This window comes from Pongo abelii, chromosome 1, assembly GCF_028885655.2.
Source record: "Pongo abelii isolate AG06213 chromosome 1, NHGRI_mPonAbe1-v2.0_pri, whole genome shotgun sequence".
Classification (NCBI taxonomy): domain Eukaryota; kingdom Metazoa; phylum Chordata; class Mammalia; order Primates; family Hominidae; genus Pongo; species Pongo abelii.
Window position 1 is genome coordinate 56,047,540 of NC_071985.2, and position 72,089 is coordinate 56,119,628.

The window sequence follows — 72,089 nt, forward strand, 5'->3', positions numbered from 1 at the left end:
CTGTTGGTGGGAATGTAAATTGTTACAGCCATCATGGAAAATATTATGGAGGTTCCTTGATAAAATAAAAATAGAATGACCACATCATGCAATAATCCCATTTCTGGGTATATATATCCCCCACAAAAAATAAAATCTGAATCTTGATGGGGTATCTGTACCCCTATGTCCATTGCAGCATTAATCACAATAGTCAAGATATGAAAACAACCTAAGTGTCTGTTGACAGAAGAATGGATAAGCAAATGTGTATATAAACACACACAATGGAATATTATTTAGCCTTACAAAAGAAGAAAATCCTGCCATTTTCAACATGAATGAACCTGATGGAAATTATGCTAAGTGAAATAAGCCAGACACAGAAAAATAAATACTGTATGATCTCACTTACATGTGAAATCTAAAATCCTCAAACTCACAGAAGCAAAGAGTAGAATGGTGGTTACCAGGGGCTGGAATAATGAAGGAGATGAATGGGTTGGGGTTGGTCAAAAGTACAAACTTTCAGTTATAAGATGAGAAAGTTCTAATGCACAGCATAGTGGCTCTAGTTAATAACACTGTATTATTTACTTGAAATTTGCTTACAGAGCAGATCTTAAGTGTTCTCAACACACACACACACACACACACACAATGTTTACTAGTGTGGTGAAGGATGTATTAATTTCATTGTGTTAATCAATATATAATGTATTTGTATATAAAGTCATGTTGTATGCCTTAAACATATTCAATTATTATTTGTTATTTATACCTTAATAAAGCTGAGAGATTTTTTAAAAAATCAGAGAAAGGAATATGGGCCTTAGAACCAGAAAAAAAAATGAAAGAAAACTATCTTTACTATAAACCCTAAAAGAATAGGGCAGTATTTATCTTGCTTGTCACATGCAAGGGGATCTTAATATTTACAGAATGGGTTAAAATTTGGTTGATCAATGGCATATTATATTATTCAAAAAATTCTAAAAATGTGAATGCCATGCCATTTAAACTGAAGGTTAATGAATTAGAAAAGAGTGTTCCAAAATAGCAAAGTCTTTCAGTCTTTTATTGACCTCAGCATGCATCTTGACAATTTAAAGATCTCACCCCCAAAATCTGGGAATCAAAAAGGCCTGGATATCATTTAACATTTACTTATAAAAGACATAAGAAAGGAAGATAGAACAAAAAGAGAATGTGTTTGTTTTTCTATTAATGTGTGTTTTTTTTCTAAATTCTGCATAACTTTTAAAACTCCAGTTACAATGGTCTGTGTTGGGGTATAAAAAGCTCTATAGGATTCAAAATGCTGGAGTCTAAATCCTATTATATTTAAATACATAGCCAGTAATTTTGCCTGGTTTTCTATTGTGGTTTTATACATCCAAGACAATCAATCAAAAAATACAATAAAAAATCTGATGAGAAGCCCAGAAATAACCTTTCATGACAACGTCTAGGCCACATATGATTTGTTTCCTGAAATTGAGGTCCTAAGTGACAATTCTGTTTTTGACCTTGTATCCAATGGAGGTTTTATGTCTGTACTTGTAATGAGTTGCCCAGCCTTGGTCTTGCTGTCCTCTGTTCTGTAGCATGTCATTATCTCTTTCTTGTTTCTTTTTTTGTTCTTTCAGTCTATGATTTGCTGGGGCTTGTTCTTTTAAACCACTCTGTTGTTATCTGACACAGATAGCTTTTTTCTAGGTATTTTCTAGCCACAATTCTACTTTCCACTAACCAGAGAAAATGTCACCTGAAATATGTAGGCCTGTTTTCTCCTCTGATATGGCAAGGAATATTTACCACTAGATCAAATAAATAGACCCAGAAGAAAAATCTTTTCTTAAAAAAGAAGTATGAAAATGCTTTGTAAATTACCTGTAAGTTTTCTAAATCAGCAGATACAGAGTCCGTTTAATTTGTAAATATAATGAAATTACTCCCCATTTGTCCAGTGAAAGGAAATGGGGTGTTCCTGTTTTAATAATCTACCTGATAATTGTTATAAATACTAAGTAGGTTAAAATTTGTATAATATAGGATTATTTCTTAAAATATACAAAACTTCAAAGAGGACTGAACATAAGTTGTTCTATCCCTGTGATAGAAGTCACTTAAGCATCCTGAATTCTTTCAGTAATTATTAGAACATCAATAGTCCTTGCACTAAAATGTAAAAAGTGTTTTTTACTGGGGCTTTCTGCTTTTTGAATTTTGAGCAAATGAGAGTTGATTAGAAATTTAATCTAGACTTTATCATCTTCTATCTAGATTATATTGATACAGCTTCCTAATCAATTCATGCAACTTAAGTTTTTATCTACCCTCTGACGTTAAGCACCACTTTTATCACGTTACTTCCTGAAATGAAAACCTCCAGTGGTCCCTTAGTCTATATTGTATCAGGTCCTGTCTACTTTGCCTAGTTTTCAAGACATTCCAAAATTGATCCCCTACTTCCCAACATTATTTTCTGATTTTTTTCTCAAGTCATAGTTTAGTTTATTACCCAATTTAGAAGTTATATATTTTCTAATATTATTCACTGTGATATACCATATAAATAGACCAAAACAGTTCTTTTCTACCTATAATATTCATTATTAAAAAAAAGAACATGTCTCACATTTATTCTCTCCATGAAACCAAATACATTAATGAATGGGGAAGAAAGAGGAAAAACTACTTTCCCTCATCAACAAGCATGGGCACAGTTCTGAGCCTTTGCATGCTCATTAATTAGTTGAAACATACAAAGCATTTACAGCACAGTGCTGAATATAGTAAGGACCCAATAAATGTTTCTTTTTATTATTATGTTATTTAATCCTCTCAAAAAACTTGTCAGAAGACACAGAGGAGGGGAGTGGAGCTCTGAAAGAGCATGTGATCATCCAAGCTGACACACTAGCAAGGAGCACTGGGATGGAACCAAGCTTTCCCAGCGATTGGCAGAAACACAGTGAAAAGTAGTTTAAGTAAAAACAAATTTTGTTACATCAAATTAAAGAGAGTCCAGAAGTGTGGTGACTATAGGACCAGTTAATTCAATGGCTCAATAATGTTATCAAGGACCAGATCCTCATCAACTTGCCACTCTGACTTCTGAATTGGTTAACTTGATCCTCAGGCTGGTTCCTCTCACAAAGAAAATACTGTACATCCATAGCAATCCCTGCCCAAACATTCAGACACAATAACATGCAAAAGAAAAAGACACTTCTTAGCAATGAAAAAGCATTCCCCAGAACCTCCCCAGCAGGCCTCACCTCTGATTTCATTGGTCAATGTCTAAAATCATCACCAGCAAGGGAAATGGGGCCAGTAACAACTGGTTTGAGCACAAGCATACCCACCACTCAGGGGGTGGAGATTAAGCAACTTCTTCTGAAGCTTGTGTAGAGAAGAAAATACATGAACAAAATCTGGGCTCTGTTTTGAAAGAGGTAGAGGGGATGTATAAATGAATATTGGGAAGAAAAATCATTAGGGCTTTCTGTTGCTTTATTGCTTCAAAGTAGCAAATGTTAACTTAATTGACTAATTTGAACATATAAATATCTATGGTTATTACGGAGAGAGAAAGAAAGAGGGAAGAGGAGGAGAAGAGAGAAGAGAGAAGAGGGAAGAGGAGGAGAAGAGGGAAGAGGAGGAGAAGAGGGAAGAGGAGGAGAAGAAGGAAGGGAGAGAAGGAAAGTCATGTTCATGATTGTGCGTGCCACTCCTACAGGCTATGAAAGTAGTTACTGAAAATCATAGATGTCTGCAGGAGGATCTGTGTATGCTAGACAGATTTTCAGAGATAAAAATTATTTTAATCCCAATAGGGAGCTGATGGTAACCACATTCAAGAAAGCAGACCATCAAGAACTAATGAGGCTGTCAGGTCTGTGAGCTAACCAAGGAACAGACACATCAGAAATGATTCAGCAGGAGGCATAACTAACAAAACAATCATTTCTAAATAGCAAAGCTATAAAAGAGGACAAAATTCAACTCTTTTATTTCTTAAAACGTTTTTTTTCAACTAGAAAATAATACTGCTTTCTTTAAAAAGGATGGCAACTAAGAAGTGGGCATTACTTAAATTTTATTAATGCCTATTTTTTCTTATGTCTTAAAAATACAACAGACAACATAAGCAAAAAGATTAAATAGTAATTCTCACTGAAGGGGAAATAACTTAAAAATTTTGAGCTTACAGGTTTGTGCAAGCCTGTGAATCAGATAATATATAAAGATGATCATATATATATATATATATATATATATATATATATATAAACAACCTGGTTCTTTTCCATGGAAAGAAGTGGATATTCTTCTTTCTAAATATGATTCTGGATTATTAAAACATGTATAACCTGGGAACTTACATCATAAGAGAGCTATAGTACCTAATTAATCTGTCCTAGTCCATTTTCTGCTACTACAATAAAGTACTTGAGACTGGGTAATTTTTTAAAAAAAGAAGTTTATTTGGCTCACAGTTCTGAATTCTGGGAATTCCAAGATCAGGCAGCCTATCTGGTGAGTGCCTCATGCTGCTTCAACTCATGGCAGAGAGTGGAAGGGGAAGTAGGAGTGTGCAAAATGGAACAGAAAAACATAAAGGCAACCTTGCTTTATAGCATCTTGCTCTTGTAGGAACTAATTCATTCCCTGAGGAATTAGCCCAGTCTCATGAGAACTGCGTTAATCCATTCATGAGGGTAAACTCCCATGACGCAACCACCTCTTGCATTGGCAATCCCAACTTCATTACATTGACAATTAAACTGCAACATGAATTTTGGCAGGGACACTCAAACCACAACAGCATCTATCAAGGAATAGTTCTTTTAAGAATTTGTTCACCACTTCTAGGGTTTTATTAAAGTAGTAAGCTGTGCAATGCTTTTCATTACTTGCCAAGCATTCTTTTGTCTGATCTGAGGAAGGAGCCTGGTACAGTGAGTTTCCTTTAGCTCTGGAAACACAGATTGTCTTAAGGAGATTCAATGATGTAGATGATTGTACACAGCAATTCTCCTCATGAGATGTAAATTCAGGTACTTAGAGCACCCATTCTCCAAATGGATTTCTATAAGTATTTTCCTGGCCAAGCTAGGGACAACCCAGGATTATAATCTGTGCATACAGAGTTTTTAGGAACAAACCTGGGAATCTCATAGGTTCTAAAGTTGAATATGTGAATTATACACCAAAAATAACCAAGAATTACTTTAAGGCAGCTAGTAGTAGAAACCTGGCAGCATCTAGTGACATGACCGTGTCTACACAGGGCTAGTAAATTCGGAAACAATTTTCAATTAAATTTTACTGCCCACAGAAAACTCTACAGTAGTCCCCCCTTTAACTAAAGTTTTGTTTTCTATGGTTTCAGTTACCCATGGTACAACACAAGATATTTTGAGAGAGAGAAAGACCACATTCACACAACTTTTATTACAATACAGTGTTATAATGGATCAGTTATTATTGTTACTCTCTTACGGTACCTAATTTGGAAATTAAACTGTATCATAGGCATGTATGTATGTATGTATGTATATATGTAAGGAAAAAGACATAATATGTATAGGGCTTGGTACCAATTCGTGGTTGTAGATAGCCACTAGTCTTGGAACCTATTCCGTGTGGTAAGGAGTGATTACTATAATTCACATTTTAATCTTCTGTCTCTAACCAGTTCATTACCTAATGTTTCCATTAAATTTCTTAATAAAATGTATATGTCAACTATAGCCTAAAAATATATACCGTGAATTTTGAGTCACACTATGGAATACCCTGCTTTCATATTCAGGTATAGGTGTCCTTCAGTACCCATGCGGGATTGGTTGCAGGACCTCCCACAGATACCAGACTCTGTGGATGTTTAAGTCCCTGTTATAAAATGGCATGGTATTTGCATATAACCTATGCATATCCTCTCATATTCTTTAAATATGTGCCTATTATGTATAATACCTAATACAATATAAATGCTATATAGTTATACTGTATTATTTAGAAAATAATGACAAGAAAAGTCTGCACATGTTCAGTATATACACAATATTTTTTTCAAATATTTTCAATCTGTGGTTGGTTGAAACTGTGAATGCAGAACTCACACACAGAGAAGGCTGACTCTATTTTCATATAATGTCACCAAACATTCCCAGAGTTTGGAGGGGAAAATCATATCACATTTATTCAATTTGTTTTTATTACGTAAAGAATGCATGAATGAGAATTCATGTTTTCTACTATCATTTTTAAAAGAAATGTTTTCTACTATTATTTTTTAAAAGAAAACTAGGATTTTTTTTTCTATGTGCCATTTCCTAATTCTTATGTTTATGTTGCTGGGAATCACACAATAACTTTTTGTTAAAGTAAAACATACATCAGAAAATTACACAAATCATAAGAGTAGAGCTCAATGGATTTTCCAAAACCAAACCCACCTGAATAACCAGAACACACTCAACAAAATAAAACAGCAGCATAACACAAACATCTGCCTCTTTCTGCTCCCATATTTCTTCTTAGTCACTCTTCCTCTCAAGGGCAACTAGCTTCACCAAGTCACCATAGATTTATTTTCCCTGTTTTTGTGTTTAATTTTAAAAATATATACAAGATATACTTTTTTCTACCTACTTCTTTCCCTCGATCTTACATTTCTGAGACACATTAGTAGGAGAAGGTATTGCAATAGTTGTTCATTATCAGTGCTGTAAAATATTTTATTGTATGAATAGATCAAAAATTATTTGCCCATTTTACTGTTTATGGGAAGTTGGATAATTTTCAACTTGAATGGTGCCACTAAAAATATAACATGATTTTTGGAGAACATGAACATATTTATCTTGTATATATACAAATAAGGAGCTGCCAGGTCATAGGATGTGCATATATTCAGCTGTAGGAAAGGGAGGAAAACAGTTTTCCAACATGACTATGACAATTTACAACACTGTATGAGAGTTCTATTTTTTCACATCTTTTCTAACACTTGGTATATTCTTTTTTCCATTCTGTTTTAGCTCATTGCAGTTTTAATCTTTATTTTCCTAATGGCTAATGAAGTCACATATCTTTTCATATATTAATTGGCCATGTGGATCCAATTAATGGATCCAAATCCATTATACAAACATTCCATTTGTAATGTGCTGAAGACTTTTGCCCCTTCTTCTATCAGGTTTACTGCAGTTTTCTTATTGATTCCTAGGAGTATTTTATATATTTTGGATAAGAATCTGTTGTCAGTAACACATGTTACAATGATCTTCTCCTACTCTGTAGCTTTTCTTTTCACTCCCTTAGTGGTATCCTGAAGGCAGCTCTTCCCAAAGTTCTTATGTTCAGTCTCTTCCACCTTTGTCCCTCAGTCCCTCTCTGGTGATCTTATCTTATACCTAGCTCCAAGAATCTCATTTATGAGAGTTCTAGCTTTAATTTTTTTTCATCAATTTCCAAATTTGACTTGCCTGAGAGCTCCCCCTTGAAGGCCAACCAGAATTTCAAAAGCAATCTATCCAACATCAAAATCACCCTTCTTCAACAAAGTGTTTTCTTGTCTTCTGTGTGTTATAACTGGCGACACTATTATCCTCATTTGCAATGCTCAAAACTATGAGTGACCTTTGAGTTCTCTTTCTCTCTGTCTCTCATTTCCTATACCCAATCAATAGCCATTGTTGCAACCCAAACCCAAAGCTGGCTCCTGTAAGTCCTGAAGTAGGAGAGGAGAAATTTGCCTGTCTCTGTCCTCCATTAATGCGCCTGTCACACTGATAAAACTTTTGCATTCTTAATTCTATCCTCATTCGTCACCAAATTCTCAATAACTCTCTATGTTGCTCTGTAAGAATTCTTGGACCATCAGGCATTCTGGCACATAATGAAAGCTCTCTGTGTCTTTGAGGTCACAAAAATCCCCAGTGAGGGACACTGGAGACTCTTACTAAATTCCTGGCATTTTTTCAACTTTGAGACTTCCTTCCTCTGTTACATTCCAGTGAGGGTATTCTAACTAAAATTCATTTTTTCCTCCTGTTCTGCAGATATTATACTCTCCACAAGATTGTCCCATTTCCTGAGAATGAGACCTCCATTAGGTGTTCTGATACTGACTTAATTGGCATGCCCACAACTGCAGCTCTCTCTCCAGAGGAACGTGCAAAGAAAAAAAAAAAAAAATCCAAAATCCTTAAGTGTCATTCTCTACTTCCCATTTCAGAAATCATTCGATTTCTTACAATTTGAGAAGGCTTTGGAGGTTGGAGGAAAATCTAACTCCAGGCTGAAATTTCATGCATGAGTTTCTTTGGCTCTCTGAACTGACAAATTCAAAATGCTCACAATTGGACTAATTCAAGGCCTGCCTCAGCATGGATGTGTCATATGAAAACATATAAATCAAACCCCCTCCCACCCAACGACAACAAAAGGCAAGGGCACTGATCTTTCTTTACTTTATCTTTTCTTGAAGTGGGAGTGATGAGAAAATTATATAACAGAATACAAATCAGAAAATTCTGAAATCCTAACAGTTGCACTAATCTCTCCTTTCCCTTCTCCTCCCTCTCCCTCATTACTGGCTCCCTTTTGCTCTCCTTTTAACTCTTGTTCTTTGGAACCACCTCTGCCATATTCCCTGTTTCTCTTTTCTCACACTGGACTGCTCACACTCAACTAATTGCAAAGATCACCACGTCCAACATCTGACCTTCCCCACCTTGTCCAAACTCCAAAAAAATATGTTTCATCTCTTACTCTGATTCCCTGCTGAATACATGTTTCTACCTCACTGCCAACCATCTTCTCCCTGTGTTTTACTTGTCCCATCTTTTCCACCTCGCTGTCAACCACCTCTGCCCTCTAGGCCTTCTCACCGTCAAATATTAGTAAGCATAAACTAACTGATAGGTTTATAGTTTTATCAACAAGATGGGCTCCATAAAATTTAATAAAATTTAAAATTTTGAACTCAAGGTATTATAAAAGTGCTTTATGCAAAAAGTAGGTTAGGCTTGGAATTCAGTGTATTAAATAAGTACAACTTTACTCCATGTATACATGAAAATATTTACAGGGAGAGAAGCTATGTACTCCATCTTTTTCCTTTCAAATGTTTATTCAATTTTATTCTCCATAATATGGGTGTTATGACATGCTTACTGTGACTACTCACAGAGCTGGTAGGACTTACAGTTAATTAACATTAGCCAAAAGCTTAAAAATTCTTAAAGATAATTTGTGGCTCCAAAAGCCCTTTTATTTTATTCTATGATAGTAAACTGATCTAGTTTTTCTGTTTGCACTGAGAAATGAAAGGACATAAAGAATGGAAGCATATAAAAGACATCATGAATGCTGCAAACTTTGGAACATTTAGTGTTCAGATTTAGAGATATTCATTGTAACACAAATTTTGGAAGCATGTTTGAAGCACGTTTAAAGCAAGGATGATTTCTGAATTATAGAACAATTTCCTTGAATTACACCTCAGATGCTGGCACAAAAGTTAGCTATTTTCTTATATGAAGATTTTTGAAACCATATTGAATAAAGAAGCTGCTTCTCCCTGGGCTCATTTAATAGTTAATTTAATTCTAAATATGCACATCAGTGCAGTGCTTTTATTAAAAAATAATAACCTTCAATGAGGTGAATCAGATGCTTCTTTTCTAATTTAACACTATAAAATCTGTAAATTACCTGATAAAGTTTAAGTGCATATGCATATATCTTTATATGTATCCTATATATCTGATATATGAGGCCCACATATATATACTTACAATGCCTTTATTAAAATTGGGCCAAGATTATAAATAATAGAGAATTTATAACAGTAATATTAATAACTCTATTTAGATTAATATCTCTAATAGACCAAAATCATTTTTGTTGAATGCAAAACAAGTGGGGAGTTTTTCCCTAGTCAAAATAAATTATAACATAACCTCTCATTTTGTAAATACAGAGAAAGAGAGATGCTGTTGCAAATATAAATATCTAATTGATATATAGATATGTGGACAAACTCATGATAACTACTACAGTGGCTTGATTAAATATAAAATTTTAGAGATATTTTTATAATTCTTGATGCAAGTCAGATAAATTGAAGCATAATGAATCCTCAAAATGATGCAAATTATATTTAAAAAAGAAAAATTCAGTCAAAACAAAAACAGCTTATATCTTACATGGTACACCAATGATCCCATAAGTCAGTAACAATTCTTCTAGTATGTCTCTAGGAAACTTTAGTTTTTAAAAATTTTAATAAGAACAGCCTATAAATTTAACAATATTAGATTAATGCTAGAGACATATTAGTTGAATATGTGCTATGCCGTTTTAACGGCTTAATTGTGTATTATAAATGCCACTAACAGAGAGTGCTCTCCAATCAAGGTCTCCAGATATCCCTATTCACACCCCCAACACAGGCTCAACATTAGTTATTGTCTTCTTCCAGTGTTCAGCTGAGTTGACTTAAGACTGGTTCTTATAAACAATAGAGATAACATGCTGAAATAGGAAGCACCTGAAACATCTGCCGCTTTCCATTTCTGTTCATCTCCTAGTTAAAACCACACCAATGCAATCCAGCTGGTATCTTTTGTTTCCTGATTTCTATTAGCAAAGAATAAAACCAGGATGCCCTATTCCTTTTACCTCTGACGAGACGACCTTTATCTTAATGACAACCCAAAAGCGTTTTTGAATCACGCTCTGTTTTCTTCTCTTAATAGACTTACCAAATCTCAATTTCTTCAAGAAGTAATTGATAGAGTGTTTCTAGCCTTTACCCATTTAAGTCTTTACAAAGCTTTACAAAGCTACTTTCAAGCTTTAAAGACTGCCACTGCAAAAAGGGTCCTGTAATCCCGCCACTCAATGTGTATTACACAGAAGTCTGGTTCCGTAGGATGGCAATATCCCAGGTACCAGATGGAAAAATCTTTCTTTACTGCAGGAATTCTCAGAACTTTTAACATGGCAATGTGCAGTGTGCTTCTTCAAAAAGGGGATAAGATAAGTAGCATTTCCCAGTCTGATTGTAGGAATAAAGCTCTTCTTTCACAGAGCATCTCATAAGAATAGTGACCCATGAAACATCCTTAGGGAAATGCTGTTTGAGGCAAGTGTTCTAAAACCAAATGTACTGGCATGTCTGCCTCCCTGCTGTTATATTCTCTTTTACACTCAGCTGGAACATTTAATCCATAAAGCCAGACTTAGCTCTACCCTAAGCTCTAGATACTGACAGAGTTAAGATTCAACATCAACTCGTCTTGCTCTTCCTGACATTTCCCGGTGCTCCCATCCTGGTCCTTGGGCCTCTGCCAAACTACTGAGCTCAAATCTAGCTCCAGGAATGGTTTCCAATCATGCTGTCTTGTACCTAGGTCGAAAGAATAGAACTGGAGCTGTGAGTCGTACTCACGATTTCTTCCAAACTCTCTTCCTTGGCCAAGAGACCAACTCTGTATTCTAGCTCTGAGGCTAGAGTCCATCCTGCCAATCACCATAAATCTGGATCTTCATGTATAATAAATATTCTCTCTACCTTGGCTGCATATACCTGGTGCTGACTTATCTGAACAATTACATATTCCTGTTAGCTTCTACATATCCTTTGAATAAATGTTAGATTCTATTTGCATGTCTGAATTCTCAGTTTCAGCAATGAGGTCTGTGCCTAATTCATATTCTCACTGTATTGGGTTTGACTAGGTCCTTGACCCCAGCTCTTCCTGATCAAATATGTCCTATACCCTTCTAAGTCCCACGCCACTGGTCTGGCACTAAAGAAATTGGTTTGAAAAGGAAAAAACTGTTAACAAACAAAAAAAAGAATATAATTGCTAAATCACTTATTACACTCAATAGAACTATTTTCCTTTAAAAATTACACTGGAAAAAACAGTCTCAAATACTGTGGTAACATTAAATAACACCACACTGGAGATGGCCATAAAAAATATTTCATTTGAAATCTTTTTCTACAGTAAAAACAATGTCCAAATTCTCACTGGAGTTTAAGAGTAGTCTCAGAATTAAACAAATTATCAGTTTAGAAATGTAATAGAAAAGCCTCCCAATGGGCCTCCCACATAGTCCCCTCAATATGTGGGTGTTTTGAAACAGTTCTCATATTTCCTTCTAGTCCAATCCCCTGCTTTTCTACATTAAAAAAAATACTCTTTTAAAACTCTAAAGAATCACCTAAGAAAACTGCCTCATATTCAGTTATATAATTATGAAATTTGAATTTAAAACTTCTTTGAAATATTTTTAAATGTTTACCAGTCTATTTTAAACTCTCCTAAAACGAGGACCAATTTCTAGGACAAGACGAGGTAACAAGCAAAGATTGTGTTATCCTACGAATATTGATCAATCAAAAATGATTAGCAAACATCATTTTACCTAGGATAGCTTATCTTTCTCAAGCTACAGCTAGCCTTCATGGCCACTTTGTTTTAGGCTGTAACCATAGAAACAGAAATACATAGCTGGTGTTCTGGGGGACACATTCATACCTCTGTCACAGACTTCCAACTGCCAGCATCTGCAGTTCTGGGCCTGACGGCTTTTTTCTCAGAACCTCAGAAAGCTTCCAACAAACAAAGATGAATTCTCCTTCAGGAGCAACCCTCAATGACTCTTAAGAGTTGGAGTCTTAATACCACAATTCCCTCACTTCATTGGTAGGGTAATTCTAGAGCGTAAGTTTTGCCTCCCTCGTTTTTCAGTTTGTCCAGGGGATTGAACTTCCATCACCTACTGAGCTGGCTTAATAATGAACTTTGCTTAGAATAGGCTGCCCTTGTTTCCGTTTCTCTTCCCTACTTTGCTGTGAAAAATTTCCCATGACCTTTGCTTTAAGGTTAAATGAATTCTATCTACCTGTTCAGATCTACTTGCTGTTGCCTAGTTCTTTCACCATCTGCTTAATTTATGGTGACCATATGTTCATCTGGGGCTAGCTGGCCACAGAAAGTCCTGATTTATGCCTGTAATCCTGCAGGGCACTTGTTAATAGCACAACTTTTCACTCTCAAAAGTGTCCTGCTTTTAGCAATAAATTATATAGTCACCCTATATAGTCCTATTACTCTGCCAAGATTCTCAGTTGCTAATCTTATGGATACATATAAAAACTTACACCTTGCTCTGTTCATTATTGTAGTTTGTTCTATTTATTATTTCTTACCTAAGTTTCTATGTTTCTTCAATCCTGGCTCTTCCTTATACCTGAGAATTTAGGACACCCATGTATGTCCTGGTATAGTAGACTGTATAATTACTAACATTGCCTTAATTGAGAATTACTGTTTTCTGGTTTTATGTAACATGTATAGAGTTGGTTTGCTTATTAACATTTCCAAGATAAAAGAAAACTTTTTATCAAGTTGCATACTTTTAGCATAACCCAAGTGATCTGGGCATTAAGGCAACCTGGAAGGCCAGTGGCAGACCAGGAAGGAAAAGAAAAGAATCCAACTCTGTAGGGTCAGGCTGATCCCAGGAGGGCTGATGAACATCAAGTCATAATAGGATCTAAGGAAAGGTGACAAATGGAGATTTTATTTGAGCAGGAGAAAAATGATATTTTGAAATTTTATAAGATGCTGTCATTATTAAAAGCTACTTGTATTTTTTAATTGTCAAAAATAATCTGTATGAAGGAACAGCAATAATTCCACAGAGGAAAAAACAGTTGATCTGATCATTGACTCATGAGTAGGAGTTCTGTTTTTCTGGTACAAAATATGAGGCGGTATATTCACATTCAGAGCCACAAAGATGAGAGTGTGTGGCAGTATGTAAGTAAGTTTAAAAAAATCTGTTTAACTGGAACACAGATATTATTGAAGGGAGTGTCAAGAAATATTTTACACCGGTTCACCTAGTTATGTTTGATTAAGGATGCTTCAGATCTACTTTTTCTGATTGCTTTCTTTAATATAGTTGGGAAGATTAAGTTTTTAAAACGTGTAATGTTACCAACTTTTTATTCAAATAAATACAAATACTCAATATATACCACTGTGTTTCTTATTAAAACAATTCTTAAGAGACAGGTGTCAAAATGTGTTTTAATAATGATCAGAAAATATAATTATGGAAATAAATGAAATCTTAATGTACCTTTTCCAAGTGTATTATTTCTTGAGAAACATGAAGGGCAAGAAAAACACAAATAGTTTTTATTCTATGAAAAATCTTGGCCTGAAATATTAATACATATCTTATTTGTGATTTTTTTCTTATTTCTTCTAACACAGATGAGAGTAATATCTTACTCTGCTTTTTTATTGAAAAATGCAAAGGCTCCAAATTGCAGAAATAGTTAAAGCAGAAGACTTCTGAGACTAAGGACATCGATGTACAAGTTGCCTGGATAATGCAAAATAAATCCAAAGAGAAGATCTGACAGGGTTGTTTGAAAGGAATAAACAAGCTTTCTGAGCACTGAATAATATTGAAACTCTAAAATAAATGCAGTTCCCCAATTTGCTTTAATCAATCATTTTCAGTGAATCCTTCTATACCCCCACATAACCACCACCATCTCACCAGCACTATTTAACCAATGTAGCACACAGGCACACACATACACACACACACACACTTGTCACTTCTAGGCCTGGCCATAAACTCTGTGGACAGTCTTACACATTCTCTCTCTCCCATCATCTAGCAGCTAAATTCAGGCAATGCAGTAGGACTCTGAAATCTTACAGTACTACAAAGAATCTACATAAAAGAAGCCTAGATCCTTGAATGACTAAATGGTACGGACTCTCTAACCTAATCCTAATGCATAGAGTGTTACAACTTACATAAAAAAAAAAAAAAAAAACCTTTATTTCATGAAGCCACTATTATTTTATCTAACACAAAGTATCTCTGCATTTTAGGCCAAGGCAGGCGGATCACTTGAGGTCAGGAGTTTGAAACTGGCCTGACCAACATGGTGAAACCCCTCCTCTACTAAAGATACAAAAAAAATTAGCTGGGCGTGGTGGCAGGTGCCTGTAATTCCAGCTATTTAGGAGGCTGAGGCAGAAGAATCACTTGAACTTGGGAGGCGGAGGTTGCAGTGAGCAGAGATCGCACCACTGCACTCCGGCCTGAGTGACAGAGTGGGACTCCCTCTCAAAAAAAAAGAAGTGACCTCCAAAAAGATTGAGCCAATTTACACACTCACCAGGAATATATTGGAAAATATGTTTAAAAACTTTTTAGACAACACTGAGAATTTGCATCATCTTTTTATCTTCACCAATATCATGGGTAAAATGGTGTAATATTGCAGCATTAGTTTGCATTACAAATAAGCATAACAATCTGTGCATATGTATAAAAGCCATATTGATTTATCTTATTTTTCACTTATGTCCTATGCCTATTTTCTACACTTGCTAGATTGTCTCATTGATTTCTAAATGCTCATGATATAGTAAAACAACTAAATTCCATGTTGTATATGAAGGAACATTTTTCCCAGATTGTTTGAGAAACAAAAAAAGACGTGATATTTTTTATAACAGAAAAATTTATAATTTTTAAATTTTTAAAAATTGATAAGTGATTATATATGTAATTATGGGGTATGATGTAGAGTTTTGATATATGTTTTCAATGTGGAATGATTAAATCAGGCTAATTAATAAATCCACACATCACATATTTTTTGTGGTAAAAACATTTAAAATCTACTCTTTTAGCAATTTGAAAACATACAATGCATGATTATTTCATGTAGTCACCATTCTGTGCAATAGGTCACTAAAGTTTATTCCTCCTGTAACTTTTATTAATATATTTATCAATATTTATTTCCCTGGCTTATACATTTTATGTCACGGACAGAAAAGCTTCTCCCATTCAGAAACTATTTAAATATCCCACATTTTCTGCCAAATCTTTTGTACCAGTTATCTGACACTGCATAACAAATCACTCCAAAACATTGTGGCTTAAAACAACCATCATTTATTACTGTCTTTCACGGTTCTGGAAACAGACTGGCCTCAGCTGTAGTTCTCACTTAGGGTCTCTCACACAGTTACAATCAGACAGTGCCTGGAACTGGAGTCATCTCAAAAGCTTCTTCACTCATGCATCTGACAGTTGATTCTACCTGTTGGCTGAGATCCTTCCATGTGGCTCAGCTTGGTGGCTGGGTTCCAAAAAGGAACTGTCTCAAAAGAGGGAAAGTGGAAGCTGCCAGTTTCTTAAGGTCATATTATCTTGGCCAGGCAACCAGAGACCAGATTCAAGGAAAAGAACAGAGCTCCATCATTTCAAGGGAAGAGTATAGAAGAATATCAGAGACCTGCTTTAAAAGTGCCATACCTTTTATGCCTTAATTTTAAAAAATATAATCATCTTTATAAATACATAATTTGCACACAATAAAGTACACCCCTCACTTTTTTTTTTTTGAGATGGAGTCTCGCTCTGTTGCCCAGGCTGGAGTGCAGTGGCATAGTCTCGGCTCACTGCAACCTCCACCTCCCGGGTTCAAGCAATTCTCTGCCTCAGCCTCCCAAGTAGCTGGGATGACAGGTGCCCACCACCACACCTGGCTAATTTTTTTTTTGTATTTTTAGTAGAGACGGGGTTTCACCATTTTGGCCAGGCTGGTCTTGAACTCCTGACCTTGTGATCCACCCACCTCGGCCTCCCAAAGTGCTGGGATTACAGGCATGAGCCACCATGCCCAGCCCAAAATTCACCCATTTTAAGTAGACAATTTGATGTACAGTTTGGAGTTTTGACAAAGGCATACAGTTGTATAATCAGCACTACCAAAATATAAAACTTTTCTATTACTCCCTAAATAACCACATGCTCTTTTGCATTCAATTTCCTTCTCCCATCCCTGGCTTACCACTGACCTGCTTTCAATCCCTGTACTTTGCTTTTTCTAGATTTTCACATAAATAGAATAGCACAGTATGTTGTCCTTTATGTCTGGCTTATTTCACATAGCATCGCACTTTTGAGATTCCTCCATGTTGTTGTATGCTCAGTAGTTAATTCCTGTTAGTGTTGAGTAGTATTTCATTCACTATATGAATATATCATGACTAGTTTATCCAGCCACCTGTTCATGGACACTTGTGTTGTATACTGTTTGGGCTATCATGAATAAAGCTCCTGAGACTATTTGTGTACAAGTTTTTGTAAGGACATATGCTTTTATCTATCTTTGGTAACTACCTAGGATTTGGACTGCTTAGTCATAAGTAAGTACATGTGTAATTTAAGAAAATGTACATCTTAAGTTTTTAGACCTTTAAGTAATGGGTCCGTCAGGAATTGTTTAGTTTAAGGAAGGAGTAGCTACCATGTTCTGCCAGATGGCTAGTCAGGTTTCTGAGTGCCCATTTGGTGAGTAATGCTTGCCTTATTTTTTTACAATACACCTGGATTATATACTAAACTCCCGCAAGCATTTGGGCCTACTTCTGGACGTTCCATTTTGTTCATTGTTGGGGTGCTGATGGAGATGGAAATAGTAATGCTGTTGCTAATTTGCACTGCTTTAAGCACTGTGTGTTAATTCACTGACTCTCCATGCCAATTCCATAATACTATTTTAATATTCAGATTAAAATTTAGGACAAAACCCAGAAATATTACATAATTTTCCCATGATCCCAAAGCCAGTAAGTAGCAAAGGCAAGATGTGTATCTAGGCCCTCTACCTCCAGAGCCCACATGTCCAACCACTGGGCTGCTTTTACACCTCAACACATGCATGAGTATTTCACTCTGCATCATCCTAATGAATGTTGCATTAAACCCTGTGTGAAGAACTGTCCTGTCACTTTTTTTTTTTCCCATATGAACAATGTGATTAGCTTAACCAGTTCCCACCCCAAAAAATCCCTTTGGTATTTTGATTTGCATAAAAATGTAAATTTGTTCAGGCAGAATGGACTACTTTATAGTATTGAATATGTTAATATTTCTATTTCTAAATTTATTTTAAAATCAGGATTTTTTTTCCTCAGTGTCGTTTCATTTGATATACTTTATGTGAGACAAATTTGGATCCAAAAAGTGTTTACTAATTTACATTCCCAGTGTATGAGTTCCCTCTTCTCCTCATCCTCACCAGCATTTTTAAATTTTTGCCTTTTTGATAATAGCCATTCTAACCGAAGGGAAGCGATATCTCACTGTGGTTTTGACTTGCATTTCCCTGATGATTAGTGATATTGAGCACTTTGTCATATACCTGCTGGACATTTGTGTGTCTTCTTTTGAAATATGGTTATTCAGGTCTTTTGATCATTTTTTAATCAGAGTATTTGGGTTTGCGATTGTGTTCCTTATATATTCTAGACATTAACTCCTTGTCAAGTACATAGTTTACAAACATTTTTCCCATTCTGTAAGTTGTCTCTTCACTCTATGTATTGTTTCCTTTGCTGATCAGCTTTTTTAGTTTGGTATAATTCCACTTGTTCATTTTGGCTTTTGTTGCCCATGCTTTTGAGATCATATTCAAAACATCTTTGCCTAGACCAATGTCATGAAGTGTTTCCCTTATGTTTTCTTCTAGTAGTTTTTATAGTTTCAGGTCTTTAAGTCTCTAATTCATTTTGAGTTAATTTTTGTACATGGTGAAAGTTAAAGGTCTAGTTTGTCTGCATGTGGATATCAAGCTTTCCCAGCACAATTTATTGATGAGACTGTCCTTTCCCCAGTGTGTGTTCTTGGCACCTTTATGGAAAATCAGTGGACTCTAAATGTGTAGATTTACTTCTGGACTCTTCATTCTGTTCTATTGGTCTATGTGTCTATTTTTATGCCGTTGCCATGCTATGGTGGTTACTGCAGCTTTGTAGTATATTTTGAGGTCAGATAGTATGATGCTTCCAGTTTTGTTCTTTCTGCTCAGGATGGCTTTGGCTATTCAGGATCTTTGGGGTTTCATACAAGTTTTAGTATTTTTTTTCTATTTTTGTAAAGAATGTCATTGATATTTTGACAGGGATTGCATGAATCTGTAGATTGCCTTGGGTTGTACAGATATTTTAGCAATATTAATTTTTCCAATCCATGAGATATATTTCCATTTATGTCTTCTTCACTTTATTTCATCAATTTTTTATAGTTCTTATTGTAGATATCTTTCACCTCCTTGGTTAAATTCCTTCCTAATTTTTTGTAGCTATTATAAATGGGATAGCCTTCCTGATTTCTTTTCCAGATATTTCACTATTGGTGTATAGAAATGCTATCAATTTTTGTATGTTGATTTTGTATCCTACAACTTTACTAAATTCACATGAGAAAATAGTATTAAAGTTCCTCCAAAAAATAAAAACAGAACTACCATATGACCCCCAAAATTTATTACTGGGTATATAGCAAAAAGAATTGAAATTACTATGTCAAAGAGCTATGCTTATGCCTATGTTTATTGCAGCACTATTCTCAATAGCTAAGAGATAAAATCAACATAAATGTCCATCGACAGATGAATGCATAAAGAAAATGTGGTATACACACAATAGAATACAATTATAAATAAGAATGAAGTCCTGTCATTTGTGGCAACATAGATGAACCTGGAGGACATAATGTTGAGTGAAATAGGCCAGGCACAGAAAGACAAATACCACATGATCTCGCTTATATGTGAAATCTAAAAAGTTGAACTCATAGAAGTAGACAGTATAATAGTAGTTTACTAGAGGCTGTGAAAGGTATAAAGGAGGGAAGAATGGAAAGAGGTTGGTCAAGGGGCACCAAGATAGTCAGATAAGAAGAATAAGTTCTGATGTTCTATTACATAGTAGGGTGACTATACCTAAGACCAATGTATTGTATATGTCAAAATAGCTAGAAAAGAAAACCTTGAAAGTTATCACAAATGATAAACTTTTTGAGGGAATAGATATACTAACTACTTTGATTTGATCATTATACTATGTATATATACATTGAAACATCACACTGTACCCCATAAACATGTACAAAAATTTTTAAAGTGTTTACCTTCATTTTCCTCAAGGAGGATGAATTTATAATAGCCTTAGAGTAATTCAAACTCAAAGACCTTTGTCAGGAATATGGGAAACAAAACTGTGAAGTAGGCAAAGTACTCAACGTGCACACATTTACATATATTTTTTTTTTCTTTTTTTTTTTTTGAGATAGAGTCTCGCTCTGTCCCCCAGGCTGGAGTGCAGTGGCGTGATCTCAGCTCACTGCAAGCTCTGCCTCTCGGCTTCATGCCATTCTCCTGCCTCAGCCTCCCAAGTAGCTAGGACTACAGGCACCCACCACCATGCCCAGCTAATTTTTTTTTTATTTTTAGTAGAGACTGGGGTTTACACCATGTTAGCCAGGATGGTCTCGATCTCCTGACCTCGTGATCCACCCACCTCGGCCTCCCAAAGTGCGGGGATTACAGGCGTGAGCCACCACATTCGGCCTTACATATTTTTCTTAATCTTTCTCCATTTTTTAATACACCTTATCTAAGTATCCCACCATTGGTTCCTGACCTTGTAATGCAGTATTACATTCTTCTTATACTATCCCATGCTATGACCATTCCACTGATACTCCAAATCTCATCCCTTTTTCTTTACAAAGAACACAAAGAGAGCTAGCTTATTCCTCAACCACACCCATATTAATATGCAGGTGAGAGTAATCTAAAACAGAAGCCAACCTCCAAAATAACCTAGCTCTCCAACTCTCAGTAAACACAAGTATGTTTGAATGGAAACTTTCTCATAGCAACGCTGCTCCTCTTATAATCTCACTCGAATATATGAGAGAGTTTCTAATCATCTAAGTGCGGAGGCAGGGAGAAAGTATTTGTAGGCAGACATAACCATGCTATGCCTCATATTCATCCACACTGGCTGCATCTACAGACAGGCTTAGTCCAAACTTCTTTTATACCTTTTTTACAGTCATAAATTACTTAAAAAGTGAGCACATTCTGAAAATTGTGTTATTAGAGGATAGCATCATTGCAGAAACATCAGAGTGCATTTACACAGACCTGGATGGTATGGCCTACTACACACCGTATATAGTCAGTAGCTATATATGGTATAGCCTGTTACTCCTAGACTACAAACCTGTACAACATGTTACTATACTGAATACCATAGGCAGTTGTAACACAATGGTAAGCATTTATGTATCTAAATGTAGAAACTGAGCAGTAAAAATACAGTAATAACAGATTTTAGAAAATCGTACACCTGTATAAGGCATTTACCATGAATGGAAGTTGGTCTCGGTGAGTCGGTGAGTGAGTGGTGAGTGAATGTGAAGACCTAGGACATTCTTGTGCACCACTGTATACTTTATAAACACTGTACACTTTTGCTACACTAAATTTATTTTTAAAACATTTTTCTTTCTTCAGTAGTAAATTAACCTTATCTTACTGTAACTATTATAAACTTTAAAATTCTAACATTTTGACTTTTTTGTAATAACACTTAGCTTAAAATACAAATGGTTGTATAACTGTACAAAAAAATTTCTTTCTTTATATCCTTATTCTATAAGCGTTATTTTTAGTTTTGTTAAAAACTAAGACACACACACAATAGTATAGGCCTACAAGGATCAGAATTAATATCATTGTCTTTCACCTCCACATCTTGTTCCACTGGAAGGTCTTCAGGGACAATAACACTCTTGGAGCTGTCATTTCCTATGATAAAAATGCCTTCTTCTGGATTACCTCCTGAAGGAGCTGCCTAAGGCTCTTTTACAGTTAACTCTTGTTTTATATGTAGAAGGAGTACAGTCTATAATCACAATAAAAAGCAAAGTAGGATTGTTTACACTGGCATTGCTACAAATACAACAGCTACTACGCCATTAGGCAATATGAATTTCCCAGCTCCATAATCTTATGGAACCACTGTCATAATATGCTGTCTATCCTCAACTGAAGGATAGACATGTCACTATTCGGGGCATGACTGTATTCTCATTTTTAAATTTAGGCAAGAAACATGGCCTTATTCTCAGTTTTTTAAAAAAGCAATCATTAAATTCCTCCAAACTAATATTTACTACCTCTTCCATACAAAAACATTACAAATTTCAGAGTAAAATATCCAGTAAGAGAGTCATAAGACAAAGTGGATTTATAATGATCTATGACTTAAAGTAAACAAACAAAAGAAGTCTTCCTAAAAAGTCATTACCCATACATCTCACCCAATGAATATGTACATGGCATTTCTAACCCACCATCCCTGAAAGGTGGTTATTCCATTTTTGAATTTGGTTTGTCCTTGTTGAAAACCATTTCTCATGGGGAACTCTTCAACATTATCTATCTACATTGGGACTTAGGGATGCATGCTGTTCATCAGAACAGGTTTTGTTTTTTTTTTTTTTATGCCAAAGCCTTATTGTGAGATAATAACACGTGCTGTGGTCTAAATATTTGTGTCTCCCAAAATTCTTATGTTGGAATCCTAACCCTTAAGATGCTGGCATTAGAAGGTAAGGGCCTTTGGAAGGTGATTAGATCATAAAGGCAGAGCCTTCATAAAGGGATTTGTGCCCTGATCATCAGGACCCCAGGAAGCTCTCTTGCCCTTTTTCTACCATATAAAGACACAGGGAGACAGCACCATCGACGAACCAGGAAACAAGCCCTCATAGACACCAAGTCTGCTAGGTTCTTGATCTTGGTCTTAAACTTTGGAACTGGGAAAACACTAAGAAATAAATTTCTATTGTTTATAAGCCATTCAGTTTGTAATTATTTTATAGCAGCTAGAATAAAGAGAGCATGTTACAAATGAAGGCCATATTAAGAGTCAAAAAATACGACTTCTTATGAAAACCCAATCATTCTCTGAGCTAATGAGGAGGAAACAGATTCAAAGAGGGGAAGTGGCTTACCAAACATGACACAGCAAGATTACAGCAGAGGTTACATCAACCTGGATGCTTGATTTTTAGTCATCGCTTCTGCTGCTGCTCATGCAGCCACTGACATCATGCTTGACTGATTCAAAGATAATAAGTACAACAACATGGTATGTCTTTCCTAACAACAATTCTTTATTTTCCAAACTGAACTGAACATATACTGCTGTTTCACTAGAACACATTGAGTGGTGGCTTTTTATATCAAAGCCTTTAGTCTTATTATGTCTATTTATATTGAGGTGTGTCCAGGGATTTCAAAGTCAAAAAATGTAACTTTTAATCACGAAATATCATCAGTCTTCATTATATCTATAAACAATATTTGGTAATGGGGACATAGAACATCAACTTGTATGTACTTTATTTGGATTCTTTTAAGTAAGGTGTCCTAGAAGAGATGATTCCTAGTTTGACAAAGGGATAAGAAAGAGGAACTCACTAAAAGTCAAACCACCATGTCTCCATTACTGTTTCCTTCTCAACTGCAGATTCCAGAAGGAAAGAGACTGAAAATCTCTTTTCTCCTGAGATCGGATATGCCAACATGCCAATTATCTGTTCAAAAGGGGCTTATGCATTCACCAAAAATGGAATCTGTTATATTTGATTGTGACAAGTTTTACATAAAATGTTCACACACAAAAAGAAACCATTTTGAATAAAGGTAAGTATTTCAATAATAATGCAGTCCTATGAAAAAGCTTGATTTTGACAGAATATTATGTTTGCTTATCTTCATTTTAAAAATATAGTCTGATGTTTGCATGTTAGAAAAAAAATTGATAATCCTCATGAGTCATGATATCCTGACTGTATGATTTAATTGACAACATGTTGAATCCCAGGTAAAATCTATGTCTGCTGAAGTGTCCTACTCACCAAGACAATGTCTTTGCATTTCATTCCTATTACAATTACACACCAGAATTTAAAAAGTAAACTCTTGATTTTGTTGCTAAGCCTGTTCTTCCGATAGTATTTTACACTTCAGTAAATGGCAACTCCTGCATCCTAGTGCTCAGGCCAAAAGTCTTGGAGACATCCTTGAGTCTTCTTTCTGACACACCCCATATACAATCTATTAGAAACTCTAGATATTTTTTCTTGAGGTTAAAAAATATTCAGAATCCTCATGACCCACCACTATCTCTGCCACCTTCCACCAAGTCACCATTTGGTAGTAGAAAAGGGGAGGGGACTGGACAACTGTAATTACCTCCTAACCAGCTTCCCTACTTCCACAACCCTCCTGTGGTCATTCTCCACACAGCATCCAGAGTCCATCGTTAAAATTCAAATCATATCAGGTCATCCCTCCACTGCAAACCCTCCCATGGTTTCTTTCTCACTCAGACAATTCTAGAATCTTTACACAGGCCCACAAGGACCGCATCACTGACTGGCAGTGTCCTTAATCATCCCTTGAAACCCACTGGCTTCCTACTGTTCCTCAGAGTTGGCTAAATCACTACTGCGTCATGACACGTGCAATTGCTGTTCTCTCAAGCTTAAACGTTTTTCTGAAGCATATCTGCTTGACTTACTCCCTCCTTCTCTCAATGTCTCTGCCCTTTCTCACCAATTTATATAAATATTACATGCCCACTGTCATTCCTCTACCAGCCTATCACGATTCATACTTCTTTATAACATCCCAATATATTACATATTTATATGTTTACTTTGTGGGTCTGTCTCCCTCCTGCAATAAGAGAAATGCTCCATAAGAGCAGAAACTTTATCTTCAGACAGAAAAAAGAGTGGCTCACACCTAATAGACACTCAATAAATATTCATCAAATGACTGAATATGACAGTTTCTGTATCTGTCCTACATATTTACTTAGATGTCAGTGCACATCTAATACTTCTGTTGCATATTTATGACACACATCCTAACATGTATCACTTCATCTGATAGTAACGACATTGTATTTATACTGTTTTATACAAATTGGACTTTTCATATGCATACCAGAATTAGACAATGTTAGTAAGTATCAGCCCATTTCCTATCACAGATGTGCGAGTTCAGTACAATTGTAGGGCCTTGGGAACATTACTTTACAAAAGAATGCATTCCACAGCAGCCAATGCAGTGTTTTCTCTAATCGTGTGTCCCAGATATCCCATTGTCCACAGTTGTCTCTTATTTGTATCCATTTATAATAAATATTAATAATAGTCAATGTTAATCTAAACCAGAGATCTAAAATTTTTTTCTGTAAGAAGCCACCTAGTAATATTTTAGGCTTTGAGATCTCTAGGGTATCTGGTAGCACTACTCAACTCTGCTGTCATAGGAAGAAAGCTGTCACACACAATATGAACATGAATCAGTATGAGTAGATCTGGCCTGTGAGCTGTAGTTTGCTAAACCCTGATCTAAATTGTTTATTTTAAAAATTGGTTAAAGTGTTGGCTTATATTGTTGACAATTGAATGGTCTAAGATTTTATTAGCTTTGACAGTAAATTTGTAAAACTTACAATCTGATTTGTGGCAAAAGAAATCCTTTGGTTTAGCAATCTAAGAATAGCATGTTCACTGGGTGGTTGTTACAAAAATACAATTACTGGCCGGGCGTGTTGGCTCACGCCTGTAATCCCAGCACTTTGGAAGGCCAAGGCAGGTGGATCACTTGAGGTCAGGAGTTCGAGACCAGCCTGACCAATATGGTGAAATCCTGTCTTTACTAAAAATACAAAAATTAGCTGGATGTGGTGGCATGTGCCTGTAGTCCCAGCTACTCGGGAGGCTGAGACAGGAGAATTGCTTGAACCTGGGAGGCGGAGGTTGCAGTGAGCCCAGATCACACCACTGCACTCCAGCCTGGGCAACAAGTGAGACTCCATCTCAAAAAAAAAACAAACAAAAAAATACGATTATTGCAGTGATATTTGTATAATAGAAATTAGGAATCAAATAATTAAAATATATAGATTTACAAACTCAATAGCTATGGCACATAAAGTTCTATATGAATATTTAAATTCATCAGTTTCCAAATTCATCATTTTCCAAAATTATACTTCATTTTAATACCTACTTAAAATGAAGACAAAGACCTAATTAAGAAAAACATATAACTAAAGGAATAAAACACCTAGGGTCTTGAAAGCCCACTTGGCAGTTAAAAAAAACTCTCATTCATTTATAATAACTTTTTTCTTATAACTAATTACCTGGAAGTTTCCACATTAACCATCTTTGTTACATTATGGAGTCATTTGTAATAAACATGACACTAAAATGATATTCTTGAGTATCACTTCCTATGAACAGTTAGAAAATCAGGATCAATGTTAGTCATTCTAGACATATATGATTAACCTTTTTTTAAATTATGAATATGGTTTACAGAATCAATATCATGGGCATTAGATTTCAGCAAAGCATTTGATACAGCCCCTTACAAAAACTTAATTTAAAAATGTATTTGGGCCCAGAGCAGTGGCTCATGCCTGTAATCCCAGAACTTTGGGAGGCCGAGGCAGGTGAATCACGAGGTCAGGAGATCAAGACCATCCTGGCTTACGCAGTGAAACCCAATCTCTACTAAAAATACAAAACATTAACCGGGTGTGATGGCAGGTGCCTGTAGTCCCAGCTACTCAGGAGGCTGAGGCAGGAGAATGGCATGAACCTGGGAGGCAAAGCTTGCAGTGAGCTGAGACCGCATCACTGCACTCCAGCCTGGGAGACAGAACGAGACTACATCTCAAAAAAAAGATTTTATATATATATTTATATATTTATTTATATATTTATATATTTATATATATTATTTATATATTTATATATTTATATATTATTTATATATTTATATATTATTTATATATTTATATATATTTTATATATTTATATATTTATATATTATTTATATATTATTTATATATTTATATATTATTTATATATTTATATATTTATATATATTTTATATATTTATATATTTATATATTTTATTTTTATATATTTTATTTTATATATTTATATTTATATATATTTTATATATATTTTTATATATTTTGATATATATTTATTTTTATATTTTTTTATATATTTATATTTATATATATTTATATATTTTTATATTTATATATATTTATATATTTTTATATTTATATATATTTCTATATATATTTCTATATATATTTACATATATTTACATATATATTTACATATATTTCTCTATATATTTATATATTTCTATATATTTCATTTCTATATATTTATATATATATTTATATATATTTCTATATATATTTCTATATATTTCTATATATATTTCTATATATATATTTATATTGTCACATTGACTTTGATTGGATTGGATGACTCCTGGAAGGACTACAAACTGTCAAGAGGAACACAAAGAATGAGACATGAATAACTGCCCGTCGCATGAGGAAGGAATCTAGCATAGTGCCCAGGGATTGGTGTTCAGGCAGACTTTAAAGTTTTTTAATGGTCTCGAAAAGAGAGTAAGCAGAGCCTTTTTATTACATTTCCATGTAAAAACTTCAAAAGAATAGTGTAAAAACCAATGAATAGCCAAAAAAAAAAATATGAAGAGATTACATTAAGATAATGTTGGAGACGCAACTGTGAAATAATACAAGTTAATCTTTTCTGAGATTATGTTATTCAATGAGATGAGTATAAAAATAGGGAAAAGAAATTTAAATGGAGTTCATTAAAAGATAATTTCTATTTCAAGACAGGAATAATTGTGCCCTGAATAGGAAAACATCTGAAAAAGAGACATCTCACATCAGCATCTGCGTCACTGACTCTGGGAGATGTGAGGAAGTCTAAGTACAAAACCTTACGATTTCCTTGTTAGAGACAAAATAATTTGCTACAATTATATAATAGACAAGTAAAATTTTATCATTATATTTTTAAATTATAGCAAAGTGCTCACTTGGTTTAACTCACATGGCAAATATACTGTAGCAAAACTCTTAGCCCTTTGTCTAGTTTCTTTTCATTTTATTAATGTCCATTTTTGTCTACTACAAAGAAATTCCAAAGGATGTTGTTCCTGTTGTTTCCTAAGCTTAGTCAATCAAATGTAAATTTCTGGACAAAAATTGCCTGCATTCCTTGATGTAAATTAAAATTACTTCTATAAATTCACTGCTCAAATTATCTGACAATTGCTGTTGCATTGATTTTGTTGCTGAATACATTAAACAAATGTAAATTTATTTTCTTGATAACATGATAGTTACTTTAGATGTTGTTCAGATATTGCCAAGACACATATAGGGATTCATTTCATATTAAAACTGACTTAAAAGCCAAAGACATATCTCTCATGAAAGACCTTTGTTACATGGGGTTATTTCACCACACACTGAATTGGGCAAAGACCACAAGCTACTACGACTGCTGTTATAAAAACAGATCCATCCATTAGATTAAAAACTCGGTGAACCTGAAACAAAATTTAAATGTTCAAAGATTTTTTTACATGTTAAATTTTAGCACTAAGACCTTTTAGTTTTGCCTGAAGCGAAAACTTAAACGAAACTTAAAGCGAAAACAAAAAAGCCTCTAAACGTATATATAAAACAAATTAGAATTCCAGTTTCTGGTCTGACATGCAGATAGCTTGGAAGTTATCACTCGTATTTTCATGACAACAACAACAACAAAAACCTAAATAAAAAAAAAAAAACACACACACACTGATAATCAACAGCTCTTCTGAGATTTGTCAGAGATTTGAGGTCACAGGGCAAACTGCTGCTCTGAAAACAGGAAACACAGGCAGATAGAATCACAACTTACTGGCAACGGAAGCACAAGCTGGAGTCAATAGGAACACCATAAGCCATCATTGACAGATTGCAAGAGGCTTTGTGCAGACTAGCTTAAGAGTTAAAAATTCTGAGGAAGCCTAGTTAGGAGGCTCCCCACCCTTTCCTGAGGTCCTCACTGTGACACTGTGAAAATTATAGAAAAATCCCCTCCTGGTTCCAGCAGGAAGAAGGGAAAGGTAACAATTCTGAAATACAACCAAACTCTCTGTTCTTCACAAGGCCTACCCTCAAAGAAAATTATTTTCCCAGAGCCTAACCACAACCAGGGCAAAGGGGAAAACCAATTCCAGATCCCTCTCACTTTCCAAATGGGAAAAGGAAAATATTCAACTCAAGCCCTCACCCCATGGCCTTCAATGTGGGAAAAGAGAAATACCCAACTCAACTAAAAGACCGAGAACTAATCACATAAAACACTTTCCCATCCCCTCATCTTACCACCACGTCAGTAGGGTTCCTATATAATAATGGAACCACAGCTTGAAGAACAAGCCTCAGACCTTGTTTATGCCATCTCTAGAAAAACCCAAAGACATCAGGAAAGACAAAAACAAGGATACTGAAGGAAATTTTAGCCTCTGACACCACAGCTGCAGCAAACAGTAAATAAAGCCTAACTATTTGCAAGAAAATGTAAAACCTCACACAAAAGTCCTATCTACAATGAGTTTCTTTTACCTGATACTTTATGTCTGCCTTTCAACAGAAAATTACAAGGAAAAAAAAAAGGTCTGAAAAGACAAAACAAGCATCAGAACCAGACTGAGATATGACAGAGATCTTAGAGTTAGCAAACTGGGAATTTAAAATAACTGCAATTAATATGTTAAAGGCACTAAAGGAAAAAGTGAATGACATGTAAGAACAGATGAGTTATGTAAGCAGAGAGATGGAAACTAAGAAAGAATCAAAAGGAAATGGTAGACCCCAAAAAACACTAACAGTGATGAAGAATGTTTTTAATGGGCCCTTAACAGACTGAATGTTGCCCGGGGAAAGAATCTGTGAACTTAAGGATAGGTCAACAGAAACTTTCAAAATTGAAATGCAAAGAGAAAAACTGAAAAAACAGAATACCCCAAAACTTTGGGACAATTACAATAGGAATAACATAACTATAATGGGAACATCAGAAAGAGAAAGGAACAAACATTTGAAGTAATAAATAAATAAAAGGAAATCTGTTCTGGGTGAAGGCCCAGGAAGCTCCATCAGAACCACTGATAGGGGGAATCTGGTTAGAATGGCATTCAGAAGAGTCATTCCCTGAAAACTTAAATCTTCTTTGCTTCACATGTGCCTGTCATACACTAGAGCTCCTGCAGTATTAACTGGTGACAACTAGGCAATAGACATTTATATACTCTATTGTATGCATCTATATTCTCTATTATCCTTAAAGGAGATCAACTGCAACAGCACTTAATTGTAACACAATGTATTCATAATAAATTTATATGTTCTCTCCACATGGATTAGGAAAGAAACAGTTTGTTTTGCTAAGGTAGCAACCTTCCTTTATTTAACTGACTTCAGATATTTGATTAACGTCATAATTGTGATGATTGAGGTGGCAGATGACTTATGAATAAAGCTTGTATTTTCACAAACCTAAAAAAAATTTTCAGGTGTCTTTTTTTTTAACTTTCGAATACACTTCTTACTCTAAATAGTTTAGATTTCCAAAAAACCTGTACAGATAGTATACATACCTTACATATACCACCCCCTACCGCATTTCTACTGTTATTAGCATCTTACATTAGGGCATATTTGTCAAAATTAATGAGCCAATACTGATACAACATTATTAACTAAAGTCCACACTTCCTTCAGATTTTCTTCATTTTATCCTAATTTCCTTTTTCTGTTCCAAGATCCCATCCAGGATATCACAATTACATTTAGCTGTCACATCTCCATAGCTTCCTTGTTCTGGATAACTTTGAAAGTTTAGAGCACTAGTGGTCAGGTGTTTTGTAGAATGTTCAGCTACTGAGACTTATCTCAAGTTTTTCTCAGGATTAGACTGAAGTTATAGGTTTTTGGGAGAAACATCAACAAGGGTAAAGTGCCATTCTCATCACTTCTTATGAAGGGTAAATACTATCAAGGTGACTTACCATTACTGATGTTAATTTGATCGTCTGCATGAGGTAGTATTTGTCAGGCTTCTCCACTGTAAAATTACTTTTTTCCTCACCTTCCATGCTTATTATTTAGAAGTTATTATGTGCAGCCCACGTTTAAGAAGGGTTTATGCTGTACCTCCTTCAGCACGAAATAGCTACATACATTATTTGAAATTCTTCTGCATTATCCTTTCTCCCAGATTTATTTGGGCAATCCTTTATATGGATTCATGGATATTTCACTTTGGGTATAACTCCAATACTATTTTATTTACTTTATAGGTCAAATTGTTCCATCTTTGGCAATTGGGAACACTTTCATTATCTCCCGTGTTCCTTTGACATCTCTCCATCATTGTAGGTTTTCTTTCAGAACTTCCTTACTTTCTGGCACTACAAGAGGCTCTAGGTTCATCTTGTAAATTTCTTGCCCCAAGGTTAAAATTAGACATTATTCTAGGGATCCCTGGTTCCTTTTAATGAAAAATGGTATTAGTAACCAAGATCTAAACACTAGTGTGGTGGTTGCTACTGGGATGTCATTGTTTCTAGGCCCGTTTGGCTGGCAAAATGAAATATATATTTACTAACTCATGTATGTACAGATATCTGTAAATATATCTGTAATGTAACCATCTGTATGTGTGTTAGGCTAACCACAGGTGCATAATGCCTTCAACTCTAATCCATTACCACATAACTCATTCTGTCCTCCTCCCCTTATTTACAACTTCTGTCATCTGCCATATACTTAGTTATTCAACACACATATGTATGTGTAGTATCAGAATAGTTCGTTCATACACCCATTGGAAACAACTTTAGCAGCTAGAGTGCTTACGTAGTTTCTTTTGCCTGTGTTTTATAGACTAAACTTACTTGGATAATTTCCAAAGTTATTTAGGTCAGCATCTTTCTCTCCCCACCCCACCCCCTACTTCAGTGAAATGGGTTTATATAACACATTTGTAATACAGTTAGATTGTTTTTGCTACATTCTGCATTCTACACAGGAATTCCTCAGCTTTATAAATGACTTTTTAAATTGGTATACATTAAGATTCACTCTATATGCTATTAAATTCTACAGGTTTTGACAAGTGCATAATGTCATGTATTCACCATTGCAGTATCATACAGAACAATTTTACTGCCCCACTGCCCTAAAAAAATTCACTGCAATTTACCTATTTGACCCTCTCCTCCCACCTCCACAGCCTGGAAACCACTGATGTGTTTCTCATCTCTGTAGTTTTTGTTTTCAGAATGTCATGTAAATGGAATAATGTAGCCTGTAGTCCTTTCACACCAGCTACTTTCACTTATCAGTTAAGATTCATACGTGTCTTTGCATGGCTTTATAGCTCATTTATCTTCATTGCTGAATTGTATTCTGTTCTTTGAATGTACCACAGTGTATTCGTCCATTCACCTATTGAAAAGACACATTGGTTGCTTGCACATTTTGGCGATTATGAATAAAGCTGCATAAACATTTGCATTCAGATTTTTGTATGGACATAAATTTTCATATCAGTTGGATAAATACTTAGGAGCAAAATTGCTTGATCATATGGGCAGACTATGTTTAGCTCTGAAAGAAACTACAAAAACTGTCTTCCAAAATGGCTATACCATTTTGCATTCCCACCTACTATGAATGGCAGTTCCTGTTGCTCTACATCTTCACCAGTAATTGCTGCTGGTAGTCCTTTTAGTTTTCTTTTCTTGGAATATCTTTATCTGATTTTTATACTAGGGTAATGCTGGCCTTATGGAAAGAGTCAAAAAATATTCCTCTGCTTCTACTTTCTAAAAAAGATTGTGAAGAATTAGTATTCTTTCCTTTTTAAATATTTGGTAGAATTCACCACTGTACCTATCTGGTTCTGGGGCTTCCTGTTTTGGAAAGGTTAAGTGTTGATTCAATTTCCTTAATCTATATAATCATATTCAGTTTGACTATTTCTTCTTGTTTGAGTTTTGACATATTATGTCTTTTATGAAATTGGTCCATTTAATCTAAGTTATCGAATTTGTGGATGTAGAGTTGAGTGTTCCTTTATTATTCTTTTAACGTCCATGGAATAAGTATTGATGATTCCTCTTTTATTTCTGACATTGATCATTTGTGTTATCTCTATTTTTTATTTGGTTAGCCTGGCTGGAGGCTTATAAATCTTATTGAACTTTTCATAGAACTAACTCTTGGTCTTTTTTTTTTTTTTTCTGTTTTCCTTTTGCAATTTCATTGATTTCTGGTGTAATTATTATGCTTATTTTGCTTGCCATAGGCCCAATTTTCTCTCCTTTCTCTAGCTCCCTGAGTGCTGAGATTAATTTCATATTTTTAGATCTTCCTTTTTCTGAGATTAATATTTTTAGATCTTCTTTCTTAATATATGTATTTAATGCTATATATTTTCCTCTAAGCAGTGTTTTTGCTAATTCCCACAAACTTTTGATAAGTTGTATTTGTATTTTCATTTAGTTCAAAATATTTTTAATCTTCCTTGTGGCTTCTCCTTTACTCATGATTTAGAAGTGTACTTTTTAATTTCCAAATATTTGGAGGTTTTCAACTTTCATTATTGATTTCTAGTTTAATTTCATTGTAGTCTGAGAAAACATACAAGTCATTTTTACTGTTTTAAATGTGTGAAGGTGTTTTATTGCCTAGAATGGGGTCTTCTTTGGTGAAAACAGAAGTTCCATATGAGCTTGAGGAGTATATTCTGTAGTAGGTTGGAGTCTTCCATATATATCAATTGGATCAGTTTCATTCATAGTGCTGTTCAGGTCATGTGTAACTTTACTGATCTTCTGTTTCCTTAATTTATCAATTACTGACAGACGGGCATTGAAGCCTCCCATAAAAATAGTAGACTTGTGTACTATTTCAATTCTATTAGTTTTTGCCTCATATATTTTGGTATATTTAAAATTATGTGCTCTTGGAGAATTGATTCCTGACTTAAATTTTAGGTCAGTTAAAAATACACTACTTAAAATATTTTACCTTTACTACTTAGGCCCTTCAATACTCTTATTTTATGTATATTCAAGTTTCTGACATGTAACATTTTGCTTCTGCCTGAAGAGCTTTTTAACACATCTTATAGGACTGATTTGCTGGCAAAGAATTCCCTCAGCTTTTGTTTCTCAGAAAAAGTATTTCTCCTGAACTTTTGAAGAATAATTTTGCTGAATACAGAATCCTAGATTGGTGAGCTTTTTTCTTTCAACACTTAAAATATTTTACCAAACTCACTTCTGATAAGAATTTCATTGTAATTGTCATTCTTGTTCCTCTTAGACCAAGTATTTACCCCACCCTCCTCTGGCTTTTTTCCAAGATTTTCTCTTTGCCTTTGCTTTTCTGCAATTTGAATATGATATGCCTACTATGTGTATATTCTTGGTATTTTTCTGGCTCAATGTTACTGAGTTTCCTAGGTCTATGTTTTGATATCTGTTATTAATTGTGGAAAGTTCTCAGCTATTATACTTCAAATAGTCCATTTGCTCCATTCTTTTTCACTTATTTCTGGTATCCTAATTGCACATATTATTACACCTCTTGATGTAGTCCCACAGTTCTTAGACGTTTTGCCTATTTTTTTTTTGTTTTCATTTTTTCAGTTTTTGAAGTTCTACTGACCTTTCAAGCTGATTTTTTCCCTTCAGCCATGTTACGTCTATTGATAAACCCATCAAAACAATTGCCTGTATGACTGCTTTTATCTCTAGCATTTCCGTCTGGTTTTTTTACTTTAAATTTCTCTGCTTACATTACTCATCTCTTCTTATGTGATGACTATTTTTACCATTAGAATCCTTAACTTAATTATAGTTATTTTAAATTCCTTGTTTTATAGTTTCACTAACTCTGTCATATCTGACATTGGTTCTGATGCCTGCTTTGTCTCTTCAGGCTGTCTCTTGCCTTCTGCCATGCATTGCAATTTTTCATTGAAAGCCAGCACATACCAGGTAATAAGAACTAAAATAAACACATCTTGAATGTAAGGATTTATGTTAATCTGCTAAGATTTGGGCTGTGAGATCTTTATCTGCAGCTATAGGTGCCAGAGCATCTTAGTTTTTGTCTTCTCTTGACTTTGGCCTTTCCTAATTATTCCTCCTTAGAGAGAGTCTATCTCACAGCTCTTTCCAGTAAGATTCACTCTTAACCACACTAGAGCACTGATGGTAAGGTGTGGAGAAAAGGGAGTATTCTGCAATCAACTGACTGTCACTCTTTTAGTGGGCCTGTGATTCTGTGCTGTGAATGTCACAGTTCAAAGTGGTACAGCAGACCTCTATATCCTTTTCTGGCTAAACTACTTCCAATCTATTTCCTTGAAGGCCTGCCTTTTATGGACCTCACATCCCCACCTTCCCTGCCAACACCACCAGCACTTTAAGTGAAACTGAAAGGCTGAAAGAGACTTCAGTGGTGAAATTTCATTTAGCCTTTGTTATGGAGAAGCCTCTTTGTGTATTTTACAAAGATTACTCTTTCCTTTCTCCTGCGAGAGAATATTTCATTGGGAGAACCTGGTGGGGTTCCTGAAGGCAAAGCCCTTGACACTGTGGGAGACTCCTCTAAGACAGTGGCCCCCAGGATTTCATCACTCTCATGTTAGCCCATGCTCAGCCTCCACCAGTTTGCCAAAATTTCCATTTAAAAGTTTCTGCCAGTTTATTGCTCAAGCATCTTCTGCTGCAGATAAGCAGATCTCAGCTGAGACTCTCTAGTTTCACCTGTCTCTCCAGATTTCATGGTGGTAACTTTGCTTTGCTTTACAATCTGATTGCTCTGAAATGTCTACAAAAACCTGTTAAATTATCAACTTGTCCAGCTTTTTTGTTTTTATTGCAAGGGCAGGAATGATGACTTCCAAGCTCTTTAAATGTCATAGCTGAAACCAGCAAAGTTTTCAGTTTTTACCTACACTCAGTATAGCTTCCAAAATAGGACAGCTAAAATAAAATATATAATTAGCTCCCTTTTTCTAGCTAGAAAGCAAAGCAAGCAGTATAGTACACTATGAACTAAAGAGTATGAGCCTTAGAAACAGATTGCCTAGTTTCAAAACTTCACTGCTCCAAGCTTCAGGCTTCTAATTTGTAAAATAAGGATAATAAAGTGCCTAACTTATGAGCTAGCTATAAGGAAGCACAGTGCCTGGCACATAGCTTGATAAATTTTGTTATTGTATTAAAAATGTTCCATATATTTGTTGAATTACTAATTCAACTCATCACGTTAGTTTAAGAGTGAATAAACCTAGACAAGGGCAAGCAAAGGTGTTAACACAGGTAAGAAATAAGTGTTTGTTGTACATGGATTTATATTCTACATGTAAATTATGGCCCAAAGCAAACTTAAAGTAAATGGAGGAAGAGGGAATAGAATGTTTTCCCCCAGTGTATTCCACTCCAGCCTTAATTAATGGAGTGATAAACTAATTTTACAATTTCTCCAAGACCTAATTCTTAGGACCTATTGCAATGAAGGTTTACCTTCATTGTAAGTGGACAGGAGAGTGTAATCTCTCCTGTAAGTGGACAGGAGAGTGTAATCTCTCCTGTAAGTGGACAGGAGAGATTAGTCTGTTTTCACTGATGAAACTTCTTTAGTTAGGATCTTCAGCTCAAATAAAATACATTAATACCTCCCAGAAAAGCAGATGCTGGAAACAGAAGACTCTACCTTTAAATATTAAGAAAAAGAGAAACTTAATGAGACTGTGTGAGAATACATCTCAAGTAGGTTTGACATTGCCAACTGCTAAGGAACGTCACACCAGGAAATTGACATTAGAGTCCCTCAGGAGGCACTGAGAAAAGAGCCCAGATTATTACAAATTTTTTTTTTTTTTGAGATACAGTCTTGCTCTGTCACCTAGACTGGAATGCAGTGGCGTGACCTCGGCTCACTGCAACCTCCACCTCCTGTTTTCAAGCAATTCTCTGCCTCAGCCTCCTGAGTAGCTGGGATTACAGGCATCCACCACCATGCCTGGCTTTTTTTTTTTTTTTTTTTTTTTTGTATTTTTAGTAGAGACGGGGTTTCACCATGTTGGCCAGGCTGGTCTTGAACTTCTGACCTCGTGATCCACCTGCCTCGGCCTCCCAAATTGCTGGGATTACACAGGTGTGAGCCACTGCATCCAGCCGGCCCAGAAATTTCTTATAGCTTGTAGGCAAACAGCCAAAGTCTCCAAAAATAATTTGGAGGGGCCAAGAGGACTTAATATCCCTAATGAAAGGGCAAGGTTAGCTTCTTAAAGTCCCTGACAGCACTACACCCTACACAGGAAGTATCTGGGCTGAAAGGCGACAACTTGCCAATTAGCTGAGAGTGAGTGGTACTAACACTCATTAAGTGTTAATTACTTAACTATTAATAATTAATATTTAATTATTTAATTAATAATTTAATTATTAAAATAAAGTTAAATTATTACTCATTAAATGTTAAGTGCATTAAGTTATATCCTTTACTTACATTAAGAGAGCTTTTAACCTTTGTCTGTGCCTTTATAGCTCTTTGTCAATCACCACACAACTGCACTCTAGGCAACAATTTTATAGCAGTCTGAGCTATATCATGCTAATGGTAATCATTGATTTAGGAAAACATCAATAAAAGCAGTACCACTCTGGCTTGACAGTCTTGGAAGATGCAGTCCTTCAACTGTCTCCACACACAACTCTAGGAGTGTCCAAGATATATCTCAGGTGTGTCTGAGTTTGACTAATCCCTGGTAGCTGTCTTTTTTTTTTCCTTATTCTCTATGTTGCTGAGGCTATGTCAATGATGATCGTTCCCACCCTAAGAGCTGATTAGAGCACTCATCACCATAATGAATCACGAAGGTGCTGATTTCACCATAATGCAGACAGTTCATCAAGAAGGTCATCATGCAAAAAAACCTACAGATAACTTCTTCTCTAGTTTCCAATATCAATGCTTTCCAAATGAAGGAAGGTGCAAACAAAGCAGTCCATTTAGATTTTACTCACTCTTTTATTCCAAGGCCCTCTCCAGTAGACTGTCATGAGTGCTATAGAAGCGTGCTGGCAAACAATCTTGAAAATATACCTCCTGTGTTGAAAACACCCCTTCCCTCGAAAGTAGGGCCTTGTCATTTGGAGGTCATATAATATGTCCATCTATTCCCTTAGAATGAAAAAGCCACTCAAAGTCTTAAGGAGAGAGCCCCTTTGGAACATGTCTTGGAGACATGTCCAGACTGAGGAGGGAGGGAGGGTCTGGACACATAGGCGATATTCTTACATCTGAGGTATAAACACACACATCCTATCCGCATCTGAACTAAATTTAAGTCTATTTACTCCTACATCATATGAAATCCTGACATTATACATTTTATTTTTTCTTTGTATTTAAGACAGTAATTATAAAATCTTTGATTCTATTTATAAACTAAAGCAGCTGTAAACAGATGAGAAGCTAGCTATAATCAAATATTTAATAAAGCCAACAAAACAGAGATTTGGTCTCACTATTTTTTATAGTGACCTAGAGTAAAGGGTTTCAGTTTCAAATGATATTAAAATCTAGGGATATGATAAATCAGCCACAACTTACTTTAATTACTATTTGAAATATAAATTCCCATACCATCATACACTAGTAAGACAACTCAAGCTAGAAGGGAAGTGGAAGTTAAAAACCATCTGTCTCATTTGACAGATAAAGCAAATGAGCTCCTAAGAGGTAAAGTGAATACGTGCATATTCAATAGTGAGGACAAAAAATTGTGTCAGAACCAAACATAAATTATTAGGGGTGAAATTCTTTATAAAAGAACACTAGACCATTAATATAAATACAGGTATAGATTAATTAGATTTAATCACTCTTTATCCCTTCAATATGAAATGATTTCAACATGTGAAGATATTTCCTTTTCTCTGTAAGATGCTGCAATATCTGTGAGACCTCTCTAGAGGTAAAAGCATATTCCATTTTACTCCAGCTTTTATACCAGAACTCATAGAATCTCATAATTCTTTTCCTATAGGAAATACATTTTTACAGCAGCCTTCATCTTATAAATGGAGCTGTTTAATTTACAGCCACAGAATGATCCCAGTGTGTTCATAGCACATTTAGTGAATTTATAACTATAATGCCTTTGGATATGTATTATATTTGCTGTGTATTCCATTGATCCATTGAAAATATTTTACTTCTTGTAAGAGGCACAAGAGGACTTTCATAACGAAAGTAAAATGTACCTTATACTTCAAGTTCTGACATTAAAAATAATGGATTGGTGATATCAGTAAAAGACCAAACCAGTAACTGTATTTTATCACTAGGTGTCGATAGTTAAATTCAGTTGTCCTTTTTTCTTGATAACATAATGAAGCTGCCTTTAACTGGGGTACAAATGCCCATGAGGCATATGAGTACTTTCCAAATAGTATGTAGAAATGGTCAGTTAAGGGAAATCAGTTTCCAAAGCTGCCTAACCATATGTACTCTTCCCAGAAATTGGTTTGCCTGAACACTCCCTGAGGTAAAAACCTCATTCAGAATCAGTTTCTTACCTCCTCATTCATAATCATTCTTTTCCTATTTTATAAGAGAAAGAAATATCATCATCATGGTGTGTGAAAACGGAGACACCAAACTTTAGGAGGAAATATTGGAATTTTGGTGTTGGATGTTAAGAAAATGAGTCGCTTCGATGACAGGTAATATCCTATAAGGCAGGGGTGTCCAAATCTTTTAACAAAATTGAAGGAGGATCCAATCAGCACTGTCAGTGACAAATTATTAGGTACACATTTTGCTGAGAAGTAGCTATGTGATTTTTGGCATATAACTTAAAGAGTCAAAGCAGTGAGTGACGTTGTTCTTAAAAATTCCTTCTATTCCCACCATTCCTTAGCACTTACATCCATAAAAATAAAAAACAGGACCATAGCTGATTATAAGCCCTCCTTCAACGTAGCAGTATGTCATGTTCTGCTAAAGATTTATAAACTAATTGAAAAAAATCATATCCATTCATTTAAGATATGCATTTAAATATTTTTAATTTTAATATTTAATAGAACATACACACTTATATTTATGTTCTTTTGACCGATTGTGTACTAAAGACAATTGAAATCTTAACTTAAACCACTTTAATTTTTTAGTTGTTAAGTCAAAGGAACATTTTAATTAAATTTGGAATGATGAATAAAAGACTTAATAACACATAACATTAGGATAAATATGAAGGAAGTTTATGAGCTCAAAGGAGAAAATGAAAAGTATAGGATTTCTTAATTTCAGAGAATAGTTTGTTCACTTTTATTTTAATGGCTAAGGGTGGCAATCAAATCATTAGATACAATTTCAAATAGCTAGAAGGAAGATACGGAATGTCCCAACACAAAGAAATGATAAATGTTCGAGATGATGAATATTCTAATTAGCTTGACCTAATTACTATATAAGTATCAAAACATCACTATGTACAACCCCGTAAATATGTACGATTATATGTCAATTAGAAAAAATAAAAGAAAAAAGAACAAAAAAATCAATTTTTAGGTAATGCCAGACATGTAAAGAAGTGATGTGATGTAACATAATTATTTTTAAATGCAAATATTAGCAGAACACTGAAAATTACATGTTTACAACTATTTAAATCTACAATAGGGAAGTTGAAATGTCAACTTATAAAGGAATGAGGGGAACAGATTTTTTCAAAATGCTTTTAAGAAACATGTGGTTTCAAAAAAATTGGAAAACTTCTCCCTTAAAGGTAACATTAATATTTAAAGAAGGACCAATAAATCAATAGATTTCTGAGAAACACATTCAAGTATCCCAATCATTGACTGGCAAACCACTTTCTTATCACGTTTATTTTACTTGTAATTGTTCATTCATTGTTCATATACCTAGGGCTCCAAGAAGTTGGGAACCCTGAGTTACCTGTTCCCCACACAGGAGCCCCTGTATTTAGCACAGTGTCTCCATTAAAAGCACTCAATTGTGAAGTGCTTTTATTTTCTATTGTATTTCAGCAAATAAAATAGTAAGTGTTCTACTTTCTGCTTTGTTATTTTCACTTAGGAAAAGCCATAAAATGCTCTGAAATAGACAATCTAAGAGTGTGCAATTTGACAAATATTCCAAATCATTTTGGAATTCTCACACATAACACATGCACATCTACAATTTTAAAAGAAAGCAAGAGAGAGAATGAGACAGAAAACCTAGATGTGACTTTCATTTACTCAACAGATATTTATTGAATACTTTCTAAGTGCTAGACATTATTCTAGGAACCAGATGCTAGCAGCTATGGTACACATCTCTCCTTATTTATAATGGAGTTTGCGCACTTTTTTGCAAAAATTGAATCAACTGGAAAAACATCAGATTCCACAAGCATTTGCTGTATGATTTTATTCTAATATTTTGATTGCATCTGCCGTTTATTATGTATGTAAAACACATGTAAGAGAAAAATACAATGAGAATTTTAAAACCTCAAAGGCGATTATAGTAAAACTACCAAAATCCAACTTTTTTTTAACTCATATGTGGTACTTTTTTAAGTCAAAATAAGCAACTGTAAAATAGGCATTTTGAATCCTTGAAGCCTATCAATAAAAAATATAATTGAATAAAACAGAATATCAAAACTAAATTACATGTGCTTTCCCTATACCATTCCGGATGCCTCACTAATTGGGGAGAACACTAATCCTAAACATGGGAAACTTTCACATGGAATTTGGGATAGAAAGATAACAGGACTGGGGAAGAGAAGTGAAACGTGTTTTATAAGTCATAATTTCCTACATGTTTTGTTTTTATCTGATGTAACTAAAGTATTGTCAATATTTGTGAATATGAAATACTCAATTCGAATTTAAAGATACTTTACATATCAAAAAGTCAGCACATATTTAAAACTAAATCTCCGATAACTAACTAAAAGGGATATCGGCCTTTTTCTTTATTGTTAATTGTTTTTAACTTTCTGGTAATAGCTTCAGATTTAGGATTATTACAAACAATTCAGTCGTGAATTTATGTACATCTACCTTTGTGTGCATTCTCCTACCCATTCTGTGTATACCAAACTTACAAAGAGGTAATTTTTTTTTTAGAACAGCAAATGTGTCTGCTCTAATGTATACTGTTTTTGTTATCAGAATCTTTTTTTTGTGGGAGTAAATATTATCCTTATGTACTACTTTGTATTTTTCTAAGAAAAGTCTTCTCATGTTTCTTTCCCCGCCCCCCCCCACTTTTTTTTTTTTTTTTTTTTTTTTGGTCTCATTCTGTTGCCCAGGCTGGAGTGCAGTGGTGCTGTCTCCACTCACTGCAACCTCCACCTCCCAGGTTCAAGCTATCCTCCTGCCTCAGCTTCCTGAGTAGCTTGGATTACAGGCACAGGCCATCATGCCCAGCTAATTTTTGTATTTTTAGTAGAGATGGGGTTTCACCATGTTATCCAGGCTAGTCTCAAACTCCTGACCTCAGGTGATCTGCCCTCTTTGGCCTCCCCAAGTGCTGGGATTAAAGGCATGAGCTACTATGCCCGGCCTCCCTCTCTTAAATGCTGCTGCAGTCACACCAGTTTCCAATTTTCCCATGATTTCATCACTTCTCAGGTAAGTCTTCCCTGAAAAGTTTTTGAAAAAAAAAATCACAATACTTAAAATTTCTGTTTGTAATTGCACATCCATTATGGTTATTCTAGTGACCCAAAGACACCCACCAGGCAGCTCTGTCTTCCCCCATTCCCAGCTCCAGAGGGAAGGTTGTCTTTTTGAATAAAAATGCATTGAAGACAAGTTGTAAGAAATCATCCATATTGAAAAGTGTTGACTGGTCTCACAGAAATCTTGTATGCAGAAAAAAATAGAAAACCCAAAACAAAATGATGCTTTATCTTACAAATTTGAGGAACAAGGACAGGAAAGAGGATTTCAGACTTAATTGAAATAAAACTACACTTTTTGTTTAAACAGGTTGAAGCCTAGAAATTAAGGAACAAAGGAAAAGAGGATTAAGGAATGCTGCCATAATAAACAGAATACCACCAGGCAAAGCCGAGAATCTGGAAATGTTTTCACCATTCTCTGGACTCTGAGGACATTTTGGTTCATGAGCACGAAGGTATGTTTTGTTTTAAAAAATTATTGTTGCATGTGTTTGGTTTGGTGGTTTCTGGTGATGGACTAAATTGAGAAGATTTATGACTTAAGCTTTATGGTTTAATGATAGAATTACACTTTAATACCTGTCTCTTTGCTAGACTATAAGTGCCATGAAGGCAGGTTCATAGTCAACACTGCTCAGCATTGTAGCCTTCATATAGAACACCATATTTGGCATATAATAGGCTCTCAGTAAGTATTAATGTATTATTACATTTTGGATCAAGGAGATAATCACATTTAATTCTCAAAAAAAATTGAATAGAATTAGATTGAGATTAATCCAAACCCCTCCTACCACCAAAAAATATGTTTTGCAGATGCCATCTATTTTGGAAATTAATATAAAGCTCTTCATACAAGAAATTAGTGGGCAATTAGTTACTGGACACTGATATATGCTTGAGTATGTATATATGTTGGTGTTTTTACAACAGAATGATAAAATTGTTCTAAGCTGAAAAAGAGCCTATAAATCTTTGAGTTCTCTTAATTAACCGCAGAAGCCCAGAGGGGTTCAGTTATTTCTCCAAGTTGCACAGCCGGTTAGTTATGAAACTAGAACAAGAACACTGATCCTCCTCCTCATTACCCAATCAGAGATTTAGGGATTGAAGACATCCCATTTCTGTGTAAAGAGATACTGAATGTTCATATTTATAAGTCATTTGAGTATTCTTGAGTTTAACATTAAGAAACTGATGCTGAATGCATTGGAAACAAATTATTTCACATTGAATTTGTGGGATAAAATTGGGAATTATTTTTTGAAGTCTCAATTCTTAAAAAAAAAAAAAAAAAAAAAAGAAAGAGGAAACAAACGTTCCTCTACTGACCCTACTTAAATAGGTCATCTTTACTTCCTTCCTTAAAAGTACTGTTTACCTTCTTATGGTGGTTTTCATACATATATGATTTTGGGGGAAAGAACAAATTGGTAATTATCTTCACTAATGAAATGTGCAATCATTTCAGTTAGATTTTAAATGGGGCACGATTCACATTCATAATGCCCATTGAATAAATTGGCATTGAATAAATTGTACCTAGTGCCTACTAGGTACAATTTAATGGCTCAATGCTTGATTCATTTTTTTTCCCCTCTCTATGGGTGATTTCTATTGCACATCTAGGGCAATTAGAAAATTTGGTTTTCTTTCTTGTATATACATATAATCGCTGTATTCAGAAAACTCAGCACAGAAAAATAACAATATAAAGGTAAAAATTATGCCTGTCATGTAACAAACCTGCCATGTATCCCCTGCATCTAAAAGTTAAAACTGTTTTTTTTTAATTAAAAACGTTAAAAAATAACTCCCCAAAAAAGAGGGCTGCATCTCTGATAGTAATGGTACTCAAAATTTTGGTTAAATTCATTTGGTTAACAACGTAAACTCTTGTGTAGCATTAGTGAGTAACAAATCATAATTATCATGTGCCTTAGAAGATTATTCCTCCAACACTTGAGAAAAGTCACAGCATTTCTTGTCTAAAAAAGTCCAAACTCAAATTGGCAAACTGCGTTGATAAATTAGTGGAGAAAAGTTTCCACTGAGAATAAATTAAAAGCAGCCTTGAAAATATTCCATTATATATTCCTCTTATAGCAAGCAACAGTACATATCACTGTATTAGAATATGCTTCTCATTTTTCTTTGAATTTACATACATTGTTTGAAGCTGTGAATGCTAATGACAATAAAACAAACTACTTTTGTAGCATTTTAATTTTTTAAAATATCAGTTACTAACTTCAAAGAGTAAGAAAAACCTAGTGTAGGTATGCATGCATAAAAATATTTTCTTATACTTACAAAGTTGGGTTAACACCATTTGTACATATTCAAACTAAGTTTTGCTGTTCCTTTGTGATTCAGAGGTTAAGTTGTACAGTAAGATCTGAATATATGGCAGGTGTAGATTTTGCATGCTACTATATTTACTTACATAATTTTTCCTTTTTTCTTCTCTGATATTCTCTCTCTAAAAGAGAAGGAATTATGAGGAAATCATATGAGCATCTAACTCTACTTCACACTTGAGATTCTCACTTCCACTTTCAAAATAAGAACAACTCATATCATTGACAACGTTAATCGGAATGTAGGTTTACTAATGTTTTTCTCTTCCTCCAGCAATTTTCCATATTCCTAAAAAGTACCTCCTAGAGTGAAATAACACTTTAAATGAGCATGCCTGTTTATGTGTTAAAGACAGATGGAGAAGGAGAAAGAAAAGGGATAATTAAAAGGAGATAGAAAATATATTGACATTTAAATGTGCTTTCCTTTCAAATGTTCATCCTACATACACTTCATTTGTACTGAGATGAAGGAAGCAGTGGAGACATTCCTATTTCATATCTAGTATTTCCTATGGGCTCAGTAAAGGGTTGATAGTTGGCTTCCCCAACACAGGGTAAGAAAAAAATGATGTCCAGGGAAGGAAAATTGAAAACTAACCAGACAAGGTAAAGAAGTTCATGGTGATCTTTTCCTTTCACAGTTGAGGGTCAAAGAGTACTAATCTAATTTAACTATTTATTGTCTTATGTGGATGGACATTGCACATTCTGTTACCAGCGCCTCTATTAGCAGTGAGGCTGCTGTTTATAAGTACGTGTGTGTGTGAGTGTGTGTGTGTGTACACATATTACCTTATGAATATATGACAGGACAGAGAGAGACATAAGGGAAAATGATATATAAACTGATGGATAAAAGAGAGAGAGAGGTGAGAGAGAGAGAGAGAGAGAGAGGTGAGAGAGAGAGAGAGAGGTGAGAGAGAGAGAGAGAGAGGTGAGAGAGAGAGAGAGGTGAGAGAGAGAGAGAGGAGAGAGAGGAGAGAGAGAGAGAGAGAGGTGAGAGAGAGAGAGAGAGAGAGGTGAGAGAGAGAGAGAGAGAGAGGTGAGAGAGAGAGAGAGAGAGAGAGGTGAGAGAGAGAGAGAGGTGTAAGTGAGAGAGAGGTGTAAGAGAGAGAGGTGTAAGTGAGAGAGAGGTGTGAGAGACAGAGAGGTGTGAGAGTGAGAGAGAGAGAGAGAGGTGTGAGAGTGAGAGAGAGAGAGAGAGGTGTGAGAGTGAGAGAGAGAGAGGTGTGAGAGTGAGAGAGAGAGAGAGGTGTGAGAGAGAGAGAGGTGTGAGAGTGAGAGAGAGAGAGGTGTGAGAGAGAGAGAGGTGTGAGAGAGAGAGAGAGGTGTGAGAGAGGTGTGAGAGTGAGAGAGAGAGAGAGAGGTGTGAGAGTGAGAGAGGTGTGAGAGTGAGAGAGAGAGAGAGAGAGAGGTGTGAGAGTGAGAGAGGTGTGAGAGTGAGAGAGGTGTGAGAGTGAGAGAGGTGTGAGAGTGAGAGAGGTGTGAGAGAGAGGTGTGAGAGTGAGAGAGAGAGAGAGGTGTGAGAGTGAGAGAGAGAGGTGTGAGAGTGAGAGAGAGAGTGAGAGAGAGAGAGAGAGAGAGGTGTGTGAGAGAGAGAGAGGTGTGTGAGAGAGAGAGAGGAGTGAGAGAGAGAGAGAGAGGTGTGAGAGTGACAGAGAGAGAGAGGTGTGAGAGTGACAGAGAGAGAGAGGTGTGAGAGTGAGAGAGAGAGAGGTGTGAGAGAGAGAGAGAGAGAGGTGTGAGAGAGAGAGGTGTGAGAGAGAGAGAGAGAGGTGTGTGAGAGAGAGAGAGAGGTGTGTGAGAGAGAGAGAGAGGTGTGTGAGAGAGAGAGAGAGGTGTGTGAGAGAGAGAGAGGTGTGAGAGAGAGAGAGAGGTGTGAGAGAGAGAGAGAGAGGTGTGAGAGAGAGAGAAAGAGGTGTGAGAGAGAGAGAAAGAGGTGTGAGAGAGAGAGAAAGAGGTGTGAGAGAGAGAGAGAAAGAGGTGTGAGAGAGAGAGAAAGAGGTGTGAGAGAGAGAGAAAGAGGTGTGTGAGAGAGAGAAAGAGGTGTGAGAGAGAGAAAGGGGTGTGAGAGAGAGAGAAAGGGGTGTAAGAGAGAGGTGTGAGAGAGAGAGGTGTGAGAGAGAGAGGTGTGAGAGAGAGAGGTGTGAGAGACAGAGAGGTGAGAGAGACAGAGAGAGAGAGAGACAGAGAGAGACAGAGAGAGAGAGAGAGAGAGAGAGACAGACAGACAGACAGAGAGAGAGACAGACAGAGAGAGAGAGAGAGATTTAAGGAAAGAGAATCTAAATATTTGAGTAAGTAAGAGAAACATCTGTAAAGGACAGATCCTGTGATAAGGTTTGGAAATAAAGATTATCATCTGAATGTAATAACAAGATAAATTTTTAATCTTATACTTCAGTATATTTTTAAAGAGTTTGTAACTAAAGAAAGAACAGTGTGTAAAGATATATTGGGAGTATTATAAGCCAGAAATGTATGAATGTTGGTTTTCAGAATGTGCTCGTATGCAGTTTAAGCTGAGGTCACAGTCTGTTCTTTCAAGTCACGTTGTGGTCAAAACCTGTTAGCCAGTTTTGTCTATTACATAAATTGCTTTTTGTAATTCTAGAAACAAACTGAAAGTTAGGCAAGAATTGACTGCTTCCCACCTGTTCCATTTCTTCCTGTGTCCTACTTTTCAGCTAATTGCAACCCATTGTCTTTCTTGCAAACTGTTTTAGGATATGCAGGTAAGAAATCCTGCAGTTTGGATACCAGGAGCTCAAAAACACAAAACAAAAAACCAGAACAAAAACAAAAAATTAAGCAAACAGCAAAAAAATTTTAACAAGATACAATCATCAGATTATATTATTGCAAGAACATTTTGTCAAAGAGTAATAAGTCATTTCCCCATTAATGTCTACAATACATAAAGATGGTATGTATCATACCCTGATGTTGCTACAAACAAAATGCAGGCAGCAGAGAAAAAAATTCTCCTTACCCTCCCAAATCATTCCCAAAAAACTAACCACCTCCCTTCAAGACACTCTCTTACTCTGTTGGGTCAGGGGCACAGTTTTTAGTCCTTTCAGATTTGTCTCTGCTGTAAGGAAGTTCATCCATAAGCTAGTTCTACTGTACCATTTGTCTTGTGATTGCAGTGATCTGTATCAATATCCCACTTCATTGGCAGCCACAATATGATACCACTATATTCACCAGCCATAAAGTTGAAACAAAGGGTAAAGAAAAGGAACAGTTGAAAATCTCTGCTTCCGATCTCTCTTGCCATAAACTAGGTATTTTAGAAGGTGAGACACTGAAGTGCCATTTAGTAAACTATTCTTATAGCTCATCAGAACGGGCCAATGCACCTTGCGAAGTTATTCCTTGGGAATTATTGAATGTCTCTTTGCCAGAACCATATGCTAAAGCAATCATTCCATAAGAATCAATGAGGGGGCAGCTAGGTAAAGGGGGAGTAGGTGAGTGAATGAGAGACAGGGAATAGACTGCAGATAGAAACTGTATTCTACATAAATTCATTTCTTTTCCAACCTTTCTCCCATTCTGGAAGCCAGATTTTGAGAAAGGATCTAGTAGGAGAATAATAAACAGAGTTGGAGCCCATGCTCTCCCATCTAACCACAGTTCTGCAGATGCACTAGGCATGAAGCTTGAGGAAGCACATAAAGGCTCTTACCAGTTATTAAATTGGAAGTTTATTCTCAATGATGACCTTACTGGACTCATGCAAGTCATACTCATAGTATAATTTCAAATTTATTTTTATGAAATGATTTGTTTCTCTTTAAGACAAATATATTGAAGTTTCCTTTTTCTCAAGTTATCTCAGTTTTGATCTTATCAGTACATATATTCCTTCTCAACACTCATGGCATCCAATGTCATCAGTATATAGGGTGATCAAGAGATTCTGCTGACCACATGTAAAATGAGCAAAATAAAACTGCCCTCCGAAAAGTTAAACTTTCAAATTATATTCAGCTGTCTCTCAAATGAACACTCTTACACACCCACACACACACACATAGATAACCTTTATATCACCCTGTGGACAAAATGACACCTGCATTTTCCGCCTAAACTCTTTGCAATGCACTCTACTAGATCATATGGGTATTGAAATAATCAGTAGAGAATCACAGCTCTGTCTATAAAACATGACAACTTTATTCAACATGTTACTGTTGGCAGTTTAGGTAATTTTAAGAGACTGAATTCTGGAGGCTGGGAACCACAACTCCAGAGTCTCCTCACATTACAGAAATTGGAGCAAGATTTTTATATTCTTTGTGCCAATTTTCCCTTATCTGTAAATTGAGGAACACAGCAATATCTATCTCATAGGTTGATTGTGAGGATAAATGAGATGATGAATATAAGTGGGTTATGTGGACTTTGTTATGTAATACATCCTTCCAAACATGAACTGGCTGTGAATATATTTCTTGTGGTGGAAAAAACAAAATCTTTGCAATTAAGGAGACCTGACCTTCAGTACCAGCTGACCAGTTAAATGAGCGGGTTACTTAAGACTTCTCTAAACCTGCTTCCTTATCTCTAAAATACGACTATCAACAAGTATGTTGCAAAGATTAAATATGAAGATATGCAAAGTACCATATAGCATCAGATGATTATTATATTCATTATAATTCTACAATAAAAAATAAAGAAATGAGCTGACTGCAGTGGCTGGCGCCTGTAGTCCTAGCTACTCAGGAGGCTGTAGTGGGAGAATTGCCTGAGCCCAGGAGTTTGAGGCTGCAGTGAGCTATGATCACATCAATCACTGCACTCCAACCTGGGCAACAGAGCAAGGCTTCATCTCTGAAAAAAACAAAACAAAACAAAAAACAAGAAAGAAAGGAGGAAATGGACACAGTGATTTGAACATGATCCCAGGTACAGGCAAAACAACGAATAAGACTGTAAACCATCTAATTTGCTGTCTGCAGGGTTTGGAGTCAACCAGAAAATTTGGAAGTCATCTCCATTCCCACCTCCTACAGCACCAATGCTTGTCGATTCTGCCTATAAATATCTGCTTAATCTGTCTGCCTCTTCATTTTTACCACAGCCACCTGGCACAGACCCCTGTCGTTTGGTTTTTCGGCCACTGTAACAGCCTCTCAGACTCAGTCTGGACCGTTCTTCATACAGTAGGCTAGAATGATACTCTAAATAAAAACCCAGCCATGTCACACCCCTGTTTAAATCCCTTTAGCAACTTCCCATTGTCCTTGGGATAAAATCCAAATCTCTTAATAGGACCTCAGCCAGCATCTATTGCCTCTCCCACGATTTCCCGAGTAGGTTCAATGCCAAAGATTCTGAATGCATCATCCTCTTGGCTCACAAATTTCATACATGCTCCCTCTGACAGGAACACTGTCCTCCTTCCTCTTTAACTCCCTAACAGTGTCCCTCTGCTCTCAGCTGAAACACCAGTTCCTCAAGGAGGCTTTTCCTGACTCCACTGGATGTTCAGAACTCCCAACCCCCATCCCAAATGCCACAATTGCACCCTGTACCTCTCCCAACACAACCTCCAACAACCTTTATTTATGTTGCCTGGGTAATTTTGTAAATGGAAAAGGTATCTACAGAAAATATAGATAGGTTCCTTGACCATGTGTGTCTTATTTATTCACCACTCACCTAGGGCCTGGCCCTTAGTGGATGATCAGAAACATTTGTTAAATCAATCCATTCAAGTGCAACTGCACAATTCATTTCTGTGTTCTGTGTATCATGTACGTAACTTGAAATGAAGAGAAATAAAAGAATTACATCCTAGTCTTTGACACATTTCTAATTTTTCTCTCTATTTCTGAGTAGAAAAAAACAGCTTCTAATTTGTTCCCTTTTCTGAAAAAGCATAAAAAAAGAACAAATTTAATTATAAGATTCTTCCTCTTTCCTCTCCACTAACATTCAAAAGCCCACTTCCATTGTTTCCTCAAAGAGCAGCAACTCTGAGCTTTAAACAAATATTTTTAGATATAGAATCTATGGCTTCTTCAAAGTTAGCAATGAGAAACGAATTTGAAAAGAAATGTCTCTTGGGCTCAAACTCCTACCACTCGCATCAGCAGCTATTAGATATGAAAGACTCCATCCCTCCTCATGGTCCCCTGAGCCAAAATGAAGAGGCTTTCTACCAGCACCTGGAGCACAGCATTCCCCAGTCAGTGGCAGGAGGAGAGTGTCAAGGACTCCAGGCAGCCATCTGTGTCACCCAAGCTAAAATCCACCTCTGGAAAATACATAATAACATCCCCTTAGAGAAATATTAGATCTGCTTCACTGCTCTTTCTGGCATATTTTATCCCACTTTGTCCTCCTCTCTCCTTATATGCCAGGATCGCAGACCCTTTCTCTCAGCAGGAAAGCATGCAAGTCAAATGCCATCATAATCACTTTGTGTTTCCCTGCAGAGGGAAAGGAGGGCTCCTTGCATGTGAAAAACTTATCAGTTCCTAATGGAATGGAGTGACTTTTCAAAGGTCACAGGCAGCATGCAGTTAGGGGCCATAATACGCACCTAACAAACTGTGGAAGAGAATAAGCCTGGGCTAGTCCCTTGCATTGCTTCAAGTCCACTTTCACATTTCTGCCATCATCTGGGAGATACACTCACACTCTGCGGCTGAGCCTGGCCCCTGGTGCACCAGCAGATGGCTTGGCTGCCTCTACAGCTTTCCTTATGCAGAAACAGCACTGTTTTAAACAGTGTGTGTGTGTGTGTGTGTGTGTGTGTGTGTATGTGTATATATATATATGTGTGTATATATATATATATATAAAGTGTGTATACATATATATATAATTTTCCCCCCTTATTTTAAAATCCAAAGGATTGAAAAGACCTTTTGCCTGCAGTAAAGCACTGATGAGACTAGCATAAATATAACTTGAAAGAAACCTGCTTATTGGAATTTTTGCCTCCCATCCCCATCTCCTCTGGCCAACCCTCGGAAATGCATTCTTCTGAAAGGGTCCATGCTGTGGTGCTTTTCCTGAATTGCCCCACTAGGAGAAGAAAATGACATTTTCACAATGTCAATGATAAAAGTCGAGGTGAGAAAACTTAGAAAATTTTGGCGGTTTTTCACATTTACTCCAACAGAGAAGTAAGTCCAAATAGATCTCTATCAGCAAGAAAGAAGTATTATTTGGCAAAGTATTTATTAGTACTAGGAACATGAAATATCTATTTTTGTACTAATAATGTTTATTAGATAGTTTCCCACTGCTCCATATTATTAATTTATACTTTATTTCTTGGGTTACTATGTTTATTACGTTTTAGCTTTATGGATTTTTAAAGAGCTGATTATATAGTTTTTCAGTTAATTAGGTCACTTGGTAATACTAGACTATAAAAGGCATTTCAAAACAATAAATGAAAACATTTCTTAAGTACAATGACAATCAAGTAAATCATTTAATAATTTGATTTGTTGGAAAGAATACAAAGTGTGACCATCAGTTATTTTTCATAGTTGCACAGGTTGCTAAACATAGGAAGAGAGAAGTGTAACATATTAACCCATGAAGGTGCTCTGAGAAGAAATTACAATTCTAAGCCTAGAACTCAATTTATTTTTTTCTGCTTCTCTCCCTCCTCGCACCTTTCACCCTCCATCCTCAAGTAGGCCCCCATGTCTGTTGTTTCCTTCTTTGTGTTCCTAAGTTCTCATGATTTAGCTCCCACTCCTAAGTGAGAACATGCAGTGTTTGGTTTTCTGTTTCTGCATTAGTTTGCTAAGGATAATGGCCTCCAGCTCAACTCTGTCCCTGCAAGACATGCATATCATGCTTTTTTTTTCTATACTCCACTTTTTCAGAAACTATTTTCACATTTCTCCTAATTTTTAAAAACTCAATCTTTAAATCCCAGAAAAATGTCGTTGCATCCATGAATCTTGCTCAAACTCCGCAGACCAAGTCTATTATATATTCCTGGTTTAAAGAGTCTTTTTACAGATATATTACAGCTGTTACCACAGGCTGTGGTCATTTTATGTTTACACATCTGACTTTCCAATTAAACCTTAAACCTCAGTGTCTAACACAGTACCTGAGAGAGAATGGGTGTTCTACAAATGTTTATTGAATAAAAGAATGAACCTATTGATTGAAAAATATTTGGTGTTCTATAAGGAAAAAAAGCAAATATTTTTCAAGCATAAATGAATAGTATTGGGATAAATCATGGTAAATCAAAAACAAAAATGACTGATTCTTTTTCCAATTACATAAACTTAGAAAACAAGTTGGAAGAACCTTCAGTACTAGTACTGTATTTATTCCCAGAAGCATCAGTGCCTCTGATAGCTACCCCTCTGACAATATACCACAGAGCTTGTATTTATAATGCTGCTGCATAAGCCACAGTTACTACCAAAGGTTTTTGGTTATTTTGTTTTGTTTTGTTTTGTTTGAGATGGAGTCTCTCTTAGTCGCCCAGGCTGGAGTGCAGTGGCGCGATGTCAGCTCACTGCAACCTCTGCCTCCCAGGTTCAAGTGATTCTCCTGCCTCAGACTCCCAAGGAGCTGGGACTACAAGCATGCCACCACGCCCGGATAATTTTTTGTATTTTTAGTAGAGACAGGGTTTCACCATGTTAGCCAGGATGGTCTCAGTCTCCTGACCTCGCGATCTGCCCGCCTTGACCTCCCAAAGTGCTGGGAAAGGGGCTTTTCTAAGGGGGGAAAAAAAGTTGTCTGGTAGCCTTGATGCTAAGGAAAAATTAAATTCACTCAAAGCTTTAAAACCATAAAGACATCACCTTTTAATAGTGACAGCTACTATTCTACAGTTTTACAAACTAGTTTTCCTAATAACATCCTATAAAGATTTGTGTTCGTATGGGAGGGGAGTAAACAAAAATCTCAACATAGTTAAAAATGACAAAAATCTTAACAGTTACTACTTGCTACCCTGTATTACAGACAAAAAAAAAAAAAAAAAACTGAGCCTCAGAGAAACTAACTTGCTCTAGGACACCTTGAGCCTGGGCCTTCTTACAATTCTGAAGCCCTTTAACATCTTTACATGTTGTCCCATCTTGCTGCTTCCTATTCCTTTTTCTTTTACTACTATCCTTAGAAAAAAAGGCAAAAGTTAGCAGGAAGCACCAGAGGGTGTGATGATGGACATGCTCCCATCCCAAAAGGAACTGCTTATTCTAGCCGCTCAAATTTACTTGCGACTTGAGAAAGTCAATTTACTCTGGGCATCAAGTAACCAAAATTAAAACAGGACTTATTATTGTAGCACCTTTATTAATGATTTTGATTAAAATAAATGAGCACCCTGTGTAAAAAAATGTATTTTGTATTTGCAGCCCAAAATTGCTGCTAGGAACTAGAAGTGCTTCTGATTTAAAGTGGTCAGAGTTTTGAATTAGCCTATGATCTTATTGGCAGAATATTATAATCAGGGATCAATAACTGCCACAGATACAAATAAATACATCTTTGTAATTGCCTATTTATAGCTATATATATATATATATATATACACACACACACACACACATATATCAGAACAAACTAAACTGATATATTTCTGCTGTCTTTCATTTGTTAGATGTGGAGCTCCCCTAGTTCATATTTCCCTGATCTCAGAAAAAAAAAAAAAAGCCATGTCTCAGAAGTGAGAAACTTGTTCTGTAAAAAAGCAGATATGAAATGTTTTCATTTTTATAAATGACTTGCCTGTACTGTTCTCTATTATATATTAAATGGCTCCTCTGATTTGAAGAACTTTCATGCTGAACCTACAAGCCTGCAGTATTGCCCAATATAAACAGTCATTTGACAGAATGAAAAAAAGTCATTCCATCTTTTCTTTAATCTTTATGCTTCCTTCTCTACCTCCTTTCCATTTACAGTACAGAATGGACTTTGGACTATCAGTCTTAGCTCTTCCATAATGCAGTACTTCTTCCAAGGCAATTCTGTGCATTTAAACTGAGAGGAAATGAAAAAGTGCACCACCAGCTGAATAACTGCCTATCAATATATTTAGATCAGCTTAATTTTTCCTCAAATAATGCAGAAATATTGAAAAAGCCCTTGTGTGAAGCTTCTAACCTGAATCCCTTAGGAAAAGCAAGAGAATCCATCTTTCTATCAGCTCTTCCGGATGCATAAGGCAAAGTCAGCCCTAATTCAAGCTAATAAAAGTGTTGCAAGCATGTGAAAAGCTAGAAGGCTAGAAAACTCGGTCAGGCAAGTTTGATTTTTAAAGCTATAGAAAATTTGAAGAACTTAGTGGCCTAATAAAATGCCTGCCATCAGGACTGTGTTTATGTCCTTGAAAATGCATTTTGTGATGACACAGATAGTTTCTGTATGTGAGTAACTGTATCTATGCTTCCACCTAGCTTTGTCAAGACATTTTTTTTTTAATTTCCAAACACTGTTTGGATCAATTGCAGCTCAATATCATTCATGATTAGTGCAGAAGTGTTCCTTCATTTTCATGGACTCTAAGACTGACATAGATTAGAAGGTTGGCTTTAACCCTATTAACACGTAAAAGGAATTAAAACAAAATTTTACACTGCAAATTCAGGCTGAACCATTGCTGCTGGACTCCTGACATTCTTCACTCATTGTTTTCCTCCCTGTGTCACTATTACATTTTTGTGATTGTTCAAAAATTTCTCCATTTTTCTCAGCTCCCCATGCATATCCTCTTACCTTTAGTTCAGACTTCACCTTGACGTTTTCTTTAAAAGGTGTAGTAGCCCATCCGACCTGAGCTATCTGAATTTTTAATCTACCTATGTACACATTTTTCTACACATTTAGCCATCCTATCTTTTTTCTCCTTCCACTTCAGAATTTGCCTTCTATGGAATAAAGCCTAGTATGATCCTGGCTTTTTGCACATTTTCTGAAATCTTGCTCATTCACAGTTTATTCCTCTCATTTGATCTTTAAGTTTTTCCCTTTTTCTTCTTTCCTTTTCTTCTTTATTAGACCCATGCCCTATTCTCTAGCCTCAAATCCTTTCCTCGGCCTTGAAGTCATGTCAAGTCACCATTTTCTCTATCCTTTCTTGCATTTATTCCCATTTTAATTACAAAAGTGGTAGCCGTTTTTCACTTAGATTAGAATACAAAAATTTAAAAAGAAATCAGATCAATTGATATCCTACCATCCAATAATAAACAGTGTCATTATTTTAAGGTGTCCAAAAATATATATGCAAATATATTTAATGAAATTGGTCATTTATACGGTTTGGCTGAGTCCCCACCCAAATCTCATCTTGAATTGTAGCTCCCACAATTCCATGTCATGGGAGGGACCTGGTGGGAGGCAACTGAATCATGGGGACGGGTCTTTCCTGTGCTGTTCTCTTGGTGGTGAAAAAGTCTCTGAGATCTGATGGTTTTATAAAAGGGAGTTCCCCTGCACAAACTCTCTCTTGCCTGTCGCCATGTAAGACGCGACTTTGCTCCTCCTTTGCCTTTTGCCATGATTGTGAGGCCTCCCCAGTCACATGGAACTGTGAGTCCATTAAAACTCTTTTTCTTGATAAATTATGCGACCTCAGGTTTGTTTTTATTAGCAGCGTGAGAACAGACTAAAACAGTCATATACTATAAATGCATGTTTCATTTACCAATATTGATCACAAATGCCTTTCCACGTCAACTGAAGTAAATCTTTTTCATTAAAATGGTTGTATTTTGTTTGACTGATAAGGATTGAACCAAATCTCTGTATTGGTTATTTCAGTTACGTATTTGATTTTCCTCTATTACAAACAGTGCTGCAATAAAAATTTCTGGCTCTCATCTTTGCACACTCATATGATTATAACCTTACAGCATGTCCTTGAAGAAGCACCCTGAGAAACCTTTTATAAGAGTAATATATGATACAAGTGGATAAGATCTGTCAACTCAACTCTTCAACTATTTGTAACAGGAGTTTGGTCAACACTGCTTTAGTAAAACGGCAGTCTCAGAATGAATTGTGACATTTTAATGATCAAATACAGTTTTCTCTCTCTTGATGCCTACACATGATTTGATAATGGCCATTCTTCTTGAAACTCTCTCCTCCCCTAATAATTTCCAAGATGTTACAATCTCAACTTTACCTCTATTATTCTTACTCTTCTCTTCTGCCCACTTGTGGCCTTCCTTCTTCCACATAAATACAGAAGTCCTCATTTGTCTGCTCAGATTTTCCCTTTTTATCTTCCCTAAATAGTTTTGCCCACTCTTAGTTATAGCCATCACCTGTTTACATTTTTTCCCAAATTTGTATCTTCAGCCTAGCCTCTCCATGCATTTCCTGTTTCCTCTTAGATATATTTACCCTTAAGTTCCACTGATAACAAAAAACTAACAGGTTTAAACTCTGGCTGTATTTATGTCTTAACTTGCTCCTCTTTCTGGATTTCCTACTGCTGTTAATATCTCCATCAACTTTACAACTTGAAAATTTCAGTTTGAGTTTAAATTTCACAGTCTTCTCCCAAAAATCAATCACCAATAATGATTGGTTTTACCTGAGCATAGTATTTTCCCTGAACCCCTCCCTGGTCATAGTTGTGATATCTACCACCTCCTGTTCTTTTTTTCCTGCACCTCTATCAGTGGGGGGAATATCAAACGCCCTGTTTCCTGGATAAACATGTATCTCAAGCTTATGTGGGATTAACTGAACTCATTTGATGGTAAGGTTATTCTTCTGAGTCTCTCTTCTGTACCTACCCTCCTCAATTTCCCACAGGCTGGTGTGAAATCATGGCCAAAGTCTAGTAAAAGGATTATAGAAATTCTGACATTAGGCCAGGTGAGCTGGTTCACACCTGAATTCCTAGCTCTTTGGGAAGCTGAGGCGGGTGGATCACTTGACATCAGAAGTTTGAGACCAGCCTGGCCAACATGGTGAAACCCTGTTTCTACTAAAAATACAAAAATTAGCCAGGCATGGTGGTGTGTGCCTGTAGTCCCAGCTACTTGGGAGGTTGAGAAAGGAGAATCACTTGAACCTGGGAGGCAGAGGATGCAGCAAGCTGAGACCATACCACTGCACTCCAGCCTGGGTTACAGAGTGAGATGCTGTCTCAAACAAACAAAAAAACAAACAAACAAAAAACTAAAAAATCCTGAGATTCCCTGAATTCTCAGTTTCCAGCTCAGAGAAATAGTAGGAACAATAGTAATGAGGCTATGTGAACCCCAGGAAGCAATTTTGTTCTAGTTTGTTTTTCAGTTTGATGTTGATTTTTGCTTTTCTGTCAAAGTCAGAAAAAGAAGAGAGGTCCCTCAGTATGAGAAGAGAACAGCAGCAGGGTTGATACTAACGACAGTGTTGGCAACAGCATTAGTGAAGGCAGCTGCTGGGGTGGCAGGGAATGTGACAGCGTTGGAAACTGCAGCAATGGTCCTGGTAGGAGAGTCAGCACTGGCACAGGTGGTGGTGTTGGCAAAGCAGCAGTGTAAAATGTACAGGAGGCAATGAAGATACTGACAATGGCCTTGGCAAAGGTAGTGATGGTGGTAGAGAAAGAAGTACAGTAATACCCTATGCAATAATCAGGTCTGTAATAGGGCATGCAGTCCCACCATGACAGAATTACAGGTTCTTATGTGTAGCAATTCACCACTTGTAGGTGTTCTCTAAAACACAGGCAGCACACTTTCCTAGCCCCAGATAGCACACAGGGACACCAACAAGCAAACGAAAGGGATGCTGAGCTTTCAGAACATTAGAGCTGGCACAGGATTTGCAGAGCATAAAGTGAAATTTCTTCAAAAGTAGAAGCCAATTAAGATGTTGAAATGAAAGGCAACATTTAACATGAGATCAATATGGCATATTTTCATTACAATGCAGACACTGAGTTTTATTACTTGAATCTACAGTAAGTCAGGTTTGAGATGGACCAACATACACCACCCTTCCTACTGAACTGACTTGATGCAAGAATATTCCATAGGCTCCAGTTTTCTGAAAATAGCTTTTTCTTTAAAAATCCATAAATAAATATTCAGGAGATAGAGTTCATTGACAATCCCCCCCAGATGTGAAGCTAATTAGCTGCTGATACCTAAGCTTAGCATTTAGCTCTCCCAGACCAAAAAGGCTTCTTTTAAAGGTGTTTGTTTTGAATGTAAAAGATAAACTGGAAAGAAGTATGGATTAAGACCTCAAAATTGTCCTCTCAAAGGGTTCTCTTCTTTTTATCAAAAGACAAAGGAGATAAATAGGAAAAATCAAACTATTTGGGGGGTGAAGGAAGGAGTCCTTGAAGAATCAAGTATTTCTCACTGTTTTTTCATGCTGTCAGCATTTTAAGCTGCTAATTTTCCCCCCATAGATTTTAAATAAGCTCATCAAAAACCAAGGAGGCTGAAAACTTTAATAACTCAGAGAACAGATTATTTTTCTTATAGAAGGATTTTATTCCACTCATTCAGCTTTATTTCTCTGTTGTGTATTATTTCAACACAGAATGTGGTCTCTTTGGGCACTAGATTATGGTTGCAGGTTTGCATTGCTATTTGTACTTAATCCCCAAAATAAACTCCTCAAGATATTGCTGTAATATGCCAAGATTGTATTGCAGGGAAAAAGAAAACCATTCATATGGGATACCAATTTGTTTCCATTTAAAATAACAGATGATTTTGTTCATTGATTGCCATAGTGGCCTCTTCCATGCCTCCTCCTTAAGGCAGCTTCAGTGAGGACCAAGGAAAGATAGTTTGCAGTAACGTGCATCTGCTTTCATTTCAAGATAAAATTTGGAGATTAATTAGCTTGTTTTCACTTTAGTTTTCTCATGTGAGAAGAGTTCTTATTAAAGACCCTGAACTGAACCCCGCAGACAATGTAAGTCCTATGAAAATTCAAGCAATGAGGTTTGAGTTTAAGGAAACCAGCTTAAAGTCAATGAGAGGTTATTTCTTACTAAAACCCAGAGTCTTTTCTCTTTATACAAAGACATTAAACCAAGAAAACCTACTACTTACCATGCTCTTATGATTCTATATATCCCACAATATACAATAGATGTCTTATATGAGAACTTCAGTAATCAATCCCAATCAATGCAACTAGATAAAAGATTTAAAGATCAGAAAAGCCACCACAACTGCTTGATCTATAGAAATTAACCAGTTAGCTGATTTTTCCCAACTAGCAATCACGTAGGGTCATATAGCAGTAGCCTCAGAAAACTCAGTCCCTTTAAAGATGGACAATTACACACACACACCAAAATTCCTGTGTCTTTGCAACACAGAATGTGTGTGTCATTCTATCTCAAGGGAGTTGTGCTTTGATCCAGCAGTTCTCCCACTAAACACTCAGCTGCAAAACAGCACCAGAAATCTACAGATCTGGCAGTGAGCACAATTGTTTCACATCGGTGAGGGATTTCTAGGTGTCAGCAAAAATAGGTTCATATGAACTTTTCTAGTTTTGTCAAATATTTTATCCTATTTTTTAGATAATTGAGAACCATGCCTCTTACCAGCAAATGTATGTACTCCGGTAAAATATAAAAGAAAACTAAGAAAGTCCCCTGCTGTCATTAAGTTCATCCTCCGTAATGCTTTTAATTTTTAAGAGTTTGGGGTCCTGTGTGTTTTACAGCAACACGGATCTATCAAAATAAATTTGAAAAATTTTACAGCACACTTGGTAGGAGGTACAGATTTTTGTTCTCCTACATCGAGCTGGCATCAAGAATTGATGCACAATTTGTTGGATGATTTACATTCTCACTAGTTTTTCCGTCTTCATCTAATAACATGCTGCAAGGTGTACCTGTCCTCTTAAACAAATCTCTTTCTAAATGCTGTAGGGGATGTCACACCTGCTCAAGTAGGAGTTACAGTACTGCTAAGGTAGATAGATAGATATCCAGGAGGGGATATAAAAGGACAAAAGACAGAACGAAAGACAAAGGGCAGATGAAAAGGAAAAGGCTTCAAGAATAGATGTCAGACTGATTACAACCTCAGGGACGCTCATGGTTTTTATTATGATCATAATTCATGGATTCTTAAATAATTAAATTGCCCTTTTCTCCATTTGGTCTTGTTCTATTGGAGCCTTCCGTTGTCACAGACTCCAAGTCACACTTCTTTAGACTTGAAAGTCGGTACAATTACTTTTAGAAGATGGATACTAAAACATAAGATTTTTATGTTTTTTAGCAAACATATATCCAAATGGTTTACTTCTTCAAATTGTTCATCTGAGGGAGATGTTATGTTTACTGTACCAATGCAAGCAATATTCAAAACTTCTTTTAAATTGCCCTTTGGCATTGCCTTTGAGGTACGCACCATATTCTATTTAATATTCTCAGTGGGAGCATATTTTCATCTTTTGAAGTTATCCTGTGAATAAATTTGGAAATCCTGTTGGATGGTAATATTTGGAGTCTTTTAAAAGATTCAATTTAGATCTGTGTAAGAAATTACAGACTTAGCTTTTATGAAGCATAAACTATGTGAAAGCCTGGATATAAAAATGAATAGAGATTCCTTGTTCCAGAAGAGCTTATTGTCTGGAGAAAGAGAAAGAAATACAAATAGATCATTTTCACATTATGCATACAGGGCTGGGACTCCTGGAACTCAGAGGGCTGCTTAGTTCAATGTGAAGGTTTCCTAGGGATGAAGATACTTAAACTGAGACTTAAGGGATGAATAGAAAGTAGACATATGAAAAAGGACAGAAAGGACATTCTAAGCACAAAAAAATCATATAATTAAGGGCAGTTTGATAGGTGGTTAAAAAAATAATATTTTATAAGCACGACAGCATAAAATGCAAAGGTTGGTGAGCATACAAAGAGTAGAATACACCAGAGAAGCAAGCAGGGGCTGACTTGCGGTGTTTAGGTTTCTTTTTTTTTTTTTTTTTTAAATATCTCTTCACCAGGTGTTCTAAGGGTAAGCCAGGGAATAAGGTCAGGATTGCATTTTGAATAGCTTGTTCTGAAATGACCATTTCCCTTTATCTAGGTTATAGGAAGACTATCACCAAAAAACATAATGAGAGCATGATATCAATTAAAAGGCACTTAGAATATAAAATTAGCAGGACATAATCACTGATATTATTTGAGAAGAATTACAGGTTTATGTCATAAGAACTGAGACAGGGACTAGGAGTGAAGAACATTTGGTAAAGTGATAGAAAGAGACTGGGAAAAGAGTTCCATCAGGCAGATTTGAATGCCAAAAGCTAAAAGAAACCAATACCACCCAGAAGGAGGTGAGCCATGCAGGAAATACACACAGCCGTCACTCTGCGGAGTATCTGCTTAGAAAGAAATAAAGTAAATTACAGCCTTATCATTTGGTTTCAGCAAACATGGCAGAGAACTAAGAAATGTCTGCTAATAATATTAATCATCCACACTCAAAATTGGAACAGAGGCTAATATAGAATGAGGTTGAAATAAAAAATAATAATAGGAACTGCACCAGAATAAAAGATATTTCTCTGAGATATATCTGCCAAAGTGTGTCAACAACTCCATAGTGAAGAAATATTAGATGCTAATACTGGTAACATTTTGCACATCATTTCAAGTTTGCTGAATTTCATATTTGTGCATGCATGTGTGTATCCATGCTCTAGTTACCTACAGAATGTATGATTGAAAATTCAAGTAATATTTTGTTATCTATCAGTTTTTACACAGTTGCAAAGTAACTTCTTTTCATACTAGTGTACCTGGATGTATCAACACAATGAACTCCAAACAAAATTGTGAGATTCTGGTGGCCAAAGAGGCAAACTAGGCAAGTACCCTCACTCAGAATATCTGCCCAGGTTGCAACTCACTACAGAGCACAGGCTGCACTAGCATCACATCTGCCTCTGTCTCCTACAGTTTGTGGTAGCATTCTACCAAATGGCTGGAGAACGGAGAACAGAGAACAGAGTATAAAAATAAAGACGCAGCCAAAATATCTCAATTATAAGCAGTTTTCCTATTTGTTGTAAAATTTTAGTGGTTGATTTCAGCGTAACCATATTTGATACTTTTTTAACAGGATTTTTGCACAAAAACACACCAAAAGAACTTTATTTTAGAAGCTTTTATCTTGTAGGTATTAAGGAGTCAAATAGTTTCTACCTATTAATACATATAAAATTAGAAAAATCTATGTTTTGAAGTTATTTAATCGTTATTTTCATACATGTTATCATAGTCGGGATATCATTTCACTTCAGATATTACTTAGTTGTGTATTTTATAATGATATCATGAGCAAAATGTCTTTAGGAAATCAAATTAAGAATAAAAAGTACGATGGTGTTACACTTTGGATTGAGATATATTTAACATAAAAGATTTTCAAAACACAAAACATCTATGTCAATTCATCTCTGTTACTCATTTAAGGAAGCTGCATTATAAAAATCTGGGAACCTAACTGCTCAGCAAGAAGAAAATACCTGCATGCATGCACACGCATGAGCACGCGCACACACACACACACACACACACACACACACACACAGAGTCTAGAACCAAATTCCCATTTTAACTAACCAAGAAAAGGTCTTATCAGAAACAAGGAGGCCATATAAGAACAGAAGTATAACCAGCATGTTTCAGCACACTGCCCTAAAATGGTTTAATACCAATAGGCTCTTTCTAAAAGATGTTTCACAGGCAGAAGAAAAATATAAACCTTATACATAGGATCTGAGATGTAATAAGAAACTGAAAAACATGTGAATAAGTCAACACAACAAAATTGTCTGAATAATAGTAGCAATCTCTGGTGAGTAGGGTTAAAAGAAAAACAAAATAGAAATAAAATATAGACCAAAATATGACATATATCAGGATCAGGGAAATCTCAGTTAAAGTGCCAGACATAGTCTTGGCCAGGTGTGGTGGCTCATGTCTATAATCTCAGCACTACGGGAGGCCAAGGTGGGAAGATAACTTGAGCCCAGGAGTTCAAGACCAGCCTGGGCAACATAGTGAGACCCTGTCTCTAAAAAAATACATAAATAAATCAGGGCCATAGTCTTTTATCTGGGTGGATAAGATTAAACATATTGATTAAAGTTTGGCTTCAATAAGTTAAGTGTACTTGTACTTGTATCCCAAGTAAATATTGTAAGAAAGGGAAAAGAGTAGATAAATTACATGTTACTAAAGGGGGAGAAATAGAATGAGAAAAAAATGTATATCTAAACATGGTTTAAAAAGACCAAAAAATTGTTGAGTATGAAGGACACACAGAATAAGATGTTAGAATGGAAAAATATTAACAATATAAATATTAACAAAAAAGCTGGTTTACCTGTGTATATAGCCAACAAAATATACTTAAAATTAATAACCATTAATAGATGCAAAGATGCATAATTGTTCAGATAATCTGGGAAGTATAACAATTTTAAGCATATGTACACCTACTAACAGAAAATATAGAAAATGGAAACTGACAGATCCACAACAAAAATTATAGACAAGTTTTCCTTTGTAGTGGGAAATCTAAACACGTCATTCAGTAATGACAAATCAAACCAAAAAAAGCAGAAAAGATATAAAACAATCAGCTTAACATATGCTTTATAAAATTTATAAATGCATATATACAGCTATATATGTATATATCAATATAACCTAAAACAAATGATTACATATTGTTTTGAAACTTCTAATGGTTCATGACTCAAATAAAAATTTATAATAGTACTGTGGACTGAATTGTATCCCCATAAAATTCCTATGTTGAAGCCCTAACCCCCAATGTGATAGTATTCAGAGATGGGACCTTTGAAGGGTAATTAGGTTTTGATGGGGTCATGAGAGAGGGACTCTCATGATGGGATTACTGCCCTTCAAAGTACAAACTCCACAGCACTTGATCCCTCCTGTCTGTCACGTGAGAACGCAGCAAGGTAGTGACTTTGCTGCCACCCTACTTGGTTAATCCACCCAGCTATGGTATATTCTTATGATAGCCGAGCAAACTAAGAAAGATAAAAAATATTTAGAACAGAATAATAAAACTCTACATATGAAAACATTTGGGATGTAACTAAGGCAGTATCCAGGGAATATTTACATTTAAGGTTAATACTGTTATGTGTGAATTTGATCCTGTCACTATGATGCTAGCTGGTTATTTTGCACATTAGTTGATGCAGTTTCTTCATGGTGTCAATGGTCTTTACAATTTGGCATGTTTTTGCAGTGGCTGGTACCAGTTTCTCCTTTCCATGTTTAGTGCTTCCTTCAGGAGCTCTTGTAAAGGCAGGTCTGGTGGTGAAAAAAATGCCTCAGCATTTGCTTATCTGTAAAGGATTTTATCTCTCCTTCACTTATGAAACTTAATTTGGCTGGATATGAAATTCTGGGTTGAAAATTCTTGTCTTTAAGAATGTTGAATATTGGCCCCCACTCTCTTCTGGCTTGTAGGGTTTCTGCAGAGAGATCCACTGTTAGTCTGATGGGCTTCCCTTCGTAGGTAATCTGACCTTTCTCTCTGGCTGCCCTTAACATTTTTTTCTTCGGTCCAACCTTGGAGAATCTGATGATTATGTGTCTTCAGGTTGCTCTTTTCAAGGAGTATCTTAGTGAGGTTCTCTGTATTTCCTGAATTTGAATGTTGGCCTGTCTTACTAGGTTGGGGAAGTTCTCCTGGATAATATCCTGAAGTGTGTTTTCCAACTTGGTTCCATTCTACCTGTCACTTTCAGGGACCCCAATCAATCATAGGTTTGGTCATTTCCCATAGTCTCATATTTCTTGGAGGCTAATCTTTTTTCTCTAATCTTGTCTTCATGCCTCACTCAAAACCACACAACTGCATGGAAACTGAACAGCCTATTCCTGAATAACCACTGGGTACATAACGAAATTAAGGCAGAAATAACGAAGTTCTTTGAAACCGGTTAGAACAAAGAGACAACGTACCCGAATTTATGAGACACAGCTAAAGCAGTGTTTAAAGAAAAATTTACAGCACTAAATGCCCACATCAGAAAGCAAGAAAGATCTAAAATTGACACCCTACTATCACAGTTAAAAGAACTAGAAAAAGCAAGAGCAAACAAATTCAAAAGCTAGCAGAAAACAAGAAATAACTAAGATCAGAACAGAACTGAAAGACATAGACACAAAAAAAAATCTTCAGAAAAATCAATGAATGCAGGAGCTGGTTTTTTGAAAAGATTAATAAAATAGATCGCTAGCAAGGCTAATACAAAAGAAAAGAGAGAAGAATCAAATAGACACAATAAAAAATGATAAAGGGGATATCACCACCGATCCCACAGAAATACAAACTACCATCAAAGAATACTATAAACACCTCTGTGCAAATAAACTAGAAAATCTAGAAGAAATGGATAAATTCCTGGACACATACTAAACCAGGAAGAAGTCAAATCTGTGAATAGACCAATAACAAGTTCTGAAATTGAGGCAGTAATTAATAGCTTACCAACCAATAAAAGCCCAGGACCAAATGCATTCATAGCCGAATTCTACCAGAGGTTGAAAGAGAAGCTGATACCATTCCTTCTGAAATTATTCCAAACAATAGAAAAAGAGGGACTCCTCCCTAACTCATTTTATGAGGCCAGCATCATCCTGATTCCGAAACCTGGCAACGACACAACAAAAAAACAAAATTTCATGCCAATATCCCTGATGAACATTGTTGCAAAAATCCTCAATAAAATACTGGCAAACCAAATCCAGCAACACATCCACCATGATCAAGACGGCCTTATCCATGGGATGCAAGGCTGGTTCAACATAAGTAAATCAATAAACGTAATCCATCACATAAACCAAACCAATGACAAAAACCACATGATTATCTCAATAGATGTACAAAAGGCCTTCGATAAAATTCAACACTCCTTCATGCTAAAAATTCTCAATAAACTAGGTATTGATGAAATATATTTGAAAATAATAAGAGCTATTTATGACAAACCCATAGCCAATATTATACTGAATGGGCAAAAACTGGAAGCATTCTCTTTGAAAACCGGCACAAGACAAGGATGCCCTCACCACTCCTATTCAACATACTATTAGAAGTCCTGGCCAGTCCAATCAGGCAAGAGAAACAAATAAGGGGTATTCAATTAGGAAGAGAGTAAGTCAAATTGTCTCTGTTTGCAGATGACATGATTGTATTTTTAGAAAACCCCATTCTCTCAGCCCAAAAACTCCTTGAGCTGATAAGCAACTTCAACAAAGTATCAGGATACAAAATCAATCTGCAAAAATCACAAGCATTTCTGTACACCAATAATAGACAAGCAGAGAACCAAATCATAAGTAAACTCCCATTCACAATTGCTACAAAGAAAAAAATACCTAGGAATAAAACTTAAAAGGGACAAGAAGGACCTCTTCAAGGAGAACTACAAACCACTGCTCAAGGAAATAAGAGGACACAAACAAATGAAAAACATTCCATCCTCATGGATTTGAGGAATCAATATTGTGAAAATGGCCATAATGCCCAAAGAAATTTATAAATTCAATGCTATTCCCATCAAGCTACCATTGACTTTCTTCACAGAACTAGAAAAAAAAACTACCTTAAATTTCATCTAAAACTAAAAGTCTGTTTAGCCAAGACAATCCTAAGCAAAAAGGGCAAAGCTGGAGGCATCATGCTACCTGACTTCAAACTATAATACAAGGCTACAGTAATCAAAACAGCATGGTACTGGTACAAAAACATACAAACCAGTGGAACAGAATAGAGGCCTTGGAAATAATACCACACATCTACAATCATCTGATCTTTGACAAACCTGACAAAAACAAGCAATGAAGAAAGGATTTCCTATTTAATAAATGGTGTTGGGAAAACTGGCTAGCCATATGCAGAAAACTGAAACTGGACCCCTTCCTTACACCTTATATAAAAATTAACCAAGATGGATTAAGGCTTAAACGTAAAACCTAAAACTATGAAAACCCTAGAAGAAAACCTAGGCAATGCTATTCAGGACACAGGCATGGGCAAAGACTTCATGACTAAAACACCAAAAGCAATTGCAACAAAATCCAAAATTGACAAAAGGGATCTAATTAAACTAGAGAGCTTCTGCTCAGCAAAAGAAAATATCATCAGAGTGAATAGGCAACCTACAGAATGGGAGAAAAGTTTTTCAATTTATCCATCTGACAAAGGGCTAATCTCCAGAATCTACAAGGAAGTTAAATTTACAAGAAAAAAAAAAACAACCCCATCAAAAAATGGGCTAAAGATATGAACAGACACCTTTCAAAAGAAGACATTTATGTGGCCTAAAAACATATGAAAAAAAGATCATCAGTTGTCATCAGAGAAATGCAAATCAAAACCACAATGAGATACCCTCTCACGCCTGTTAGAATGGTGATCATTAAAAAGTCTGGAAACAACAGATGCTGGTGAGGATGTGGAGAAACAGGAAAGCTTTTACACGTTGGTGGGAGTGTAAATTAGTTCAACCATTGTGGAAGAGTGTGGTGATTCCTCAAGGATCTAGAACCAGAAATATCATTTGACCCAGCAATCCCATTACTCAGTATACACCCAAAGAATTATAAATCATTCTACTATAAAGACACATGAACATGTATGTTTATTGCAGCACTATTTACAATAGCAAAGACTTGGGACCAAACCAAATGCCCATCAATGATAGACTGGATAAGGAAAATCTGGCACATATACACCATGGAATACAACGCAGCCATAAAAAAGAATGAGTTCATGTTTTTTTGCAGGGACATTGATGAAGCTGGAAGCCATCTTCCTCAGCAAACTAACACTGGGACAGAAAACCAAACGCCGCATGTTCTCACTCATAAGTGGGAGCTGAACAATGAGAACACATGTACACAGGGAGGGGAACATCATACACCAGGGCCTGTCAGGGGCTGGGGGGCAAGGAGAGGGAGAGCATTAGGACAAATACCTAATGCATGCGGGGCTTAAAACCTACATGAGAGGCTGATAGGTGCAGCAAACCACCATGGCACATGTATACCTATGTAACAAACCTGCACCTTCAGCACATGTATCCCAGAACTTAAAGTAAAATAATTTAAAAAAAAAAAAAAACTCCTAGAATGAACCTTTCTGAATTGAGATCAGAGTGAAAACTTATGGATTTTCTTCCATCTCTGACTGTCTGCTAATCTTTAAATTGTTATGATGAAATGAAGATGACCTGCTGAAGATACTACAATGAAGAGAGTTGCATAAACTGATTGTCTACTCCCATCATGTTAGTTGATATCATCTGGTTCATCAGAACTCTTAGGTTTCTGTAATCAATAGTCTTTTTGTTTTCCTGTTCTTCTCTAAGATTGAGGACTTAAAATGAGACAAAAATGATGCTGAGCATCATACGTGTATCATCTCATTTAATTCTTAGAGAATCTGTGGTTACCCCCATTTTAGACATGTATACAGATATGAACAAAACGATTCAGCAACTAGACCAAATAAGTGATGGAGCCGGGTCTAAAAATTAACGCTAACTTCACCTTCAAGTTCTTTATTCTATGCAGTGTCCCAAAGCAATGGCAGACAAGGAAAGAGCCAGGGACCTACATATCCTTGCTCTTAGGATTGTCATCCCACAGCCCATGACCCTGGGGCTTGCCATTCCCTTTGACAGAATACCTAGCCTATATAAGTCATTCAATTAATACTGTTAATAGTTCTCGCCTTCCTTTCAAATGAACAATGACATACAGAAACTAATTTTTCTATCCACAGAAACTGTTGGAATATGTACTCCTACCACAATTTCCAGACACATCTAGACTGAATTCCTCCTGTTCCCTTAGTCATGGGGGAAAATAGAACATGGAAATTTCCTTTTTAAAATGAAACTAAACCTGTGGTGCTTCTGGTTTTACAATCTGCTTACTTATTTTAAGTCAGATTCCTGATCACTACCCCAAGAGACTGTGGTTTAGTGTATCTCAGCAACCACCCAAGAATACAACAATGCCACAGATGATTCTAAAGTGAGTCGTCTCCATACACTGAGAAACATTAAAGCAAAGGATTGAGTCTCAAGGAAGACAGGTTTTTGGTCTCAGTTTCTCAATTCTCACATCTTCACATAAGCAGAAAGGGCAAACAACTATTAGAACAAAGAAGAGTTATTCTGTACATAAAGTGAGTGAAGGTTCACTTCCCTAATCTCAAATTATTATGTAATATTGATGAACAAAGTGAAATAGCTAATTTGGAAAAATTTTTGAAAGTGTTTCTAAAAGAAATGTGTCTTGTCTTTCTATATAAGTATAGAAACCAGAATAAGAAAAATAATTTTATTTGATGCAATTACAGACTCACTATAGTTTTACCTTTTTATATTTGTATAAAACTCAGCTACAAGTATATTTTTATAAAACTCAGCTAGAAGTACACTTCAGCTAGAAGTTGTTATAAAAAGAATTTCCCAACTCCTTTCTTTCCGTCTTATCTTAAAAATGCCATATGGCACCAACTAAGATAACACATAGGAAGCACTTAAAACAAATCTTACCTGTCACAACAAACATTGCTGTCCTTTCTCAATTTTCACATCCCTTCACAGGGAATACATTCATTGAAGAGAGGACATTTAATCAGCAACAATTTATCAAGTCTTCTAAAGTAATAAACATTGAAATCAAATCCTCCTTCATCGATAACCATATAAAGAAAATAACTGTTAACATTAGCATTTATGATTACTATCAAGTCACCATTTCCAAACTAAACAGATACCAGTTTGAATTTTGATACAATACACACATAGCCAACACCCAAACCTTAAGATGACAGGAAGCTCTGAAACCTGCAGGAAGGTTGGAATGTTACCAAAGGAAAAACAATAGGGTTTATACACATCAGAACATTCGCTGCATCATTTTTTAACTGGAAAATAGGCTTGAGAACTAAAAACGCTGTAGAGTCTTTGGCTGCACCTAGAGAGGAAAAGGGAAGCAACTTACACACTAAGAGAAGGTAAAAAGCATACAGAAGTTTCCAAAGAGGGGGAAAAAAATTGTGAAAAAACTGTCTCCTTGGAGCCTGAGTGGAAGAAGTATAAAAGAGAAAGTATCAAGTCATTCAAACACTGTCAAACATGGAGACTCACTTTATCATGGGCTACAGGAGTGGAAGTAGGCGACCCATGAGTATGGGGTCATCTTCCTGGAACTGGAGATAACCTTTTGTTAACATCTCTACTCCAGTGTTTCCACTTACATGAAGTCAGGAAAAGATTAGTTCTAATGCTATTACTTATGCAAATTATTTGACTTTTCACATAAAAGTCAAGTTTCAAATTTAATGACTAGACTATTCATTTCTTCGATGTTTATGATAAGATCTTTGAGAACCTGTGAGCTTTACTGGATTACAGTCCTAAAAAAGAGGTTTACAAAAGTTCTTATGTTGCAGTGATGCTACTATTTCTAAAGAGGACAGAAAGGAAAAATGAAATGATGGAAAATGGAAAAATTCTGGAAAATCCTCTCTAGGAAGAAGCAGAAAAGTTACCAGACAGTAGCTAATAAAGTAGAAGAGGGAAAATGTATTTTAACATTTTGATGAAAGTCTGTCAAAGAGCAAAAATCACACCCTTTGGAAGTAGATTGACGAGCTCCATCTCAGTTTCCATTTTACATGGCATTGTGCAGAAGCATAGAGTTACTAAATGACAATCCAAATCACATGGCAACTAATGTGCATAGTTGGGCAAACTTTTCAAATGTCCCAATTTCTACTAAACTGTAACTTATTTGTAAAATGGTACCAGGAGCTAGGGCAGAAAATAGAGACCCTAGGTGGGAATAGATTAGTAACCAAGTGATGCTAATGTTAGGTGGAGAAAGACAGGAATCACACAAGAACAGAGGGCTGCCGAACAGCAAAGGAGAGCAGGGTCACGTGCAGAAAAGTCAGGAACGTTTCCTGAAGTAATAGGCTCTGCAGAGACCAGCCTTGAAGTCTAGACAGGCATGTTAATAGTCGGCAAAGG

At 35.9% G+C, this 72,089-nt stretch overlaps 2 long non-coding RNA genes across 2 annotated transcripts; one reads left to right on the forward strand and one right to left on the reverse strand.

The window, feature by feature from the left end:
- Nucleotides 1–12,525: 12,525 nt before the first annotated feature.
- LOC129048542 (uncharacterized) lies at nucleotides 12,526–14,531 on the forward strand. The gene is made up of 2 exons (XR_008510940.1): nucleotides 12,526–12,740; nucleotides 14,304–14,531. It is a non-coding gene; the product is annotated as an uncharacterized LOC129048542 (long non-coding RNA).
- A 1,465-nt stretch (nucleotides 14,532–15,996) lies between these two features.
- LOC129048543 (uncharacterized) lies at nucleotides 15,997–24,473 on the reverse strand. The gene is made up of 3 exons (XR_008510951.2): nucleotides 24,188–24,473; nucleotides 21,669–21,827; nucleotides 15,997–16,274 (listed from the first exon to the last, which is right to left on the reverse strand). It is a non-coding gene; the product is annotated as an uncharacterized LOC129048543 (long non-coding RNA).
- Between the last annotated feature and the right edge of the window lie 47,616 nt (nucleotides 24,474–72,089).